This window comes from Malus domestica, chromosome 17, assembly GCF_042453785.1.
Source record: "Malus domestica chromosome 17, GDT2T_hap1".
In the NCBI taxonomy this organism is placed as follows: domain Eukaryota; kingdom Viridiplantae; phylum Streptophyta; class Magnoliopsida; order Rosales; family Rosaceae; genus Malus; species Malus domestica.
The window spans coordinates 11,772,837-11,829,515 of record NC_091677.1 but is presented as its reverse complement, the minus strand read 5'-3'; the positions used below and the strand labels follow the sequence as shown (position 1 = coordinate 11,829,515).

At 39.4% G+C, this 56,679-nt stretch overlaps 5 protein-coding genes and 1 pseudogene across 6 annotated transcripts; 1 reads left to right on the top strand and 5 right to left on the bottom strand.

Moving 5' to 3' along the window:
• Positions 1–4,760: 4,760 nt before the first annotated feature.
• Positions 4,761–5,609, bottom strand: LOC114822434 (wall-associated receptor kinase-like 1; annotated as a pseudogene).
• A 12,017-nt stretch (positions 5,610–17,626) lies between these two features.
• LOC103405277 (wall-associated receptor kinase-like 2) lies at positions 17,627–28,046 on the bottom strand. Its single transcript, XM_070817389.1, has 3 exons — positions 27,000–28,046; positions 19,217–19,285; positions 17,627–19,014 (listed from the first exon to the last, which is right to left on the bottom strand). Exons 1-3 carry the CDS (start codon positions 27,898–27,900, stop codon positions 17,807–17,809), a joined length of 2,178 nt encoding a protein of 725 aa, XP_070673490.1. The 5' UTR covers positions 27,901–28,046; the 3' UTR covers positions 17,627–17,806.
• Positions 28,047–29,023: 977 nt separating this feature from the next.
• LOC103405131 (auxin response factor 6-like) lies at positions 29,024–36,325 on the bottom strand. 2 transcript variants are annotated; one of them, XM_029097975.2, is made up of 15 exons: positions 36,161–36,325; positions 35,660–35,751; positions 35,027–35,139; positions 34,043–34,141; positions 33,907–33,963; positions 33,671–33,829; positions 33,483–33,567; positions 32,680–32,770; positions 32,405–32,569; positions 32,208–32,330; positions 32,002–32,077; positions 31,710–31,857; positions 30,387–31,612; positions 30,001–30,191; positions 29,024–29,577 (listed from the first exon to the last, which is right to left on the bottom strand). In XM_029097975.2, exons 2-15 carry the CDS (start codon positions 35,712–35,714, stop codon positions 29,373–29,375), a joined length of 2,793 nt encoding a protein of 930 aa, XP_028953808.2. In that variant the 5' UTR covers positions 35,715–35,751; positions 36,161–36,325; the 3' UTR covers positions 29,024–29,372. The 2 variants fall into 2 exon arrangements, with proteins under 2 accessions (XP_028953808.2, XP_028953807.2); XM_029097974.2 differs by having other exon boundaries at positions 35,660–35,754; positions 36,161–36,324.
• Positions 36,326–40,215: 3,890 nt separating this feature from the next.
• Positions 40,216–40,717, bottom strand: LOC139193364 (non-specific lipid-transfer protein 1-like). Its single transcript, XM_070816356.1, has 2 exons — positions 40,374–40,717; positions 40,216–40,225 (listed from the first exon to the last, which is right to left on the bottom strand). The coding sequence occupies exons 1-2, from the start codon at positions 40,715–40,717 to the stop codon at positions 40,216–40,218; spliced, it is 354 nt and encodes a 117-aa protein (XP_070672457.1).
• Positions 40,718–41,733: 1,016 nt separating this feature from the next.
• LOC103405129 (uncharacterized) lies at positions 41,734–45,870 on the bottom strand. The gene is made up of 7 exons (XM_008344093.4): positions 45,475–45,870; positions 45,223–45,370; positions 44,867–45,058; positions 44,196–44,324; positions 43,419–43,588; positions 42,496–42,626; positions 41,734–42,148 (listed from the first exon to the last, which is right to left on the bottom strand). Exons 1-7 carry the CDS (start codon positions 45,686–45,688, stop codon positions 42,068–42,070), a joined length of 1,065 nt encoding a protein of 354 aa, XP_008342315.1. The 5' UTR covers positions 45,689–45,870; the 3' UTR covers positions 41,734–42,067.
• A 3,607-nt stretch (positions 45,871–49,477) lies between these two features.
• Positions 49,478–52,972, top strand: LOC103405128 (oxygen-dependent coproporphyrinogen-III oxidase, chloroplastic). Its single transcript, XM_008344092.4, has 8 exons — positions 49,478–50,234; positions 50,340–50,415; positions 50,932–51,026; positions 51,162–51,245; positions 52,034–52,121; positions 52,234–52,358; positions 52,453–52,551; positions 52,667–52,972. Exons 1-8 carry the CDS (start codon positions 49,704–49,706, stop codon positions 52,733–52,735), a joined length of 1,167 nt encoding a protein of 388 aa, XP_008342314.3. The 5' UTR covers positions 49,478–49,703; the 3' UTR covers positions 52,736–52,972.
• The last annotated feature ends 3,707 nt before the right edge of the window (positions 52,973–56,679 follow it).

Sequence of the window (56,679 nt, the reverse complement as noted above, 5' to 3'; positions counted from 1 at the left end):
CCTTACTATATGTGGGCAGAGGCTGTACATACTGCAGTTTATATTCTGAATCGATGTCCTACCAAATCTCTTGACAACATAACCCCCTTTGAAGCTTACAGTGGAAGGAAACCGGGTATTGCTCATTTGAAGGTTTTTGGCTCAATTTGCTATGTGCACACTCCATCTAAGCTAAGGCACAAACTAGAAGCTCAAAGTCTGAAGGGAGTTTTTGTTAGTTATGCAAAGTGTGAGAAAGGGTATAGAGTTTTTGATACACTCTCTAAAAGGATAATATTATCAAGAGATGTTGTGTTTGATGAAGATTCAAGTTGGAACTGGCAAGGAAACATAGAGAAACATGCGATTATGCCTAACTATGAATGGTAGTCTATTGAGATACCAAGAAGTGAGTACACAGAAGATGAGACTCAAGTCTCAGATACCTTGTCACCTAGTAGTTTGAGAGAAACTCCAAGTGATACTGATGACACTCAGATTACTCCACAAGTACAGTCGAGTGAGTCTTCTAGCAAATCAAGTGAAGGTGTGAGAGGCTCACAAGTTTTTTATCATACTCCATTGAAATGGAGAAACTTGGATGACGTACTTGCTCAATGCAATTTGTGCATTATAGAACCTGAGAAATATGAAGATGCTGCTGAGGATGAGTCTTGGATGAAAGCCATGAAAGATAAGCTCTCCATGATTGAGAAAAATACAACCTGGAAACTGGTAAACAGACCATCAAATAAGCCTATAATTGGAGTTAAATGGGTGTTTAAGACCAAACTCAATCTTGATTGAACTGTGCAAAAGAACAAGGCAAGGCTTATTGCAAAGGGATATGCTCAGAAACCAGGAATATACTACAATGAGACTTTTGCCCCTGTTGCTAGGTTGGATACAATCAGAACTCTTATTGCTTTGGCTGCACAAAAGAGTTGGAAACTATATCAGCTTGATGTAAAATCTGCCTTTCTGAATGGTATTTTGGAAGAAGAGGTATATGTAGAACAACCTAATGGATTTGTGATCACATGGAAAGAAGACAAAGTGTATAAACTTCATAAAGCTCTCTATGGTCTCAAACAGGCACCTAGAGCCTGGTATGGAGAGATTGACACTTACCTCGCACAGTGTGGTTTTATGAAGAGTCTCAGTGAGGCTACTCTCTACACCAAAGCAATGGGAGATGAAATTCTGATTGTTTCAATTTATGTGGATGACATAGTGTATACAGGAAATAGCAATGATCTGTTGAAAGAATTCAAGGAGGATATGATGGTCAAGTATGAAATGACTGATTTGGGTCTTCTTCATCATTTTCTTGGCATGGGAATTATTCAAACTCACTATAGTATTTTTATTCACCAAAGAAAGTATGCTGCTTCTCTGTTGAATAAATTTGGTCTAAGTGAGTGCAAATCTGTATTCACACCTCTTGTCCCATCAGATAAGTTGTGTAAAAATAATGGTAGTGGATCAGCAAGTGAGGAACAATATAGAATAATTATGGGAAACTTGCTATATCTTACTACCACTCAACCAGATATAATGTATGTTGCCAGTCCCCTTGATATGTTCATGCACAGTCCCACAAATAAGCATTTTGGTATTGCTAAAAAAGTGCTAAGATACATTAAAGGCAACATGGATTATGGCATGGAGTATGTAAAGGGAAAGAATGCAATGCTAATTGGGTTTTGTGATAGTGATTGGGGAGGATCAGTTGATGACAGTAAAAGCACTTCTGGATATGCTTTCTCTTTTGGTAGTGGGGTGTTTTCATGGGCTTCAGTGAAACAAAATTGTGTAGTTCTCTCCACTGCAGAAGCTGAGTATATCAGTGCTTCTGAGGCAACTGCTCAAGCTATTTGGCTTAGGTTTGTCCTTGAAGACTTTGGTGAATTACAAACCGAAGCAACCCCAGTGCACTGTGACAATACAGTTGTAATCGCAATCACTAATAATCCAGTGTTTCATCAGAAAACCAAACACATTGACAGAAGGTATCACTTCATCAAGGATGCACTACAATAAGGGGTAATTGACTTAGTGTATTGTCCAACAAATGAGCAAGTTGCAGACATCTTCACTAAAGCCCTAACCAAGGATCGGTTCAACTATCTCAGAGATATGCTCGATGTGAAATCAGCTCAAAACTTAAAGGGAGTGTTGAATTATAAGTTATGAGCTGATAAAATAAGTTTTTATGTTTTCAAATGGTGTATCCACTTGTGCTTAGAATGCCAAGTGTAAAGGTTTTGTTTTGTAAAAGGCCATGAGAGCCATGTGAATTTCTTATGTTTTGATTACTTGTTAGATGTGTGGCTGTGATCTAATCTGAGAGTGAGAATAGATCCAACAGTCCCTAATAGTTTATGTTTTCCTTATCTCACGACTTTTGTGAGAAAGAAGATAAGAGAGATATCAGAAATCAAAAGAAGTATCTCTACAACTTGTAGAGAGTGAGTAGAAACCATTTTCCAATTTCATCATCTTCTTCGAATCCATTCAATACAAGAATAATCACTGTTTTGATTCAATGCAAAACCTTTTATTTCTGGCGTAACAGCGGTGGAACGTAACAAAATATTACTGTCGCGTAACATAAAGGCAGGGGGTACGGTAAACTCAGCCAAAATATGACACCCAAGGGGCCGGGCGCGCACAATCCTATCCTATCCGAGTCCGAGTTTGCCCTTTGCACTTCGGACAGCGGTCCGTAGCATCATAAGGAGGACCTCCCTTTCAAGGTAAAAAAAGGGTACATAGAAGGCTGGTCTTTCTCAACGTGGCGTGGTGTATAGCACGCAAAACCTTTCAATATAAGAAGGGGTCGTTCACATGAAAGAAAAGAAAAAAAAATGAGTGATTCTCTTCTTTCTCTTTCTTGAGGGGGAAAGAGAAATAGGGTCTTATGGAGGGAGGGGGAAAGGATTGGGCCTACCTATCCCAATAAGACCTCATAAAGGAACGGGAGTTGTTGAGAGGTTCCATATTGCCGAGCCGAATGGCAGCACTTCTGTACGTGATCGTAGTATGTCACGTCATCTCGTCCCCGCAGCATTGAATAGTACCTATGCACTATTTCCGGTCATTGATAAGGAAGATAGAGTTAGGGTGGGGGTCTACGACGTGATACTCAAGTATGACCTGGGGAGATACATGCTAATTATGGGTAGGACGCAGGAACCATTATGTAAATAATTTTAGGGAGTTACGGATCTCTTATACTACCATCGATCGATAGAACGGAACGACTATAAAAAAAAGTGAAGTTAGAAAGCCGTATGATAGGCAGTAACTATCTTGTATGGTTCGGGGGGTAATCGGCGTACTCCGATCAGTAGGGAGAATTTTTGGCTCTATCAAACATACAGGGAATTGGAGGTAGCATTCTACCGATGTTAAGTCATGGACTGGTTCCTTCAGCCCTTTTTCTATGTGTTGGTGTTCTATATGACCGACATAAGACTCGACTTGTTAGATATTACGAGGTTCAGTGAGCACCATGCCGAATCTCTCTACCATTTCCTTCTCTTCCACTTTGGCCAATATGAGTTCACCCGGTACTAGCAACTTTATCGGGGAATTTCCCATCTTAGTAGGAGCTTTCCAAAGAAATAGCTTAGTAGCCACATTAGCAGCGCTTGGGATGATTTTAGGCGCGGCGTATTCCCTTTGGCTATATAATCGTTTGGTTTCTGGAAATTTAAAAGCCGATTTCCTCCATAAATTCTCCAATCCAAATGGCAAAGAAGTTTCTATATTTATACCCTTTCTTGTTGGAGGGGCGACCGTCCGTTGAACTACCAAAGAAAAAAGGGTAAACCAATGTGATCATGACATTGTAGGTGCTTGCGATGGGACAAATGTGACTTCCCTAAGTTGGTTTGGGTGGCATGGCCCGTTGCAGAAGTCCCCCCTTTTATTCTGCAACCGATTGGGTTGCCTCGCATTGTAATAGAGGGATGTGTTCGGAAGTCTGGGTCCCCAGACCCCCATCCGCTCTAATTCATATCCTATCCATTGACAGTATTCCATGTCACCACTAGAGTAGTTAATTGATTCTGGGGTCCTATTGGTGGTGACTGGAGCTGCGCTCCTAGTCTTCTTTTTCCATCCTTAGGTCCTCGGCCTCCCCTATGTATTTCTTGCTGGGTACCTCCTACTTTCTATTGCAAATCATTCTCGTCAACAACAAAAAAAAGAGAAGAGATATATACATGTAAATAATCTCTACATTATTTTCTATTAGTAAGTTTTGAGGAAGGATTGTCTCCATGAAGGATACTATACATTGTAATCTTGAAACTCTCCTGGAAGGGTAGGTTAAAATCTATCGTTCACATTTCTACACATACGTAAAAAAAGTTAAGACTCTATCATAAAATTAATTGGTGATATAAGAAGTAGTTCAACTACTTAAAAACACATATAAAGTCATTTTTCTCTACTGTGAGATTCATATCCTAAAAATAGTACATTTTAGCAGCCCTCATACTCAACAAATATTAGGTGACTGTTATGTCTATTTTCGTCTTTATACAAAATTGTACTACTTTTACATTCAAAATGCATTTTTTTCCATTGATTTGTTACTCACAACACTTTTCAAAATAAAGTTTATCAAATACTCAACTGTTTTATTTTACAAATGATTATTCTCAATGCATAACAAAAGCCTTCTTTTTTTTTTTAAATAGCACAACAATTCCAAACTAGCATTACATCTAATACATACAGAATATTATAATGAAAACAACATTTATTTTTCACTCTGTCGTGATAAACAAAACCGGATCTACGTCAAATGGAGAAGAAAATAATGTGCTAGGCTCATGTGTTGATGCCGAACCAACATCCCAAACCTGGTTTACTCGAGTTTGGACATCAAAATCTTTCACTGACAATTGAATTCCCTGCAGCTCCACTTCTACCTCTTTCATAGTAGGACGCTTTTTTCCATTCAAATTCAAGCAACGTCTTGCAAGATTAGCAACTACGATGATCTCTTCCTTCCTGGCATCTTTCAGAACTCGGGCATCAAGAATATCGAACAAACGATTCTCGTCCATGGAAAGAAGAGAATAATGTGATAGGCGGGTCCAAATAACCGAATGTTCCATTTACCTGTGTCATGGTACGTAAGGTGTGTTTTGTCAATGGCGACAGATCGTGATGTCCCAAAGTCTGCCACATTGGCTCTGTATTTATCATCCAACAGTATGTTCGAAGAGGTATATAGGACAGGAAACTGCCGAGTGTAAGTATGATGGTGCTCCTGCAACTTCGGTTGCAACTCGTAACCACATTTCCCATGTAAGAGGAAACTCCTCATTTTGGTACTGAATATAATGGGAGTGTTCCATTGTGTATAAACTCGTAAACCAAAAGGGGTACTTCAGTCTCCAAACAGCAACCCATTAATTTAACCACGTTCTTTTGAATAACTTGTGACAGAATGACAATTTCATTTGTCTCACTTCGTCTCCACTAACTACACTTTTCGACTTCTTGACAGCAACGATTTTCCCATTTGCTAACATTCCTTTGTATACGGTACCTTGGCCTCCCTGACCAAGAATTCTCTCTACACTGAAATGCTCCGTGGCGTTTTCTATCTGCTCTGCACTGAACAATTTATTTTTATCAACGTTAGCTTAACCGGAAGATAATTGCTGCCCCAACATTCGTTTAGAAAACTTCTGCTTGCGGTTGGTGTCTTTCCTTTTCACTTTGACTTTGTGCGACCACCATGCTCCAATGTGTATAAACAGTAGGCCAACAATGCAGTTGGTAACTGATAGCTCAATTGGAAGAAAAAATTAAATTGGACAGATATTATTGTTCCTTCTTATATATAATCTAAGTAATGCAGGGATGGGTTGAAACAAAAAAAGTTGTGTAATGGAGGAACAACACTGGAAATGCTAATACCAGCTGCCATAAAAACAGGTTATCTTTGTTTTTGGATTTGAAGAGAGCAACACTGTACCTATGACGGCCACATTAACCCGTGATGGTCGTGCAGGTGAAGGGCATTCAAACGACACAACCGTATATTGTTACAAATGTTGCCGAAACCGCATCTATTTGGATCTTTGCATTCATCAATATCTGCATTTCAATGACAGAGAAACATAAAACATCGATTGTCACTAATTTTTTTTGGCATGATGTGGATTTTAGGTTGACAATGATCATTTTAGAGATAGTGTCTATGAATTGATTCGCGATAATTAGGTGGTTAATATTTGAAGGATGACTACCCAAAATATTCGAAGGATGACTACTTAGAATATTTGAAGAAGAATTTAAGCATTGTTTCTTATATTATCGTTTTATTAAATAACTGTATAATGAGAAGAAAAAGTCTTAGACTCGTAACCCTAGAGTAGAGTATAATATATGACTAATAACTAAGTAAACCAACAATTTAATTAATCAATACCAATAATCATATAAGTTATCCAATAAAAAAAAATTCAATTAATCAATATTACTTATCGTATAAATTATTCAATAATCAATAATTCAATTAATCAATAATCAATAATTCAGATCATCAATAATCAACGATTCTATTCATCAATTCATATCAATAAAATTATGTTTTTTTCAATTAAAATTTAGGGTAAAAGACTATTTACTATCATCATGTTTCGTTGTTTTCAACATTTAGTACATCAAGTTTTTTTCATATACCTAAAGTGTAAATTTTGGGACAGTCTTATACATCCGTTAATCAAACTGTTAAATCTACCGTTAATTGTGACGTGGCGCCCATGTGGACAATGGATGGGCGCCACGTGTCATCCACATTTTTTTTTCCTTCTTCTTTCTTCGCCCATGAGCGGTAGGTCTCGGGTTCGAGACTTGGGAGCAGCCTCTCCATAAATGGGGGTAAAGCTAGCCGACATTCACCTCTCTCAGACCCTACGTAAAGCGGGAGCCTTGTGCATCGGGTACGACCTTTTTTTTTTTTTTCTTCTTCTTCCTCCTTCTTCCTCCTTCTTCTTCCTTCTTCTTCATTCGACTACAACTTTTTTTTTTCTTCCTCCTTCTCCTTCTTCCTTCCTTTCTTCCTTTTTCTTCCTTCTTCTTCTTCTTCTTATTCTTCTTCTTCTTCTTCCTCCGAATCTAGGGAAGATGAAGGTTTTTTTTTTCTTCTTCCTCCTTCTTCCTCCTTCTTCCTTCCTCTGCTTCTTCTTCTTCTTCCTTCGAATCTGGGTTGCAAATTCAGTTTTTTTTTTCTTCTTTCTTCTTCTTCCTCCTTCTTCCTCCGACTGCAACTTTTTTTTTCTTCCTCTTTCTTCTCCTTCTTCCTTCTTCTTCCTTCTCCTTCTTCTTCTTCTTCTTCTTCCTCCGAATCTGGGGAAGATGAAGGTTTTTTTTTCCTTCTTCCTCCTTCTCCTTCCTACTTCTTCTTTCTTCTTCTTCTTCTTCTTCCTCCAAATCTGGATTGCAGATTCGGTTTTTTTTTCTTCTTCTTTCTTCTTCTTCCTCCTTCCTCCTTCTTCTTCTTCCTCCAACTGCAACTTTTTTTTTTCTTCCTCCTTCTTCTCCTTCTTCTCCTTCTTCCTTCCTCATTCCTTCCCCTTCTTCTCCTTCTGCCTTCTTCTTCTTCTTCCTCCTCCGATTCTGGGGAAAATGAAGGGTTTTTTTTTCTTTTCTTCTTCCTCCTTCTTCATTCTCCTTCCTCCTTCTTCCTTCCTCTCCGACTACAACTTTTTTTTTCTTCTTCCTCCTTCTCCTTCTTCCTTCCCCTTCTTCTCCTTCTTCCTTCTTCTTCCTTCTTCTTCTTCTTCTTCCTCCGAATCTCTTCTTCTTCTTCTTCCGACTACAACTTTTTTTTTTCTTCTTCTTCCTTCCCCTTCTTCTCCTTCTTCCTTCTTCTTCCTTCTCCTTCTTCTTCTTCTTCTTCTTCTTCTTCCTCTTCCTCCGAATCTAGGGAAGATGAATGTTTTTTTTTAATATATATATAATTTTTTTATTTTATAAATAATTTATTTTTAATTTCCACATGGATGACATGTGCCGCTCAGTCATTGTCCACATGGGCGCCACATCACAGTTAACGGGAGAATTAACAGTTTGACTAACGGACATATAAGACTGTCCCAAAATTTACACTTTATATATGATTCTGAGACGAAAAAAACTTGATATACTAAATGTTGAAAACCACAAAACATGAGGGTATTAAACAGTCTTTTACCCTTTATAAGTTTTTTTTTTTGTTATTTTTATTCAAATTTAAGATTTTTTCATTAAAATTTAAGTCTTTTCATTAAATAAAGTTATAACATGATTTTTTGTTAAAATAAACTTAGCCCAAATCATTTTCATGAAAATTTCCTTAAGAGAATTAATTGTGTTTTAAAAATCATGGATCAAAAACCTTAGGAAGCAGGTGAGATCACACTTTTAAAAAGAGCGTTGTTTTTTGGGAGGAGGCGGAGTGAATAGTGCGCATTAATGAAACTTTCTAAACGACAACTCTACCCTCCTTTCTTTCCCTATTGTCTTAGTTCCTTGTCCCCGCGAAACGAGTCAGCCCTAATTTTGCACCATTCACAGCTCGCACTCTTGTCTCCAGCTAGCTCTCTCCCTCCCAACTTGTAGACAAAGCAGCAAAAATCTCTTGTATTATAACAATGTAGAAATTTTTGGGAGTGATGGGAGTGCACACCTCAGCAATGTAGGTGGTGTCCCCTTCCAATCCAATAACGCCATATGTCCCACTAAAGCCAAATAATTTTATCTTTTATAGAATAATCAATAAATGAATTTTTTTTTATTTAAAAATAAATAAACCTCATTCTCCAGGCCCTTCCCCAACCTTCTAATCATTACCCTCCAATTCCTCTCAGCCCCCGACATCCACCACCGTCGCCCGGTGTTTTGGCCCACCGTGTCATCATCCCCTAATCATCCCACCTTTCTCCTGGTGATCAAGAACCGACGTCTTCAAATCATGATGATGAAGCAACATGATAGAAGAAGATGATGGTGCCAAATTGAGATTTTAGCGGTGTGATGGAGGCTGGAGCTTTCGTGGGTGTTCATGGTGGTGGGCATGATATGGTTGTTGGGTGGACGATAGAAATTTTGGTGCAAGTGCTGGTGACCCCTTAGTCGGAAAATGCTTGGTTTCCTGTCTGCCATACCCAGACGGCAGAGGAAGATGGAAGAGAGAGAGGCACCGGTACTAATTTAATTAAATATTAAGTTTTTTAATTGCTTTAAAGGTGGGCCAGACTGTTGGTGTAAATTCAACCTTAAATGCACAGATGTCAAGACCTAATTGGTGAAACTTCAAGTTAGCAAGAGTTCCTGTCACCCCCAAAAATATCTCATAACAATGGTTACATAGGTCGAATCTGATTTTCTCGACTCAGACTTTGCATTTATTAGCCTTCAAATCTCCAATACCCTTGGTACCAGAGATTTTATTGATGAATGAGAGAAACAAGTTACCCCTGATTAGAGGGAATATAAATTTAAAATCCATGAATCCTGAACCCTAAACAAAACCTAAACCCCTGAAGGGCTTGAACTTTCAAAGGAAGCACAATGTTTGGGTCGGGTCGTTTATTTGGCGTGACAAGAGGGAGGTTTGTTTTGTTGGTCAAAGGGAAGAGAGATTTTTCAATATACTTGGAACATAAGCCGATGCGTACATCAATTACGTGTCATATTACAAATGAAAGGCATTGAATAATATAATCTTATCTCTATTTATATTATGACACGGGGTGTACTAGTTTATATTTTATGTACATGAAAAAGAATCTCTCTAGAAGGAGGTCACCAGGGATGGATGCAAACCTCTTCTTCCAGTTGATTATTTAAGAGGCGGCTGCAATAATTCTATATTATGTAGGTAAACTGTTGTGCTGATTAATTTGTAGGACAGTTGGGCACACAGAGAGGAATCACCTAAAAATGCTTCAGTATATTTAATCCTTTTTAACACTTTAGCATTTAATATTGTTAATTGCTTCAGTGTATGCTTTGTGCACATGACTGCCATGGATTCTTGTTGAAATAGTTACTTGTAGGCAGTGGCGGATCCAGGAAATAATGTTTGAGGGGTCAATAAGGATAGCGCGTGCAGCGCGCAAATTTTTTTTAACAAAAACGACATGCATATCGTCATTTCATCGAGTCTACTTATTCTACTTCCAACAACTCCACGCTCCACCGCGCACCTCCGCAATCACATGCGCTGCCATGGTGCAACACCGCTTTCTACTTGTCACATATCCGGCTCAAGGCCACATCAACCCTTCCCTCCAATACGCCAAGCACCTTATCAATTCTGTTATTCTGTTGATTGGTTATAACTGCCATTTGGATTGTTAGAGAGTTAGTTACAAAGGGGTAGTTTTGTAATAGTCCATGTATGCTGAGAGGCTATATAACACAATGTAAACACTTGTAATAGTTTCATATAGAATAATACAAAGAATTCAGAAACTCTCCGTCTCTTAAGCTTCTGTTCTTCTTATTCATTTTCTCATAGCTATATTTCGTAGAGTTAATATGGTATCATCGCCGGTTTGGTTCGTCGCCGTGCCGATTCTTGGTGTTTTTTCCGCTGCTCTGGAATATTGAAGCTGTTGTGTACAAGTTCAAAGGGCTCGAGTGCGATTCTGAAGGTTACGGAAGGCTATTGAAGTTGGGTGTGTTCCTCGATTGTTGAGCTTGATTCAGGTGATATTTTTCTTTCGATGATTGGAGCTAATTTTGATCATGGGTATTGGTTTTTTGTTTTTTGAGATTCTTGAAGACAGTGTTCGGTGTAAAGTTTGAAAAATTTTGCTGATTGATTGTATAGTCAAATGTTCATAAGGTTATGATGCAGAAATACTTGTGCAGTCAGCATATTTGAGAAAGTTTCATTCTTTCTTGTTCGTTTTGGAAAGTTTTAATCTTTCTTGGTAAAGAGTTTCAGTCTCTTCGAACAGTGGTATTTTTCTTGTGAATTTTGGGAAAGAGTTTCAGTCTCTTCGAACAGTGGTATTTTTCTTGTGCATTTTGGGAAGTATCGATCTTTCTTGGTCAAGAGTTTCAGTCTCTTTGAAGTCTTGTAGTCTGTTTCAATTGCAAGGAGTGTTAATTTCTTCCTGTTCATTACATAATTGGAATTGTGTGTCTTTGTGATCTGTGTTAAGATGACTAATCCGACTGTTAAAGTAGAAAATTTGTTGGGGATGCTTACTATCAGATTGAAGGATGATAATTTTGTCAAATGGGCATTTCAGTTTAAAGCTGTGTTGAAGGGGTATAAATTGTTTGGTCATTTTGATGGCACTGATGTGTGTCCCCCGAAGTTTGTTTTGACTACTGATCTTGGAGTTACTGAAGAAGTTACTAAAGCGTATATTGATTGGGAGTCAACTGATATGGCTTTGTTAAGTCTTTTGCTTGCCACATTGTCTGATGAAGCGATGGAGTATGTTCTTAGCTGCAAGAATGCTCATGAGGCTTGGGTGAATCTTGTCGATAGGTTTGCCTCTGTATCAAAATCACGAGTGAATCATCTAAAGACTGAACTGCATACTATACAAAAGGGAACTGACTCAATTGATAAGTATTTGCTGAGATTGAAAAATATTAGAGAGCAGTTAAGTGCTGCAGGGGAGTATGTCTCGGACAATGATGTTATAATTGCAGGATTGGCTGGGTTACCAAAAGAATATGCAATAATCAGAACGGTTATTCTTGCTAGAGAGTCATCAATTACTCTCAAAGAGTTCAGAGCACAACTTCTTGGTGCTGAAAAGGAAATTGATGGTGAAATCAATGTGTTGTCTCAAAGTTTGTCAGCCTTGTATGTGAAAGGGACTGGTACAAATCCTGGATCTTCAATGGTCAATGGTTCTTCTTCTAATCCACAGAATCATAGTCACATTTCTGGTTCTACTGGTGGTGTTTTGTCACGGGTTCCTTTTAATGGGACATTGCAGTATCCATTGTCATCACAGTTTCAACCTAATATGCAGTCCTCTCAGTTCTATTCTACACAACAACCTCCTGACGGATTTTATCCTCATGTACCATATGGTTTTGGTTTCTTTGGAAATTCTGGTTCTCATTCAAATACAAGAACAAATTCTGGGTTTAGACCTTTCAATGGCTCGAATTCCAAGGGTCAACACAATTATAGGTCCAATAATGGTTACAAGGGGAAGAGTTTCAATTCTGGAGGATATAGGCAGAACTCCAATAACAGTGGTTGGTCGGGCAATACAGACACAAGGATTAATGTAGTAATTGAATGTCAAATCTGCAACAAACGAGGTCATACAGCAGTAAATTGTTTTCACAGGAACAACACCAATTCAACTCCTGGTTTTTTGATCGAGTGCCAAATTTGTGGGAAGAAGGGTCATGTTGCTCTTAACTGTCATCACAGAAGCAACTACTCGTATCAAAGTCAATCTCCTCCATCTTCCATAACTGCTATGAATGCACAACAATCATCTCAGTTTATGCCTACAGATTCATGGATCGTGGATTCTGGTGCTTCTCATCACATGACTGCTGATGTTCATGGCTTGGCACAGGTTGCTCCATATGAAGGCAATGAGACAATTACTATTGGTAATGGTTCTAGTATATCAATAAAAAATACTGGTTCTACTACTCTTCATACGAAGGATCATTCCTTATTACTCACTCATGTTTTACATGTTCCAAAGATTGCTCGAAGTTTGTTATCTGTTAAACAAATATGTGCTGATAACAACAGTTGGTTTATTTGTGATGAGTCCAACTTCTTTTTACAGGACAAGAAGACAAAGGAGGTCCTGTATCACGGAAAGAGTAGGCCCAAGGAGTTGTTTCAGATTCCAGTGTTTCACAATGCTAAAGGGGTGCAGTCTACATTTCCCACTACAACAGCTTTGCTTGGACAATTGGTGAAGTCAAATATGTGGCATCAAAGATTGGGTCACCCTACAAATGAAGTACTTTCTTGTATGTTAAGACAGTGTAGTATAGCATATAAACCAGATGATATGAAGAGTGTTTGTGCATCATGTATACAGGGCAAAATGTCTAGATTGCCATTTCCTGAGAGAAATGAAAAGTGTTTGTCTCCGTTTGATAAGATTCACTCTGATGTTTGGGGACCGTCTCCTATAAAGTCTGTTCATGGCTATAGGTATTATGTACTGTTTACTGATGAATGTACAAGATACACTTGGGTATTTCCAATGAGTAATAAATCTGATGTCTTTTCTATTTTTGTAAAGTTTTATCAGTTTGTATTAAATCAGTATGGAACAACAATCAAGTGTGTACAAACTGATGGGGGTGGAGAGTACATTAGTAGTGCTTTTACAAAGTTTTTGAATAATAGAGGGATTGTTCAGATGCTGTCATGTCCATATACTCCTCAGCAAAATGGAATTGCTGAGAGAAAACACCGGCATATAATTGAAACTTCAATTACATTACTCACTAATGCTGGTTTACCATTGGAGTTTTGGTATTTTGCTTGTGCTCACTCAGTATTTCTTATCAACCGAATGCCATGTAAATCTCTGTCTATGGTATCTCCTTATACTCTGCTCTACAAGACACTTCCTGACTTAACATCTTTGAAGACATTTGGAACTGCTGTGTTTCCTTGGCTTAGGCCTTATAATTCTAATAAGCTTCAACCAAGATCAACATTATGTGTTTTTCTCGGGTACTCTTCAGGATACAAAGGTGTCATATGTTATGATCTAGTGTCCAAGAAATGCATTATTTCTCGACATGTCTTACACGATGAGATGATGTTCCCTGGTAAACACAGGTTACAGAAACAAGTTCATGCACAGGTTGATAATCCACCGGCTACATATTCTCCAATTTTGGTTCATGTTCCTGTTACTCATACTCCTAGTCCTCCTGAAGTTACTCAGATATACAGTGGGAATGATGGAATTGCTTCGTCTTTAGTTGATCAATCTGAGACATTAAGTTCAACCTCAGGACATTCGCACAGTCACAGTACATCGGGCCATACTCTTTCCATAACAAGTGATACATCTTCTTTGCTTCCTGTCTTTAGTCCCAACCAACTTCAGGTGATACTTCCACTCTCTTCAAATTCCTCTCAATCAGGTATAGGACATACAACCACAACTACTCCTGTGCGTCAAAGTTCTACAATTCAGACAAGGCTACAAACCGGTGCACTTTCCAGAAAGAATTATGCAGCATATTTAGCAACTGTTCCTGAGATTGCTTCTTTGGGGGTTATGGATGATTTTTCCAGCGGGTTTTCATTCTTAGCTGATATAGCTGATATAGAGGAGCCTAAAAATTTTAAAACTGCTAGTGTCAAGGCTGAATGGCAAAGAGCTATGCAGGATGAGTTTGATGCTTTAAAGGCACAAGGAACTTGGTGTTTAGTTCCTCCTCCAGTTGACAGAAGTATAGTGGGAAGCAAATGGGTATACAAAATTAATAAGAACCCTGATGGATCAATTTCTAGGTATAAGGCTCGGCTAGTTACACAATGGTATAGCCAAGAGCAAGGTTTGGACTATTCTGAAACGTTTAGTCCGGTGGTAAGACATACCACTGTCAGAATGATTTTAGCCTTAGCAGTTCAATTTGGTTGGTGTTTGAGGCAACTAGATGTTAAAAACGCCTTCTTACATGGAGAGTTAGAAGAGGAAGTCTATATGAAGCAGCCTCAGGGGTTTGTTGACTCGCAACATCCAAACCATGTTTGCAAATTACTAAAGTCGCTTTATGGCTTGAAACAAGCTTCACGCACTTGGAATTCAAAGTTTACTAGCTACCTTCCTACTTTGGGGTTTGTTACATCCTTATCCGATACAAGTTTGTTTGTCAAAGAAGATCATAGGGATGTTATTCTACTCCTATTATATGTTGATGACATAATTATGACTGGTTCTAATGCTTCAAAGATTCAATCAATGATTACAAGCCTTGCTGCAGTATTTGATCTTAAAGATATGGGAAAACTTACCTATTTTCTTGGTCTTCATATCCAGTACAATCAGGATGGATCTATATTCATTAACCAGTCTAAATATGCACGAGATTTGTTAAAAAGGGCTGGTATGGAACATTGTAAACCTACATCTACACCCTCTAAACCTCATACTCAGTTGCTTGAATCTGAAGGCATACCAATGACAGATCCTACTCTCTATCGAAGCTTGGTGGGAGCTTTACAGTACTTAACCTTCTCTAGACCTGATATAGCTTATGCAGTGAATATGGTGTGTCAGTTTATGCAAAGTCCAACAGATTCACACTTTCATTTGGTCAAGAGAATTCTGAGGTATTTACAAGGTACTCTCACTTGTGGTTTGAACTATACTAAAAGTGAAGATATCTCTATAGCTGCCTATTCAGATTCAGACTGGGCAGCAGATATTAATACTAGGAGATCAATTACCGGATATGTGGTATACTTAGGCTCTAATCCTATCTCATGGCAGTCCAAAAAGCAATCCACTGTCTCGAGAAGCTCAACCGAAGCAGAATATAAGGCAATAGCTTACTGTGCAGCTGATGTTTGTTGGATTAGATCAGTGCTTAGAGATCTACATCAGTGTCTTCCCTCACCTCCTTCTCTTTATTGTGACAACTTATCCGCACTTGCTCTATGTTCGAATCCTGTTTTTCATTCTAAGATCAAACATCTCGATACTGATTATCACTTTGTGAGGGAGAAAGTACAAAAAGGTGATCTGCGTGTTCAATACATTTCTACAGAAGAGCAAGTTGCTGATGTCCTAACTAAAGGATTACATAGTCCTGTTTTTGTGAAGCATTGTCACAACTTGAGCCTAGGATCCCAATCTGCAATTTCCAGTACTTCAGTCCCGAGTTAATTCCCTTGTACAATGGCACAGAGTTGTGTTTTGTCTTTCCAAACTGTGCTAGATGAAACCTAGCATAGTTTGAGGGGGGAGTATTAGCCATTGTTATTTGTTATTCTGTTGATTGGTTATAACTGCCATTTGGATTGTTAGAGAGTTAGTTACAAAGGGGTAGTTTTGTAATAGTCCATGTATGCTGAGAGGCTATATAACACAATGTAAACACTTGTAATAGTTTCATATAGAATAATACAAAGAATTCAGAAACTCTCCGTCTCTTAAGCTTCTGTTCTTCTTATTCATTTTCTCATAGCTATATTTCTCAGAGTTAATAATCAACACTACAGGTGCGCATGTCACCTTCGTTACCAGTCTCTCAGCTCATCATCACATAGGCAATGGCTCAATTCCAGATGGATTGACTTATGCGCCCTTCTCTGATGGGTACGATGACGGGTTTAAGCCCGGTGACAACATCGACCACTACATGTCGGAGTTGCGGCACCACGAAGCACAAGCCATCACCGACCTTGTAGTCGCAAGTGCAAACGAGGGTCACCCTTACACTTGCCTAGTCTACTCATTACTTCTCCCTTGGTCGGCAGGGATGGCACATGAACTTCACCTCCCACGCGTGCTGCTTTGGATTCAGCCAGCCACGGTTTTCGACATCTACTACTATTACTTTAACGGGTACAAAGATCTCATCCGGGATAATACTAGTTCTGGTACAAACAATGTCCTTCCATGTCCAATAGAATTACCAGGTTTGCCATTATCTTTCACAAGCCGAGACCTTCCCTCCTTCATGGTGGATACAAATCCGTACAATTTCACCATGGAGTTCTTTCAGACCTTTCGTCGAACACTTGGTGTGCAGCCAAGGGGTCGCACCAGCAGCTCCAAGGGGTCTCTAAGGTTGTTTCCATGGCTTCCAAGGGGTCGTGCGACCCCATTGACCCCACTGTGGATCCGCCACTGCTTGTAGGCAGTGTCTCATAAGCCACTACTTGATTAATAATATTGGATAAGACATTATGTCCTAAGCTTTTTCATTACTTTCCACTTTCTTAGAACATTACAAAAATAAGGGGTGAATGGAAAGAGATACATACGGGTAAATAATCTATACATTATTTTCTATTAGTAAGTTTTAAGGAAGGATTGTCTCCATGAAGGATACAATACACTGTAATCTTGAAACTCTCTTGGAACGGTAAGTGAAAATGGATTTGGATCCTCTCTTGAGCTCAAGGGGCTGAGCCTCCTGAGTAAAAAACACAGGCCGTTGGATTTTGATTCAACGACTACAATTATTATAACTTTTGGAGGGGCCCCTGTTTGTAGCCGTTGGTCCATGTTCTTTGCTCAGGAGGCTTAGCCAGCCCCCTTAGCTCATGATAGGATCCAAATCCAATGAAAATCTATCATTCACGTTTTTATACATGAGAAAGTTAAGATTCTATTATAAAATTAAAGGAAAACTAATGAAAATGGCTTGAAAACTTTGAGTTTTAATAATAAGGACAAAATAAAGGGTAAAGTGAATAGTACTAGGATTGACTTTTTAGTGTAAAAATGTGGTTTTTCGTTAAAATGAACAGTACCGGGTGCTTTTCGTTAAAGTTTCCTAAAATTAATTGGCGATATGGAGAGTAGCTTAATTACTTAAAAACATAAATAAAATCATTTTTTCTCCAATATGAGATTCATACCCTAAAAATAAGTAACTCACTACTTTTTTTTTTTTTTTGAACAAAAGCAGCCCTAAACACTTTTCAAAATAAAGTTTATCAAATCCTCAACTGTTTTATTTTACACATAACTATTCTCAAGGCATAATAGAAGCTTTTTTTTTTTTAAGGGTAATGCTAGGAAGATTTGTAAATAGTACAACAATCTCATACTAGCCCTACATCTAATACACAGATCGCAATAAAAACAACATTTATTTTTCACTCTGTCCTGATAAACAAAAGCTGCTCCTCATCAAATGGTGAAGAAAATAATGTGCTAGGTTCATGGGTCGATGCCGAATCAACATCCCAAACCTCGTTCATTCGAGTCTGGACATGATCAACGTCAAAATTTTGTTGGACATCAAAATCTTTCACTGGCAATTGAATTCCCTGCAGCTCCACTTCTACTTCTTTCATGGTAGGACGCTTTTTTCCATTCAAATTCAAGCAACGTTTTGCAAGATCAGCAACCACCATGATCTCTTCCTTCCTGGCATCTTTCACAACTCGGGCATCAAGAATATCGAACAAACGATTCTCGTCCATGGAAAGAAGAAAATAATGTGATAGGCTCATGGGTTCTTGTGACTTTGTCTTAAAAATTGGTTTTTTTCCTGTCAATAGCTCAACAAGGACCACTCCATAGCTATAAACGTCACTCTTGTCCGTAAATTGGCTAGTCTGAAAGTACTCCGGGTCCAAATAACCGAATGTTCCATTTACCTGTGTCATGGTAAGGTGTGTTTTGTCAATGGCGACAGATCTTGATGTCCCAAAGTCTGCCACTTTGGCTCTGTATTTATCATCCAACAGTATGTTCGAAGACTTGATGTCTCGGTGGTAAATAGGACGGGAAACTGCCGAGTGTAAGTATGATAGTGCACCTGCAACTTCGGTTGCAACTCGTAACCGCCTTTCCCATGTAAGAGGAAACTCCTCATTCTGGTGCTGAATATAATGAGAGAGTGTTCCATTGTGTATAAACTCGTAAACCAAAAGGGGTACTTCAGTCTCCAAACAGCAACCCATTAATTTAACCACATTCTTTTGAATAACTTGTGACAGAATGACAATTTCATTGATGAATTGTCTCACTTCGTCCCCACTAACTACACTTTTCGACTTCTTCACAGCAACGATCTTCCCATTCGCTAACATTCCTTTGTATACGGTACCTTGGCCTCCCTGACCAAGAATTCTCTCTACACTGAAATGGTCCGTGGCTTTTTCCAACTCCTCGGCACTGAACAATTTAATATTATCAACGTTAGCTTCACCGGAAGATAGTTGCTGCTCCAACAAGAAACCGCCATTTTGTTTAAAAAACTTCCGCTTGCGGTTGATGTCTTTCCTTTTCATTATGACTTTGTGCGACCACCATGCTCCAATGTGTATAAACAGTAGGCCAACAATGCAGCTCATAACTGAATAGCTCAATTGGAATAAAAAAAAAATTTGTCAGATACATTGTTCCTTCTCATATATAATCTAATCAATGCAGCGATGGTTTGAAACAAAAAAAGTTGTGTAATATTGGAGGAGCAAAAGCTTGAAATGCTAATACCAGCTGCCATAATCACAGGTTATCTTGTTTTTGGATTTGAATTGAAGAGAGTAACACTGTACCTATAATGGCCACATTAGCCCGTGATAGGCATTTAAACGACCAAAACCGATGTTTGCATTCATCAATTTCTGCATTTCAGAGACAGAGGAACATAAAAAGTTCAATGGGGATGTAAAATGCATATAATTTCAAATGAAAGTTCACCAAAAAAATTCATCCTGATGCGTAATATTCACCGGAAAATTGTTACGGACTCTTTGTCGCATTCCCTTTCATTTATAACATCAAATTCAAATTATGATTCCAAGGGTAATTTCATTTCAAAAAGAATTTCTTACGAAATGAAAATTGAAAACTATTACCGAACAACTCTCAAATACTATTCAATGTTCTTGCTATTTGAAAGGTGAAAACATATACCAAACATTAAACTTCCTGCTTTTTTAAAATTTAAAAACAAAACAACAACAACAACAACAACAAAGCCTTTTCCCACTAAGTGGGGTCGGCTATATGAATCCTAGAACGCCATTGCGCTCGGTTTTGTGTCATGCCCTCCGTTAGATCCAAGTACTCTAAGTCTTTTCTTAGAGTCTCTTCCAAAGTTTTCCTAGGTCTTCCTCTACCCCTTCGGCCCTGAACCTCTGTCCCGTAGTCACATCTTCGAACCGGAGCGTCAGTCGACCTTCTTTGCACATGTCCAAATCACCAGAGCCGATTTTCTCTCATCTTTCCTACAATTTCGGCTACTCCTACTTTACCTCGGATATCCTCATTCCCAATCTTATCCTTTCTCGTGTGCCCACACATCCCACGAAGCATCCTCATCTCCGCTACACCCATTTTGTGTACGTGTTGATGCTTCACCACCCAACATTCTCTGCCATACAACATCGCTGGCCTTATTGCCGTCCTATAAAATTTTCCCTTGAGCTTCAGTGGCCTACGACGGTCACACAACACGCCGGATGCACTCTTTCCATCCAGCTCGTATTCTATGGTTGAGATCTCCATCTAATTCTCCGTTCTCTTGCAAGATAGATCCTAGGTAACGAAAACGGTCGCTTTTTGTGATCTTCGCTAGATTGCTCCGGTCATTAGTGTGGATAAGTATATAAATGGATAGAGATAGGAAAGCAAACACAAGATGTACGTGGTTCACCCAGATTGGCTACGCCCACGGAATAGAAGAGTTCTCATTAATTGTGAAGGGTTTACACAAATACATAGGTTCAAGCTCTCCTTTAGTGAGTACGAGTGAATGATTTAGTACAAATGACATTAGGAAATATTGTGGGATAATGATCTCGTAATCACGAAACTTCTAAGTATCGGAGTGTGGTGTCGTCTTGACTTGCCTTATCTGTCTCATAGGTAGATGTGGCATCTTCTCTGGAAGTACTCTTCCTCCATCCAGGGGTGGTATCTTTAACTGGTGGAGATGCACAAGGTAATGTATCAATTTCACTTGAAGCTTACTTGTAGTTTCAGGCTTGGTCAAGCGCGATACAAACCATGTAGTAGGAGTCCCCCAAGTCGCCGAGCTAGGGGGTCTGCTGAAAGAGGTGACAGACAAGGTAAGCAATCAGAGCTCCGACTGATTGTTCACCTTCTCCCCATCTTGCAGCAGCATGAAGGATAAAGAGAAGAAAAATGAGAAGAGATGATATGAGATACTTTTGTTTTTGAAGAAGTAACTTTCCACAGGCTTATTCTTGAACTGAGCTGGAGGGTTTTCTGGTTTCCTCCAGAGTATAAGGCCGACTGAAGAATTTGAGGGTCAAAACAAGTCCATCAAATCTAGAGTACGTTCCACCCTGCTGATATGGGATACTTTTGCTTTTGACAGAGTAATGGATGTATCGGCACGTGTGCTGTTACGCTTGTCTCCACATGCTTCCTTGTATCCTTCGCACTTGCCCTATCTGTTCCTCAAGCAGATGCGGAATCTTCCCTGGAAACATAAGATGATGAAGATGAGTACTCGAGAGCAATGCCAGGTAAGTAATCAGGTAAGGGGTTCCAGGCAGTCAGTTCCTGGCTGGAAGCTTGATTCCAAGTACTGACTGATTGCTCTCTTTCTCCTTGTCTTGCAGGTAAAAACAAGGCCAAAAGAAAAAACAGGGAAAAAGCATGATATGGGATACTCTTGCTTTTAACCCTGATGATATGAGATATTCTTGCTCTAGTATAGCTTGTTTGCAGAGGTATTATCGGGGGGAAAGAAAGCTGAATATTTCGAAAGGCTTTGTTGGGAGTGCCCTCTCAGATATGATGAAGGGTTGAGCATTTTTGCAGGTCTGCCTGTCCGTTGGGGATGGAGGTCGACATATATAGGAGTCTCCCTAACAACAAGTAGTAATGCTATTCCTTTACCCTGCTTGGTCATAGCACGGTAGTGGGAGCTGCCAGTTTCACATGTTTTAACTCTGTCAGAGCACTTTGAAAAAGTGGTCTGTGGTATCTGGCTCTCGAGATTCGGAGAACGATGCCTCTTCGATTTTTGAGAAAGCAATCATGCTGGGGGTCTGACTCTCGAGATTCGGAGAGCAGTGTCTCTTCGATTTTTGAGGAAGTAATCATGTTGGGAGTCTGGCTCTCGAGATTCGGAAGGCGGTGCCTCTTCGATTTTGGAGCAAGCAATCTTGTTGGGAGTGTTGTCTCGAATGTGAGTAAAGGTTGGACATGTTTGCTAGTCTACCTAGCCACGAAGCACAAAGGTTGACACACAGGGACTTTCCAATTATCCAGCAATGGTACTGTTCCTTTACCCTCTCTTCGATTTTGAGAAAGTAGTCATGTTGGGAGTCTGGCTCTCGAGATTCGGAAGACGGTGCCTCTTCGATTTTGGAGCAAGCAATCTTGTTGGGACTGTTTTCTCGAATGTGAGTAAAGGTTGGGCATGTTTGCTAGTCTACCTTGCCACGAAGCACAGAGGTTGACACACAGGGACTTTCCAATTATCCAGCAGTGGTACTGTTCCTTTACCCTTGTGGGTAATAATATGGTAGCTAGACCTTCAAAATTTATGTGTCTAAACTTTGTTAGTGCTGTTTCTTTGCTATTCTTTTACCTTTCTTGGTCAGAGCGATGTAGTGGGAGCTGCAAGCTTCACGTGCTCAACTTTGGCAGAGAACTTTGGCAAAGTGATCTGTGGTACACATGAGTTATTGTTGCGTGTGGGAAGTGGGTGATTGAACAGTAAGATTCATGTGCTTTCTACTTCACCAGAAGTCTTCGACAAAATGCCCATAATTTCTGCAAAGCTGAGTGTGCGTGTGACAGGTGCTGACAAGGCTAGAAAAGTAGGTGCCTCTTCGATTTCTGAGATCGGCCCTCGTGGTCTCTGAGCAGCCCAGCTTTTGAGAAAGCGAGCGCCTCTTCGATTGATTCGGAGAACGGTGCCTCACCGATTTTTGAGAAAGCAATCATGCTGGGGGTCTGGCTCTCGAGATTCGGGGAGCAGTGTCTCTTCGATTTTTGAGAAAGTAATCATGTTGGGAGAGTGGCTCTCGAGATTCGGAGGGTGGTGCCTCTTCGATTTTGGAGCAAGCAATCTTGTTGGGAGTGTTTTCTCGAATGTGAGTAAAGGTTGGGCATGTTTGCTAGTCTACCTTGCCACGAAGCACAGAGGTTGACACACAGGGACTTTCCAATTATCCAGCAATGGTACTGTTCCTTTACCCGCTCTTCGATTTTTAAGAAAGTAGTCATGTTAGGAGTCTGGCTCTTTAGATTCGGAGGACGGTGCCTCTTCGATTTTGGAGCAAGCAATCTTATTGGGAGTGTTTTCTCGAATGTGAGTAAAGGTTGGGCATGTTTGCTAGTCTACCTTGCCACGAAGCACAGAGGTTGACATACATGGACTTTCCAATTATCCAGCAGTGGTACTGTTCCTTTACCCTTGTGGGTAATAATATGGTAGCTAGACCTTCAAAATTTATGGGTCTAAACTTTGTTAGTGCTGTTTCTTTGCTATTCTTTTACCCTTCTTGGTCAGAGCGATGTAGTGGGAGCTGCAAGCTTCACGTGTTCAACTTTGGCAGAGAACTTTGGCAAAGTTATCTGTGGTACCCATGAGCTATTGTTGCGTGTGGGAAGTGGGTGATTGAACAGTAAGATTCATGTGTTTTCTACTTCCCCAGAAGTCTTTGACAGAATGCCCATAATTTCCGCAAAGCTGAGTGTGCGTGTGACAGGTGCTGACAAGGCTGGAAAAGTAGGTGCCTCTTCGATTTCTGAGATCGGCCCTCGTGGTCTCTAGGGAGCCCAGCTTTTGAGAAAGCGAGCGCCTCTTCGATTTCTGAGATCGGCCTTCGTGGTCTTTGAGCAGCCCAACTTTTGAGAAAGCAAACGGCTCTTCGATTTCTGAGATCAACCGTCGTGATCTCTAAGCAGCCCAACTTTTGAGAAAGCAAACGCCTCTTCGATTTCTGAGCAGGCGCCTCTTTGATTTCTGAAGCTCCGTCGAGTGCAGATTTTTATAGAGGCTGGCATTAAGTTCCAAAGCACACTTGAATCTCCACCAGTAGAAGCTTCATTCTTGCACTTCTAATATCTTGATTTGTCCGACCTCTTCTCTCTTCAACACCTTTGAAAATGTCTGGCCCCTCCGACCGTCGTTTTGACTTGAACCTTGTTGAAGAGGCAGCCCCGCCTTCTCCAGACAACATATGGCGCCCATCCTTCGTCTCCCCAACTGGTCCTCTTACCGTTGGGGATTCCGTGATGAAGAATGATATGACCGCTGCGGTGGTGGCCAGGAACCTTCTCACTCTCAAAGATAACAGACTACTTTCCAAACGGTCTGATGAGTTAGCTGTTAAGGATTCGCTGGCTCTCAGTGTTCAGTGTGCAGGTTCTGTGTCTAATATGGCCCAACGCCTATTTGCTCGAACCCGCCAAGTTGAATCATTGGCGGCTGAAGTGATGAGTCTCAAACAGGAGATTAGAGGGCTCAAGCATGAGAATAAACAGTTGCACCGGCTCGCACATGACTATGCTACAAACATGAAGAGGAAGCTTGACCAGATGAAGGAAACTGATGGTCAGGTTTTACTTGATCATGAGAGATTTGTGGGTTTGTTCCAAAGGCATTTATTGCCTTCGTCTTCTGGGGCTGTACCGCGTAATGAAGCTCCAAATGATCAACCTCTGATGCCTCCTCCTCCTAGGGTTCTGTCCAGTACTGAGGCTCCAAATGATCCCCCTCCGGTGCCTTCTCTTTCTGGGGCTCTACCGACTGCTGAGACTTCTCCTAAGCAACCTTTGTGAAGGCTCCCTCTTGTGTGTTTATTTTGACTCATGTATATGTACATATTTGTAGCTTATCGGGGATATCAATAAATAAGCTTTCCTTCATTTCAACGTATTGTGTTAAATACACCAAAGCCTTCTTCGCTAAGTTCTTTGAATTTTCTTTTGTTGAAGCTTGTATGTTGAAGCTTTCTGAGTGGAGCATGTAGGTTGGGGTAGTGTTCCCTTAATTTCCCGAGTGAGGAAAACTTCTTGGTTGGAGACTTGGAAAATCCAAGTCACTGAGTGGGATCGGCTATATGAATCTTAGAACGCCATTGTGCTCGATCCTGTGTCATGTCCTTCGTTAGATCCAAGTACTCTAAGTCTTTTCTTAGAGTCTCTTCCAAAGTTTTCCTAGGTCTTCCTCTACCCCTTCGGCCCTGAACCTCTGTCCCATAGTCGCATCTTCTAATCGGAGCGTCAGTAGGCCTTCTTTGCACATGTCCAAACCACCGTAACCGATTTTCTCTCATCTTTCCTTCAATTTCGGCTACTCCTACTTTACCCCGGATATCCTCATTCCTAATCTTATCCTTTCTCGTGTGCCCACACATCCAACGAAGCATCCTCATCTCCGCTACACCTATTTTGTGTACGTGTTGATGTTTCACCGCCCAACATTCTGTGCCATACAGCATCGCCGGCCTTATTGCCGTCCTATAAAATTTTCCCTTGAGCTTCAGTGGCATACAGCGGTCACACAACACGCCGGATGCACTCTTCCACTTCATCCATCCAGCTTGTATTCTATGGTTGAGATCTCCATCTAATTCTCCGTTCTTTTGCAAGATAGATCCTAGGTAACGAAAACGGTCGCTCTTTGGTATTTCTTGATCTCCGATCCTCACCCCTAACTCATTTTGGCCTCCATTTGCACTGAACTTGCACTCCATATATTCTGTCTTTGATCGGCTTAGGCGAAGACCTTTAGATTCCAACACTTCTCTCCAAAGGTTAAGCTTTGCATTTACCCCTTCCTGAGTTTCATCTATCAACACTATATCGTCTGCGAAAAGCATACACCAAGGAATATCATCTTGAATATGTCCTGTTAACTCATCCATTACCAACGCAAAAAGGTAAGGACTTAAGGATGAGCCTTGATGTAATCCTACAGTTATGGGAAAGCTTTCGGTTTGTCCTTCATGAGTTCTTACGGCAGTCTTTGCTCCTTCATACATATCCTTTATAGCTTGGATATATGCTACTCGTACTCCTTTCTTCTCTAAAATCCTCCAAAGAATGTCTCTTGGGACCCTATCATACGCTTTTTCCAAATCTATAAAGACCATGTGTAAATCCTTTTTCCCATCTCTATATCTTTCCATCAATCTTCGTAAGAGATAGATTGCCTCCATGGTTGAGCGCCCTGGCATGAACCCGAATTGGTTGTCCGAAACCCGTGTCTCTTGCCTCAATCTATGCTCAATGACTCTCTCCCAGAGCTTCATTGTATGACTCATTAGCTTAATACCCCTATAGTTCATGCAATTTTGTACGTCGCCCTTATTCTTGTAGATAGGCACCAAAGTGCTCGTTCGCCACTCATTTGGCATCTTCTTCGTTTTCAAAATCCTATTGAAAAGGTCAGTGAGCCATGTTATACCTGTCTCTCCCAAAACTTTCCACACTTCGATTGGTATATCGTCTGGGCCTATTGCTTTTCTATGCTTCATCTTCTTCAAAGCTACAACCACTTCTTCCTTCCGGATTCGACGATAAAAGGAGTAGTTTCTACACTCTTCTGAGTTACTCAACTCCCCTAAAGAAGCACTCCTTTCATGTCCTTCATTGAAAAGATTATGAAAATAACCTCTCCATCTGTCTTTAACCGCGTTCTCTGTAGCAAGAACCTTTCCATCCTCATCCTTGATGCACCTCACTTGGTTTAGGTCCCTTGTCTTCTTTTCCCTTGCTCTAGCTAGTTTATAGATATCCAACTCTCCTTCTTTGGTATCTAGTCGTTTATACATATCGTCGTAAGCCGCTAACTTAGCTTCTCTGACAGCTTTCTTCGCCTCTTGCTTCGCTTTTCTATACCTTTCACCATTTTCATCGGTCCTCTCCTTGTATAAGGCTTTACAACATTCCTTCTTAGCCTTCACCTTTGTTTGTACCTCCTCATTCCACCACCAAGAACAAAAACTGAAATAAAAATCAAATAGAACCTTAGGGCTATCTTTTGGTGAGGAATGTTTGAGTCCCAAGGAATTGAGGCCAAATTAGTGAAGAATGAATCACAAAATATTGGATTGAGGGGATTAAAAATGCTATTCATGAGTATTACAAAGGCATGTGAGAGGGATTTACAAATCCTAACGGGAAGGAAATCCATCCTCCATGCTTTTATAATAATCATGAAGGGCATTTCTAATCCCTCTTATCTAACATTTTGAGGTTCGTCTCTTACTAATTTAACATCAATAATCTCTTGGGTCTTGGAAATCCCGCACCCAAACATAGCCTAGATGTCTAGAAAGTAGAAAAGAAAAGAAGTTTGTACGTCGTTTTGAAGTTTGAATAAAATGATAGCTAGACATGTACCTTGACATCCATCAACGACGTAGGGGTTTCCTTCAAGGCCGTTTCCGCAGGAGCAACTGTTGTTACTTGCGCAGACCGTGCCCGAGTTAGCATCCCGAAAGGTTGTTGATGCTGTTCCAAATATCTCCGATTCCGTATATTGACTCCAGTTCCATTCGAGCACTCCAGGGACGCCTACCAAATGAATATAGTCAAGACCAGTCACCATCCCAAATGCTTCGTCTGCCAAGAATGCATACTTGCAACTTCCGGATCCAGAGGTGGTATCACTCGCGTTCAAGAGACCTTTCACTTCTTGAAAGCTAGTGTTGAAGTTTGTAAGATTGCCGGGAATGGTGGTCTGGCAGCAGTTAATACCATTGCAGTTATCAGGCTCATTTAATTGTTCAAGTATATCACCCTTGTCACCACAAATCGACAAGCACCCTCCAACACTCGAGCCATTCATCAACTTCATCAAGGCAATTCCACCACAGCCCACTGAAAAGAGCCTGTTCCTTTTCGAGAACACGAACGGGCTTCCTGTCAAGTTGGGTGCTTGCTCTGCAAGTGTCCTGTTAGTTCCGCAATCACCAAAGAAGGTAATCGGGTTTCTGACACTTAGTGTGCCATTCATAGATAACTCCAGCACTTCAAGTTGTTTCAGACTGGGATGGTTCAAGCGAGGTATGGGTCTGCGAGGGGAATTATATGTGGAATTGTCACAGGTTATTTCGAACCATGCGTTCATGAAACAATCTGCTCCGATTCCAAAAGGATATGGGATACTTATCGTATCATTACCACAATGTGCTGGACAATTTGGCTTTGCTAAACTGGGCTGCGAGGCTACTGCTGGTATTGCACTGCTCAAAGACCACAAAAACAGCGTAATTTGAATTAGAAACTGCACAACCTCCATTTTTTTTTCTGCTTGTTCTTCCTCTTCTCTTCTTTACCTTCCTATATATTGAGCCGTGCCGTGTATAGTGAAGCTTGGAATAAACAAACCGCGTGATAAGACAAAGTCTCAACCTTTTAGATCCAGAGACCAGGTATTTCTACACCCACCGAAGTCGTTGGAGTCATTTGAGAAAACAATAAGCTTGTCATTATTTTGAATGACATGGTAAACGAGGAAACATGCTAACAGAAGACTTGACGCAAAATTGAGCATAATGACGATTTTTTACATCCAATCTCATTTAGTAGGATAAGATTTTATTGTTTAGTACATGAGGAAATATGACACGCGCATAAAAATAACAGTAGAAATTAAGATATACTTGACTAATTGATTTGTCCACACAAGGATATATTCGTACACGACAATTATATTAGCAGCTATACTTGACTAATTGATACATGATTAGTAGTCGTCTTTACGGTCAACTCTTTAACTTTGAAAATTCTAAAAAGACCAATTCATAAGATGTTTGATACCGCCTCGACTATGGGCTGGTTTGGTATTGCTATGTTTTGAAAAAAAACTATTGTGAGAATAAACGATTGTGATAAACGGCTGTGAAAAAAATCAGCAGTTTGATAAACTTTTTTGTAAAAGTGCTTTTGGAAAAAAAAGCAGTCTGATAGTAAATATTTTCATTAAAGGAACACTGTAGCTCCGTGTGCTTTGAAAAAAAACCAGTTTTCCAAAGCTGCAAATAACAGCTTCAGCTTTTTCCTTTGATTTTAGTTTATTCTCACAGCAACTTCCAAAATAAGCCATTTTTTTTCAGTCTTAAAACCCTCACAGCTTTTTTTCAAATGTGCTTTTTTTTTAAGCACCTCACTCCCAAATCATCCCTATAAATGCTAAACAGAGACCATATAGTTGCATCATATTTTGTAAACCACAGAATGTGACAGTTGATGATTAGACTCCTTTAATGACTTGGCGTTAAACCAATAAACTAGTTTCGGCCATAAACATACACACACACACACACACACACACACACACACACACACACACATATATATATATATAACTTAAATGAAACCTACCTCATGATTCTCAATATAGTAATTGAACTTGACCAGTCTGATTCATGATATGCTTTCGACTTCAATAAATAATAAATTACAGGACAAGATAGCATACAAAGTGCCATCGGACTCGGACATCAAACTCTTAACAGTACGTGTGTTGTTCTACCTGTTGCAGCGGTGGTTTCAGAAACAAGGTTCCTTCCTACTATAATTTACAGTATATAATTATAAGCTGACATGCAAGCTTCAAATAGACTTTGCCTAAGCAGTACATCTCACTGACCACATAAAAGGGTAAAACAATGCTACCGATCCTTTAAAGAAAACACTACCAGCATAGTTGAACACTCACCATTCGCTGGCAATTTGATTAATTTTCCATTTCTAGCAAAGCATTGGCGTTTAGTAGTCGAGTGATCCCAAAGATGCAATCCCATTCCTTGAGTTTCTCAAGTCCTGTCGACCCACGTAGTCAACAGTGGTGTTGCTACCATTGGAAAGCTTATTGTTTGGGACAGAAGCCACACTGTTGAGGCCTTCCTTTCCCATTTGTTGCACTTCCAGAGGCGAGAGTATCTTGATGTAATACACATTGTTCACAAACTCCCTGAAGATAAACAAAGAATCATTATACCTCCAGCGAATCATGACAAGAATAGTTTCAAAACTCCAGAAGCCAATTGTCATGTAGAAATGCACAATAGTGACTTAAAATCTCAAAAAGGTGAGAAAATAGTCAAAGATTTTAGATGATGTAAACAAGTCCTAGGACACTTTGAACCTTGAAGCATTGGTCTAACATTTATCGTTGTTGCTCTCTACAAATTGACATACAGCATAAAATCTTAATACTAGCTGCTTTACATTAAAACTTCGCATTCGCACAGTGATTCGGCATGAAACATTTTACAAACTATCACTAATGATTGAAACTCGTGGGAAGCTCAACCTTTAGGACTGCTTATGCAAACAGGCAAGAGTGTACAATAATTGACAAATACAAGAAAAATCATGACAATTTGGGACTTACTGCCAAGGGTCGTCACCAAGGAGAAGAACATCATTCTCCCTGTCAACAAATACAAGCTGCCAGCCTGATCTCTGAGGGTCCTTCAGTTGGCCTTCAAGGCCAAACATACGTGCGAGCTCACTGCGCAGATCATCATAGCTGCTGAATTTAGAAATATCCAGTGACCTCCCAAAGGACCCTGACTTGTGAACCTGTCAAATTGCACCATTTTAACATGTAAAAAAAAACAAGAGCAATCAATGACAAGTGCTAGTTTTGAAAAAGCAAACACTGATCATGAAGCATTTGCCTTGCCAAATACAATCGCCGACAATGGTCCATACATCAGACCATCATGTTAAAGATAAATATGCTTGTAAACAACTTTCACAATTATCTCATCTTACCTTCACAAAGATTCCAGTTGGATTTACTTGGTCCACATTTTCTGAAGACTGCAAGAAACCTGATTCATCTACACAACTTGATGTAGTCATGTCCGAATTTAGTGGAAAATCATTGCCTGTGCCACTGGCATAATTGGAAGCACCAAAGGGCACGGACACTGAATCATTTCCATTGCCAATATTTCTCAGGTTTGGAATCCCATTATGCAGCATAAGAGATGATGAATCAATGTTCACCCCAAACAAAAGATTGCTTTGGGGATCAGTACCGCCTTGGAATGCGGAGTATTCTCTACCAGGAAATGGAGGCAAGGCAGTGATCTCAGAGAAACTTGACTGTGGTGTTCTCAACTGTTCCACCTGTGGAAGTACACATTGAGCAGCTCCAGATGATAACTGCGGTTCACCGGTGGTCTGCTTAGCTAACAAGGAAGAAGAAATTGCAGAGTTGGATCCGCTTAAGTTAAGTAAGTGGGATGTTCCATCCTGTGATAGCGAACCTAACATACTATGTACAGGGGGAACATCAGATGAAGGTATAGGATTTCCAACAGGGTCAGGAAAGCTCTGCTGCTGAGGTTGCGAAGAGATAGACTGCATAGATGCAGACTGGGATGGAGTGATTGAGGCAAAATTAGGAAGAGCAGACATAACATTCGGGATCTGATGCTGAACAGACAATTGGTGCATATGACGGGATTGTTGAAGCTGATGTTGCTGCTGCTGCTGCGCTTGCTGATTCAGCTGCTGTTGTTGCAGCTGCTGATGATGATGCTGATGCAGCTGCTGCTGCTGCAGCTGCTGTTGCCTCTGATCACTATAGGGATGGTAACGCTGCGACTGTTGTTGCAAGACCTGAGCCTGAGCTGGAGCTTGGCTTTCTTGAAAGCTCTCAAGATAAGCATTTTGAGGCTGAGACTGAGGCAAGACCTGTCTTTGAAGCACAGCAGCTGCCCCATTAGAAACACTTGAAGATTGCTGGAAGGGCAGAAGAGACTGTGAAGAACATTTTGAAGAATCAACTGCCCTCATTTCTTGAAGTGCAGCGGCTGCCATTGCTTGGTATACATCGGGTTGTAGACCTGCCATAGACGCATCAAGCCTTGGTTGCATCCAAGGAGAAACTCCAAATCCCTGGAAGTTCAAAGATTGCATCCCCTGATCTCCGAGCCCTCCTTGCAGCCACATCAGTGGAGAATTAATGCCCATATCACCATCTTTTAGACCTGAAATGAAATACCACTAAGTATCTGAGGGGGGAAAAGAAACAAAACAATTTGAGAAAAGACACCAAGCACTCTTCAAGCAAAAAAACAAAGATACCGTGGAAAGAGGGAACGCCTGATGCCCATGGTCGCTTTAGTCTGAGGGGGAATGGAGATGGATACATTGGGAACGTTGTTAGTGGTTCAATCTCCCACAATGATACCCTTGGCTGCCTCTCCCCAGCAGTGGATTCATCCCAGCCAACCTGCATTAGCAGAAAACACGTTTATGGAAGTTTGAAAAAGTTGGAAAAAAACTGGCCCCACCTCAAAAAAAAATTGTCAAACTTATAATAAAAAAATAGTGGAATTCTAATAAACATCAAAATCAGCAAATGCTCTCAACAAACCTTCACAGAGCGCCAATGGGAATTTGGCCAGCGAACAGAATCTAAGTCACTGATGCCAGTTATTGTACCCATGTATCTGAAGGAAAACAAACAAAATAAATAAGAAAGGTCAATAACCTACATAATACAAGTATGAATAACCAGTTAATTAAATGTGAACCATAAACTACATATTGAAATCGAACTACGAAGATAACATAACCTACCGACGGACACTAGACTCTTCTGTCTCAAACAGCATCCTAAATCGCATGCCCACAGAAACCCGAGTATGATAAACAGCTTTAACATACTTGGCCAGGGGTATCACAAATTCAGATGGACTAGCCCTGCGTTGTAAGAAAATTGAGGAATAAGATGTAAATAGTAGTATTTACAATCTGGAGAAGTTGCAGATACTCACCTTGGATTATAAAAAATAGTAAAGCGACTATTTGTTGCAGCTGCATGAGCTGCAGCAGCAAGAAGACCAATGTGCATGCTGTCACTTGACAAAACTGATGAGGGCATGACAGTCTGTGGACGATTTGCTCGCCGAATACCTAAGAGCAACTGATTCTTTTCATTCCTGATTGAAGACAACATATCAGTGATGAGAAAAATGATTACAACAATCCTTCACATAATAAATACAACCACCATCACCCCTCCAATAACAGAATAACAGTTTAAAATTACCAGATAAAGAGGACCGAATCACCAGCAACAAGTCGTTTAGCACTAACGAACACGCTCCATCCTGTCGTGAGAAGGTGCCTCTTGGGCTGGCCTGCACAATAACATGGAAAAATGCAATTAGAAGCCATAATTACGTGTTCAGAATTCCAGACAGTATAAATTGGAAAATAAGAAATAAATAAGAGAAACTAGGTAAAGAAAGTAGAAACAATGCGATCAAGATCTTTGAAATTCTTGCCTTCAACCATGACAAGGGCAATTAGAAACAGAAAGTTCTAACATCATTGGTCAATAAGTTCTAAAGTCACTATTCCTCTGACCGAGCTTAAAGTCACTATTCCTCCGACCAAAACAAAATAAGCTCTAAAGTCACTATTCCTCTGACCAAAATAAAAATCTCACTGGTCCTACCCATCAATTTCCTTGGACTATTATGTGCCCCGCTGATTTGCTAGATCGACAAGTATGGAGGAAAGAGGGATACTTCAAGTCAATATTTATTTTCCACATCTTCATTGGGTGTATATGCAATTAGTATTGCAGGTTGGTTCATTTTATAGATTTCCAGTGATACAATCATATGACATGGATACAGCTGATGCCAGTAAATAAAAAAATTTCTCCAAAATTTTCATTTTTGACATTTAGAACCAAGGAGTGTCTGAACTATGACGTACCACTGCTCTCAGTTACCTTACTTTGGCATCTAAGCTAGAGCAGGTAACTGAAGAATGATAAGTGAAAAACGATAAAAGATAATAACGGCAGATAAAAAAGAGAAATCTAAAGTAATTCATACTCACCTCGAAATATATGTCTGAATTTCCATTCATTATCATGTAGATCCCTTGCAATTAGTTCCTGGGCAGGGGGTTGCTGCGAGTAATCCTGAGGAACAGTAAAAGTAAAATGAACAAAACCAAGTTTACGATATGAAAATATAAAGAATCGAAAAGTGATGATCAAATGAGTTGAAGAAAAGGACACCTACAAGAGGAGGAAAGACTTTTTCAGCTGCACGGCGGGGAACTGAGAATCCTCCATGCGTGCTAGTATCACTTGCAGTCAAAGTTTTACAAAAATAGTTGGTTGGCTGTTTGTTGGCAGCACCCAACTCTGCAGGCAGTAGGTATACATCTTTTTGCTCTTGCTACAAAATAGTTTATGTCAGGACATGAAAATTACTTGACTCACAAATCAAAATTTAAAAACAGCCAAGTGCATTACCGGATTTAATGGTTGTAGGGTCATTTGAGCATATACTTCATCCGTCTCCACATCTGCCTGTACCATAGAAAATTAAAATTTCAAGGAGCAGCCTAGGAAATTGGTACAGAGAAGATGCAATTAGGCTGACACTTACGTGCATTGTCACATTGTGTAGCTGACAAATTAGTTGTGGAGGCAAGTTGGGGTAATTGGGAAAGTGGGCATCCACTTCTTTGTTGGTTGATGCAGCAACCTGTATAAGAAATACCAAGAATTAAAAACAAAAAATGAATTCATTCTGTAAAGTTAGTGTTCAGGACGAAATGATTAGTTAGACATTAGACGAGATGATTAGTTAGATATTAAACATTTCAGCTGTTTAAGCAAAAGTGTACTAAAAAAATTATGGACTCTATTATAGTAATTGAGGTAATGATTTGTATAAAATGCTTAATACAAATGGGATGCCCAACATCAAACAAAAACGAAGCAAAAACCTGAAGAAAAAAACTGTAACTCGTCCTTTATTTATTTATCTATTTATTTTTGTATAGGAGTAAACCATCCTTTACAAATGAAAATATACATTTGATTAAACAACATGCTGACATTCATATGTATAGTAATTTTATTATCCAGATTCCAGACCACAAGAATAATTACTCAATTTAAGATCTGCTTTCAATAATCAAGACACAGGGAGACACAAACACAGAGTTGACACCCATTTCAAACTTATTAGACAAAAACTAAACAATGTTAACAAGAGGCTAAGAGCTCGTTTGGACGTGCTTTTAAAATGACTAAAAGCGCTTTTGGTGAAAATGTTTTTGGAACCAATCCTTAGTAAAAATGCAAGTAAATTCTGGAAAAGCACTTAGAGTGCTTCCTGGAAGAAGCACATAACTAGTGCTTCTTGCAGAAAGCACTTTAAGTGCTTTTGGAACCAAAAAACATTTTCTCTAAAAGCACTTTCAATCATTTTAAAAGCACATCCAAACGAGTCCTAAGTCCCTAAATCAACAAACAAACGTCCCTATTCTACAAACTGCAAACCAAACAATTGTTTTCTGCAAATACCATTCAGAAAGCAAAAGAAAAATTCAACAATTAGTGAGATAATGATGCAGTTGCCGACCTGCTCGCTGTGGCCCTGTGGAAAGTAGACTACACGACTTCCAAGAAGAGGCAGAGACACTAGAGGCCCAGCACACGCATGCCATAGCTCAGAATTCAAACATTTCATCTCCCCTGCACACAGGTTCTATGCTTGTGTGAGTATGCATGACATAAACATCCATATAATCAAAATCCTAACCGTTGAAGATAGAAATGAAAGCCTAGGTTTAGTGTTAAAGGAATGTTGTTAATTCTTTTACAGGAACAAAACTTCCATTCCGTACCCCTTCAAGCATTATGCGCAGTTAAGATAATTAAGATAATTGTACAATTACGCCTCGTTTAAAATCACCAAACTTAATTTCTCAAACACACAAGTAATGCATGCATAGAATGTCACTTTCTTTACCCTGAAATAACTACCTAATTAAGAAATGCACAGGTGAAATAAATACAGACTAGGTCTGTTCAATGACCTCATAAAGATTCCCTAAAACGTAGGGTCAATAACTTTAGACAAAATCCCAACCAAAAATAGCATAAAATCATGCAGGACAATGCCTCGGAGTGAAATAACAAACGCTTTGACAAAAATATTAAATTTCAGACGAAAAAAAATGGAAATAACCAAATAAAGGGAAAAAATGCAAACCTTCCTGAAGCTGATGGTTAAACCCCGGAGATGATGACGAAGAAGAAAGCCTCATGGTTCGAAAAGCCGAAAAAACAGCCTCCTTTCACCGCCTGCTGAAACCCAACTCAAAGATTCAAGTACCGGTCCAATCTTACTTCTTATTAACACCCATTACTGAGCCCCTTCGCCACTATCTCATCAAATGCTGAGAAAAAATGCCCACCCCCACCCCAAAATAAAACCAGAAGATTTAAACTACCCTTTTGGGAAAATCTCACCCAAAGCCAGTGCCAATACAAAACACAACTCCCGTCACCCTCATACGCCCCAGATCTTATTTACCCTACAAAAACCCTCCACATTTACTCTAATTGCAACCCTAAACCCTAACTCTCACCTCCAAAGCTCAGAAATTTATCGACTTTAGCAAGCTCCAGAGAAACCCTAGACAACCCAGATCTCAGAAATTGAAGAGCAACTTAGCAAGTGAAGTAAAACAGAGAATTGGGGAACTCTTACTGAGCTGAGAGCGACATTTTCAGAAGCTCCGATTTGACTGCCGAAAGAGATGAACTTTGAGCTTGAGAGAGCTTGTTTGCTCTTGCTTGTGAAGCTGCTGATGAGAGAGAAAGAGTTGGAGGTCAGAGAGAGAGAGAGAGAGAGAGAGCTTATTGGTCTTCGTTGAGGGCGTGTTTGGTCTACGATCAATTAATACAGTGGTAATTATTGCTGGTGGGGTAATGTAATGTTCATAGGGATGGCTGTCAGAAAAAGCAAATGGAAACAGGACCAAAAATCTAATCCCACTTTCCTTCCCTGTTTTATCATGGCATTTTCCCCCTTTTTTACATTCTTGCTCACAATACATATGTCGTGACTAAACTCTTGGTTCGATATCAAGCGTGGAGATTAAATGAACGTGCTTTTAGTGTTTTACTTAACTCATAATATTAGATTCAACAGTGGCTATAGGCGTGGTCTGCTTGATTTTAGAATTTTTTGAACAGTGGGAATAAATAAGAGTTATAATCAGCTAGAGATCTGGAAAGTGATCCGATTCTGGAATTCTAACTAGAATAAAAATTGTGAATGAAGGCCTTGATAGTGAGTGGAGGGTTGGATTAGGAATAATAGTGGGTGAAAAAATATTATCTTAATTTTTTAACTTTTTTTAACCGATGATATTATAATGTAATGAAAAAATAAGACATTACAATAGATCTAATAATCCTATAAAATAATAAACAGCAAATCCTTAATCATCTAGTGACACAAGTGAATACCCATCTTGCCCAATTCCAAACAATTCTTTCTCTTTTTGCCTCATTTGGAAATAGCCAGTCTTTTTCATGTTAACTTTTTGGAAGAAAAAAATTATTGGGGGAGAAAAATGATTAGGTTATCATTTGGTTGTCCATATGAATTTAATAAATGGGATTACATTTATAGGGAGGCCTCTTATCTCCTATTGTTTTCTCCACAAAAGCATTGATCCAACTTCTATAAATATTGGTTAGGGAGGGCTTAATTTGTGCTTCGATTGAGTTTAAATGCTTACAAATTAATATAACTTCTCCTTGTGTGCCCACAAGAGGCAATTTCCTATAAAAGGTATTCTGAAATAATAAAAATGGTTGTGATGGTTGCTGGTAATAGTTCAATGTGTCATCTGTCAGGTACTTGAAACCTTAGTTGTCAATTCAATCCTAGCTGCCACAAGTTAATGTTTGAAAGACTTCTTGTATTTTGCTACCAAATTATATGTCCTTGTTTTGGTACATATCGCTTCAACGTGATCTTTGGTTAAGCTCATTTTTTGTGTGAAAATTACGTTTTGGTCGTAAAAATTGTTTAGGAAGTTATGTCTTTTGCAAGGAATACGTGTATAATGAGAGTTTATCACTTAAGTGTAGGTAGGCTTTTCTCACTGTGTGCAAGTTCAACGATACCTATACCCTAAAGAATTTCTCTTAAATTATAAGAGATTTGACACTGCCTTATGTACTACAATATAATATGATTCTAAGAGAGATCTGCAACAGATATTTAAAAGAAAATTATTTTATTAACAAGTAGCTTGGAATAAACTAAGTATAGCATGGCTCTCCCGTGAGAACCATATCTTGACCACATTCAACAAAAACTATGTGTGGCCATTTGAGAATATAGAAGCATTGATCCCCCATGCTTTTTGCTTTATTTTAAAAGAAAACTAATTAAAAGGACATTGAAAGCTTTGAGTTTTAACGATAAGGACAAAATAAAGGGTAAAATAAATAGTACCAGGTTTGACTTTTTAGTGTAAAAATATGATTTTTCGTTAAAGTGAACAGTATCGCAGACTTTTCGTTAAAACTCCCTTATTTTAACTCAATCTGTAGCCTTGGTTTCAAATTAACAATGTGCAACACACCCCCCCCCCCCAAAAAAAGTTTAGCAATAAAAAAACCAGCAGTACCAACATAATAAAAAATTATCTTCCTTACAGCTGCCGTCATAAATGACACATCACGCGTTGATTACATAATTAAACGTTTACGACGCATTAATTACATGATCATACAATTTTATATTTGGGTGGGAGGGGGGAGTTGTTAATACAATGCAAAAGCTAATTACTCACTCGTTGCAATTACCATTCTTAGAAATGAAAAACGAGTGGGACATTACAATTTACAGAACGCAGTCAATCGCGAGTTCTTCCTTAATGTTTGAGTAGCGAATTACCATTTCCTTGATGCACTCGCAAGCTTCATGCTTTTGTATGTGGTTTGAGTCAGCCATGTAAGATCTTTCACACCATGGCAACATTCTACCAGGCGGGCTACTTGTGCCATGGGTGAAATATGGAATGCATGAACTTACAGTCACTGCTTCCACGCAAAGGACCTTGGCCTTCCCGAGTTCGACCAAGGCCAACATGACCAGCGCCACCACCACCACCGCTATAGCAACACCCTTCATTTTTTAGGGTTTTTGAGATCGATTAAGAGCATTTCCAAAGAAGATGTCAAAAGATAAATGTCAAATATTAATTTGATGGTTGACGTGGCAATATCAGATTTTCTCTACTTCCAATTGATATTTTTTTTTTTTTTGGTTATAAATGATAATTGTATGACCTATTTTAAAAAGAAATCAATTAAAATAAATTTCAAAGATTTATCATTGGTGCATTAATGGGACCCACACAATAAATAATTAAAAATGATTTGACATCACCTTTTCTCAGAGCATCTCCAAAAAATATGTCAAAATGTCCAAATCAACAATAACGGTAACAAAAAACAGTATTAATGTTTTCTCTCTCTTGCTGCCAAATTTGACAGCACCTTCAAAAAAAATTTAATTAATTATTAAATGCTTTTCATTAATTTTTTATTGGTTTAAAGTATTATCCTTTTGTTTCTTTTCATTCCCAATGCAAAGAAAATACATATGAATTATTATTTTATATTTAAAATTTGACATATCGGTTGGAGAACAAAAGTTTAAAAGATGCCAAAATGCCACGTATACCTCCAAATTTAAATTTTAGGTTTAAAATTTGACATCTCCTTTGGAGATTGTCTCATATGTCAATCCACATAGGATTGACATATCAGTTAAAGTTTGCTCTTACCTTCAAATTTGATTACATGACATTTCACTTAGGATTTAACATCTTTGGAGATGGTCTTAAGTACTCTAATGTTGACCCTAATCCTGAGCTTCAATTGTTAATGTACGGGAGCTTCTAGTTGTGGTTTTGGCAGGTCGGTTTGAGGTGTATTTATAGTTGTTAATGGTCCTGTTTATCTTCGTCTTTGCTCCCTAGGCTTTCGGGGAAGCTCTCTGTTTGTTGTTTGGTCTGCTGCCCTTCTGTTTCTATGAATTGTTCTTTCAACCAAAAAAAAAATGGCGGATGTCTTCAATTGGTGAGATTTTGGGAGCGCATTGCATGCTCTCTAGCTACTTCTTACTTGAATCCATATCTCAAAACAATGAATCACAATTTAGGCTTTTAAAGTATGTGGACCGTTTTCCACTACTTGCCAATGTTAGGGAAAACAAGAAAACTTCCCAGTGTGTCCCAAAACAAGTTCGTCACAAGTTGTAACAAAATTATACATGGAATGCAATGCATGATACATTGATTTGATGATTTTTTCAGGCTTAAATTCACTTTCATCGGTAAAGTGTTTGTATGTGCAGGTGATATGGGACAGTCTAAATATTGGTCATATATATACAGGGTCTTTAAAGTAGTTGGTTTGAATCATTAAAGTTCGATAACAACAACTAAACTCTATTTTTTCAAAACATGAGAATTTCTTCGTTTAAAAGCTATGTGTCTAAATATAGAGTGAGTTATCCAACAGACAACTAAGAGTTCTTTATTTTATTAAATACAATGTTATCTCGTACATAACAAGTAGGTTGAATAAACTAGTAGGCATAGCATGGCTCTCTAGTGAGAACCATAACTTGACGACATTCAACCAAAAGCTAGCCACTGCAGCCGTTGAAGAAGATAGCAGCAACATCCCCCATGCTTCTCTCTCTTTATTTCAACTCAATCTGTAGCCTTCATTTCACTCAATACTGTTCGTACAAAACCAAAAAACATTAGCAGTAGCAAGCACGTGATGATCACACGTCGAAACACGTAGCACGTCCTAATCACATGGCCAGGCGGATTATACAACAATTGTTAGGAAGAATTTTTCAATACAGCACATGAATTACTTACTTGTTGCAGTCGACGCTCCTAGAAATTGGAACGTTGATCTGAACTCGGCATGCCGCGGGAAGGCCAGACGCAGCAGCTTCCTTAATGTCTTGGTTTTGATTCGCTGCGTCCATGAGGCATTGGCAGGCTGTACGCCTATCTTCGGTGGTTTGAGTGAGCTGTCTCAGACCCGAAACACCACTGCAACATGCCACAGGAGGGGTGCCAGAGCCGCTGGTAAGATATTGAAGGCAAGGAGTCACAGATGACATTGCTTGTTGGCAAGTGACCGTGGCATGCCCCGGTTCAACCAAGACCAACATGGCCAGCACCACCACCACTGCCGCTATAACGACGCCCTTCATTTTTCGTACTTTTGATTTTCGAGATCGATTAATGAAGTGCTCGAGTGTTTAGTTACCTTAATCGTGAGCTTAAATTGTTAATGTAGGTTTTGGTATGTAGGGTTTGAGGGGTATTTATAGCTGCCAAAGGAGGATATGATCCAAAACGATGACGGGATTTTTGGTGTGAAGATCAGAAGCCGTTAAGGAATGAACTTGTGCTTTTCTTGCTCTGATATGGGAAGGTTGAGCATCCTTTGCATGCTTTCTACATCTTCACTGTGTTAGGCTTTTCATGCATGCCATGGTCGCTACAATTTTCTTCGAAAAAGAGAGTAGATTTGGTTTTATTGATAAGTGTTAAACAAATTGTTTATTATCCATATTATCATTAAGTAAGAGCATGTTTAAGATTGCTTTTGAAAAATGACTAAAATTGTTTTCTGACCATCAAAACACTCTGTTTTATAAATAAACTTTCTTGACAAAATACTTAAAGTACGTAGGCGTCATAGAAGCACTTTCTAATCAAGTGTTGTCAGATGCTTAATAAAAAAGATTAGGATTCTCTCCCCTCCTCTTTCCATCCCCTTCTCTCACAATCTATATTTTGTCTTTCTCATTCTATAAAAAATTAATATAAGATGTTGATGTGACTTAACCGTAATCATTCAAATAGGAGGGGAGGGAAGAGGAGGGAAAAAAAGAGAGCAGAGAATCCTTCTCCTAATCAAGAAGCATATGCCAAGTACTCTCTCAGAAAAACTTGCATTTTTAATGAAAATTTCAATATGCTTCTAATAAAAGCACTTTCAACAAAAGCGTACAAAAGCAATCTCAACCAACCCTAAACACTATCTGCCGAATCAGAATGTATAGAATGCGATTTTCAAACCGAATAGTTAAGGAAATTTAAAGATTTTATTGTGTTTTCGTGTACGTGGTCAGCTTTTAATTACAGAACAAGGAGTCTGCTAACCCAATGATGAGCAGGCTTTGCATTTGTATTATAAAAGCGTGATGTTAGGGAGACCATATTTCGAAAATAACATTTGAATCATCTCTCTAATTAAATAAGGCCCGCCAAACAAGTCGTTCCTACCGCTATTAGGAGACAAAAAATTGAACAAACAACAAAAACACACGAGGATCTTTTGCTTCACCTGCAATCATTTTCTTTACTTCACTATTAACAGTGATACTTTTACATCAAAAACCTAATTCTATGCAGATAAAAAAATTGATAAACACTTCTTAACCCCGAAAAAATATTGATGATGATTTCATTTGCAATTTTGATCTGCTTGTTTCTCTTTCACTTCGTCGTGATCCTTTCGACTATACAATTCATAGACTGTAAAACAACGACAGTCACCTCTTGAAGGCTTCCTTCAGAGATTCTTTCATGCAAAAATTCCATGCGAGCAATGCTGCTCCAACTGCAGGCTCAACCTGATGGTTGATTTACGAAAACAAATACCGCAGAATTGTAAGTAAAATGTTAGAAATTCAACAAGATAAAATGCGTATTACAGAAACAATTGTCATCTACTAGCTGAAAGTTGTTCCTTCCGCAGACTTCTTGTGTGTTATCGATTTTTCATGTACTCTCTAGTTATCAGTTTGATGAAGCTGCTTTAACGTTTTATTCAAAGGAAAGCGTAGAATTCAGCGAGAAGGAAGCCCGACACTAGGGACTACTCAAGAAGCTATCAACCGATAGTAGTTGGCTCACCATTTAAATCTTATTTGCTGAAAATGTAAAAAGTTGATTGAAGTGAGGCACAAGATGTGTTTACCTTAGGCCTAATTGGAACTGCCCCTGGGTAGCCCTTGGAGATGCATTTGATGACTTCCGTTCCTATATCCCACCTTTTGTTTGCTTCAAGAACACCACCAACCATGACGAGCGGAAAAGAATCTTTTCCCTCTGCATTCAATTTTAATACAAAAAAAATGAAATTAGCATGCACGGTAGGGACTGCCTACCAATCAATTATTACTTGCAAATACATAAACTCCTTGAGTCTGATATGTATAAAGAATATCCCTCATGAACTCTGCAATAATAAAACCCCATATGCACAAGGAATGGGCATAGAACAAAGGCATTAAAAAGGTCGTACCCAGTGCACAAGGCTCCCGCTTTACGCAGGGTCTGGGAGAGGTGAATGTCGGCTAGCCTTACCCCCATTAAACTTAAAAATTAAATAGGACAGAAAGACATAACCATACAGCTGCCACACCATCGTACTTCAGAAAAAAAACATTGCATGTTAAGATGGAAGGTCGACTAGGCGTACTTTCAATAAGCCATACCACTGCTACTGGGATGCAATAGAGCACAAGAGAGAGGGAACATAACACCTATAGGTGTCAATCAACTATAATGACAGTTAAACCCATAAAGTGAATCGAATCAAGGCCCTACACACTCAATAATCATAGAGGCCATGGGAAAAAAATGTTTTGCTCCCAGTATGCACTGTATTAATCCTTTTCTTTTCTGCAACGGGGTATTTAAATAGTATCACTACCCTACCACTAAATGATTAATGTTCTTTGAGGTCATGCTTAACCTCACGAGTCATGGCTTATTATGCATCAAAGAAATCCAAGAAAGATTTTCAAACAACAACCAAGCCTATCCCACTAAGTGGGGTCAGCTGCCAAGAAAGGTTTTCCTATAAAAATTTGAAGTTATTTGTTCAGTATGTCACACCTGGACCACACAAGCCAAGTCTTTGAACAACAGCTTTCACACTCAGCCCTAACTCCTGGACTGAATCAAACAGAATCTTATTCGCAACTTCATCACCAGCCTCTGCACAAGAAACAACAACTGGAACAAGTGCTGCAATGCGAGCCCATGATGGGTCTGCATACGTCCACCTAAAATCCAATAGAAAATTATAGTTGTTATCTGATACCCCATACAATCAAACCCCTGGTACTCATTTGTATCAACATATATTGTATTTTACGTTTCAGATGTATGACTGACTTCTCAATTCATTTTTCTCAAGAAGGTTTGCAGAGACATACATAAAACACCAAAATTCCTTTTAAATAAATGTATTTCTATCAAGTATGCATGACAAGTGCAAACAAAAAATACACATAATTGCATTTTCAAGAGACTGTCCAATTTTTTAAAATGATTTTAAGGCAGTGATTGGCCATGGTATCCAAACATTTAGGGGTGTAAGCATTGTTATCTAACAAGATCAGTCTCAAAATATGAAATGATTGTACTTCAACGGAACTGGAAAACTTTTATCATATACATTTAGACGAGATTTTAGCTACAATGAGTGGAAACCGTCTCACATATTTGCATCACGTAACCAGGACCATTCAAGGTATGGAACAAACCTTGCCGTCTATTTTCGCCAAAACTGCGTAAAAGTTTTGCTGCAGGACAGTAAGATCTGAAAATGACAACTAGTAACTTCACCCATGTATGTGATGCTGACATTTATAAGTTTCAGATAGATACCCGATGAGTTCATCTGGAGAAGAAAGACCAAGCTCCTCTAAAATACTAGATGTAAGCTTTGTATCTGGACCACGACCATCATTGGCCCTTACCACAGCGGTTAATGCCTGTGCAGCTATACCGTATCCACTACAAGTAACAAAATATTACCTTCAATAAAACTGCTGGAAAGAGAAAGGGTGTGGAGAACAAGACACCTTTATCCTTATTGATCACATCCTAATTGCTATCAACTATAGAAATTCTGGTTAAAACTGATAAGTGTATTTAGCATATCTGCCTGATTTACATACGGCCATGACAACATATAATAAACATAATAGGATGAGCATAATGATAACAAAATGATGAGCAGGAAAGGGAAAGATGAAAAATGAAATACGGAAAGAGCTATATGACAGTTCAAACTAAGCATTAAGTCCGAATATGATCAAAAAGTCAGATAAGGACCAAAAGGTTCCCGCTTTAACTTCCCCATTAATTGCTTTCTTCTCACGACCCTGGTATATTTCTATATGCTTCACGGTTAGGATGGTTCAAGCAACAAGGTATCCTCTATAAAGTGGATAAAGCATTAACCATGCTATCCCCTATAATTTTTATAAATTAGGAGCATCCTGAGGGAGAGAATGAGATAGAGAAGAAATAAGAACAAAGCAACAAGGTTATACCTTCCCCAATCACCTAAGGTAGGACCTGCACCGGCTGCCCGAGCTTCTCTACCGTCTTCTGTGAACCCGTACGCAATGGTCCCCGTGCCAGCAATTAGAACACACCCATGAAGCTTCCCCAAAGTCCCACAAGCTAGAGCAGCAACAGCATCATTCTGAACATACAACCTCACATGGCTGGGAAATATATCCCTGTTCACACCAAGAAAAATCAAACCCTTAGTACCAAACAACATTAATTCGACATTGATATGTGTCAAAAACCTGAAAGGGCCAAAAGGGTCCGATGAAGAAACCAATTGGAAAGCACACAAATGGGAACAATGTAGGAAATGTTATAGACTGGAAAGTGTTACCTCAGCCAATCCAATATCCTCTGCTGATCAGTGGGGTGGTTGACACCGGAAATCGCCAAACAAACAGCCCGAACCACCGATCGGTTCGAACCAGAATTGGCCAACGCTTCCGCCATCACCTGCTCCAATGTTTCCCTCGCAGCGGCCTCTACAATTTCACCAAAAAGTGATTCCAATTGGGTAAAAAACCACCATCAAAACTTCAAAACACTAAAAATCAATTGAAAACCCCAAGAAATGAAGAACAATTACCGCCAACGCTGTTGTGGTTGGTGCAGCCAGCGACAGCTCGAGCGAGGACGGGAACCGGGTCGGGGAAAGGGTCGGAGAAGGGCAAAATCGGCATGCAAATGCAGACGGTGGAGGTGGTTCCGCCGTCCAAACCCAATATAACACCGCCAGCGCCGGCGGCCACCGGCATTTGGTGCTCGAAGTCCCAGATTTCTCCGTTCCTGTAGCGCTTCATCTGGATTTTTCACTGTGGGTCGGATTGGATTGGACTGGAACCCGATGGGATTGGAATTCGGCGTTTGTCTGGACGAATCCGAGGGGTTAAAAGGCGCCAATGGGAGCTCGGTCTCTCTGCGTCAGAGACGGAAAGGGATAAACGGAACAGAACAAGGAGGAGAAGGTTGGGGAGACACTGTTAAAAAAAATTAAATATTTTTAAAATTTTGTTTTTTTCTCGGACGGCAAAATTTTTTATTAATTAATTTTAATTTATTTGCTAATCGTGATGATTATTGATAGTGTGGATTTTAGTTGAAGATTTTTTCTTCATTTTTTAGGGTTTCTAATTGTGATAGATTCTTTTTCTTTACTTGTGTCAAATTCTTTCAAATATTTTTGTTTAATTATTTGTTTTGGGGATATTTTAGTCGTATCGTGCGTTGATTTTTGACGCTTTCAATAATTGCAAATCCAAAACATGTTTCACAACCCATTGTAAATTAGATTACCCAATATTGCAAATAAATATTTATTTAAACAATTGCCGTCCCAAGATGTATAAACCAAGAACCCTTAGGCGAATTACCAGTTGTATACAATCATATGCGTTAATACCTCTCATGTAAAAGCTCAAATTATTTTGGTTCCTAAATAGAGGCCACTCTTGCCAACGAGGGTTAGCTTAGTTGGTACGGTCTCTCCCTTATGTGTCGTCCCACCAAAGTTCGAGTCTCACTACTAGCAGTTCTCGTTGGTGTGCGATTTGTAAATTTCTACGTAAATCCAAACTCATGGCAGCTGATAGTTAGGTGCCACAAGGAAATCATTCCGACTCGAGGTTGTAGATATATCCTGTCACTAGTGGTGAGAATAACCAATCTTCGAGGCCACTGTTTGCATTATACCTCAAGAATGCAAAGGTGGAGACTATGTTTTGTCATGGTATACGAAAGGCCCCAAAGGAAAACGAAATATCGATGCCCTATGAACGGCACTTATGTACTTTCCATTGGTTATTCAGGCAAGATAATCAACTGTTGGAGAATATACAGAACCGATATCCTTGCTCGACTGGTTCATTCAATTCCAGAAGAAAAAAAAAAAAACTCCTAATGCAAGAAATACACTTCAAATTGACAAGAATCCTACGTAAGTTCATGTTGGCGATTCGGATGTCAGCTTACAGAGAAGCGGAACTCAAACTAACCCTAAGAACGGCATTCTTAGTTACACAAAACCCGGACCAACCTAAATCGGTCCTTTGAGTATTGATCCAAAGCCAAACCCAGCAGTGAAAGCGAGTTTCATAGTGGCTGAATTAAATATTGCAGCTTCCTCCCAATGTCACAGTTCTTTGTAATCTCAGTTAAAGCCAATTATTAAGACAAACCAGAAAGGACAATGACCAAGCTTCATTGTGTTCCTTGGGACCCAAGCTTAATATATTCCAAAACAAAACACATAAGAACAACGAAAAGAGATCAGAAAAACAAGTACAACTGAGGATTGATGTAATGCCAATATACAGAAATAGTGGTTGTCCGTGACATCATACATTTAGCAGCTCGATCGAAGACAAAGTTGTTTAGGAAATTATGGCTTAACCCTTTGCTCAAACTGTAAAAGCAGGCGTATGATCCACAGTGTGACTTCTCATATATTGACAGATTAAGCATCATGTCCGTTTTTAGCGTGTTAGGCCCAACTGCAACTAAAAGTGCATGCACAGAGTGTGACGTCTTAACTTGGTTAACTACGCGTCCAGACAACTTAGAACCATATCAACCAATGTTTAGTGTCTAATCACTCATCCTACTTGATTCGGAATGAACAAAAACTAAGCCAAAGAAAACAAAATGAGGTTCCTAGGTCAGTTTGTCTTCAAGTCACCCACAAACGAATTATTAATTCCCTACTAAAACAACATGCCCTAAACCAATATGTCAAGTAAACAGAAAACTAAACGATCAGACGACTGGCCAAGACCGACAGATAAGCACAACTACCCTAGTGAAAAAGTTAATATTCCTACACATAACATAACATAACATATTGCGACCAGTACCACCTGATTAACTTCAGCATCATTTGAGAAACCTAAAAGCAAAAAGAATACCATGCAATGCATTCATCCCACTGTCGTTGAGTCTCCTGGGATTCAAGCAATGTTCTTATCTATTAAAAATGACATTCAGCGAATGATAATTCCGCAATGACATGGTAGTTGGACTGCATATATTCAATAGGTATCTGCATCAATTGACAACGGCTGACATCTCTTTAATAAAACAAAGCACGCTACAAGGCGCTTCTCGATGCCAAATTTAATCCCACAAAATCCTTCAAATCTTTGACTAGACTCACAGAAAGTCAAACAAAAAAAGCGTTGATCAAGAAAACTTGACACTGCATAATAAAAACAGAAAATTAATAAATAGCAACTATTTTTATTTAAAAACTCTTAGACAGCTTTCTTTATCGTTAAGGTTAAGGACATCTTTTTTATTATTAAGAACACTTTCTCTATTATTAAAGACATGTTATTTTAATTCAAAACTCTCATGACATGTGACTCCATTTTTATTTTTTGTCCTTATAATATAAAAAATGTCTTTAATAATATAAAGAAAATTTGTGAGAGACTTCTTGTTTAGTTCTCCCTATCCTTTCTTCCTCAGCAACAATAATCAGCCCATTTCCTTAACTTCGAGTCAGACCGGCTTGGGCCAGGCTTTGAACCCTGATGGGATCCGCCGCCGATGCTACCATTAGTTTATCGAATAGGGATTTACGGAGATAATTATTTCGTTTAATTTTTGTTTTTTATTTTTAGATTTTTGAAATCTGAATAGTGAGTAAGAGGTGATTCTAGATGAATCATTTATTTGAATTATATTTTGTAAGCCATGTGATGTGATATTTGATGATTGGATTTTTTGGTTAAATTATTAAAAAATGTGTCCAACAATCAACCGCGACATTATATAATTTACAAAATATAGTCTAAAACATGACTTCCCTATATTTTTGTCTTTAGTAAGTTCAACTTGTCAATGAGAGTCTTAAGTTTGCCTCCTCTTAAATTCAACTTTTGGTATTGTGAGTTCGATGATTGTTCTGTTGACCCATTTTATAGTTGGCAAATTGGTAGTTATCCTAGTGTAAATATATACATACAAAAGGAATTAACTTGTTTCTTTAAAATTAAGGAGTTCCTCTAAAGATACTTAAGGATCGAGTCGAAGAATTTTGTGCTTATGATCAAAATCATCATAGTATTACCCTGTAAAGATCATTTACCCAAAAAATCAACAAAATACGAAATCGTTTAGTTAACAAACTATATAAAAACATATAGATGGATATGGTAAAAGAATTACAAATATGATTATTACAGAATAATTTATAATGTGAACGATTTTGATTGTAAAAACGAAGTTATAAAAATCTTAAAAAGTTGAGCCTTACTTTTTCAAAAATAAAATAAACACGAATTTCTGTAAATATTTCAATTTTATTTTGGACAAGCTCTCTCTTTCATCGTTTGTGTTGCTCATACATACAATTGGAGACATAGAGCAATTTTGTGAACATGTTGTTGATGAACAGTTAACAAGTTTGTCACATGATGTTAAGATATTGTCACATGATGTTAAGATATAGTGACATATTATTGATATACTATTGGCACATAATTAATACATAATCGATACAAAATTCGACATTTAACAAATTACATAAATATTGCATAGCAAATTTACTACCATTTTCCTTTGATGATGGAGCTCAATTTTCACCTACACTCCAAACATTGAATTAAATAGCCAACAGTAAAAGACCAAACTCCCACAGTAATACTGGATAATCTAATCCAATGGGCACTGAACAAATAGTATCTGATCGTATCTGGATTTGGTTTTGACTGACCCGCCTTATCCCACCCAATGCATATCCCTCCCTCTCAATTTCCAATGCCAGAAACGCACAGCCTTTAGAAAATCCGATCCAAAAGTCGTTTCCAAACACCCACAATGCCACCGCCGGCGGCGCTCTCAGCTTCCTCCTCCTTCACTCTCCTCTCCCCACCTCCTTCCCCAAAACCAAAGCTCCCGCCTTTCTCCCCCAGAAAACACTCTTTCGCCATTAACCCCCGTCGCCACTCACTCCACTCCGCCCCCTCCTCCGCCGTCCGATGCGCCGTCATCGAGAAAGAGACTCCCGAAGCCCACCGCCCCGCCACCTTCCTCCGCGAGAACTCCTCATCGTCCTCCGTCCGGGGCCGGTTCGAGAAAATGATAAGAGACGCCCAGGACACCGTCTGCGCCGCCATTGAGGCCGCTGACGGCGGTGCCACGTTTAAAGAGGACGTGTGGTCGAGACCCGGCGGCGGCGGGGGCATCAGCAGGGTTCTCCAGGACGGTGCTGTTTGGGAGAAGGCCGGTGTCAATGTCTCTGTTGTGTACGGCGTTATGCCTCCCGAGGCCTACCGAGCTGCCAAGGGCGCCGCCGCAGCTGATCACAAGCCTGGCCCGGTTCCCTTCTTCGCCGCCGGAATTAGCTCGGTAATTTCGTGAGTTCTGCTCTGTTTGTGAACAAAGAAATGTTGGGTTTTCTTATTTTGTGTGTGTAATATGTGGGGTTGCATTTTGGTTTTGGATTGCTTTCAGGTTTTGCATCCGAAGAACCCGTTTGCGCCTACTTTGCATTTCAATTATCGGTATTTCGAAACCGATGCTCCACAAGGTATGAATGTGAATCTAATTGCTCGTTACTTTTTGGTCGATTGTACATTGCTTAGTTAGGTGGTGTTAGTTGGTAGGCAGGCTTGAATCCATCGTTTTTCAAAGTACTGATGTAGTAGATGATCTCAAATTGAGTATAGCACTTTAGTTCATACTTGTGTAGGATAATGCAAATGAAAGGATTTGACATGTTGCCAAAGATGAGGTCGAATTGGATATAAATGTGCAAAAGTAGAATTATAATGAAAAATGTGAAACCCAGAAGCCAGAACCCGCTGCCTTGCCACTGGGCAGTAGATTATGCTCACATGCTAGAAATGATATCTTGATAGTATGAGTAATACCTTTTATGGATTAATTAACTATGAATCTGCTAGCAGTTACGATAGCAGAAACAATCACTATACTTTCCTCATCTTTGTAAACATGTGTTGAGATTATGAGTAATACTTGTGTAAAATAGCTTATGAAAAGGAACGCTGTTTGGAGTCTATCTTGATTTGTCACATTTATGCAGATGCTCCCGGAGCACCTAGGCAATGGTGGTTTGGGGGTGGAACTGACTTGACACCTGCTTATATTTTTGAGGAGGATGTTAAGCATTTTCATTCAGTATGTACTCAAAGCAGACAACTTTCCTCATGGCGTTTTGTGATTAAGCTCTGCTTTTTTAACATTCTCATTTCTTGTGAAAATTGCTGGTTGGCGTTAACTAACTGCATACTAATGTTAGCCTAAATTCTGTAGGTTCAGAAAAGTGCTTGCGACAAATTTGATCCTGCCTTCTATCCTCGGTTCAAGAAATGGTGTGATGATTATTTCTATATCAAGGTATTTTACTAAACCTGTTTTACTGTTGTGTTATGAATTTATAATATGGTGTTGATGATGCGTTGATGTTTTCTAAACTCTAACAGTCAATTTGGATAACTTCTTAGGATTCTTAGGAACTAACAAAAGACGTGCCTGCAGGCCAAATAACTGCATTCTTGTTCCTGTTTGCTTATATAATATTGGTGATATTATTTTGTGAAATGAGTATGTTGACATTCTCATCATAATGCAATTGATTGTGGGATTGTGATTGTTGTTGTGTGTCAAATTACTCCAATTGTTACAATTTTGATGAGGTTTACCCATCACGAAGATCTTGATAGACACATACAAACATTCGATACTAAAACTACTAGGTATATAATGTCTGTATGTTCTCACGCTTCATCTTAAACTCCGTGCCTGACGATGTTGTTGTAGTCACATGCTACTGGTTAGCTTAACTATATCTCTATAGTATCAAAGAATATTATATGTCTTCAATGTTAATAACTCAAAGTTCCTAGCTTTTGGTTTTGGGTTGTGTAATGTGCACTAACATGAAACATGGTCATGCAAGCTATGATTCCCCCCCCCCCCCTAGGCAGTCTTCCCAATCAAATGAATAGTAAAATCCTATCGCCACTTCCCAATCATTTACTCTTAAACTACTGATTTGGTTATAATCATGATGCTGACTAAATGGGATAAAAGTACATGTGATTTCGGACTCAGTTCAGATGCCAAATTGCTATGTTTTCCTGGTACTATTTTGCTTGATATTTGACAATCTTATCTGTATGCAGCATCGAGACGAGAGGCGAGGACTTGGAGGAATATTTTTTGACGATCTAAACGATTATGATCAGGAGATGCTTCTTTCCTTTGCCACAGGTATTGCTTAGAAATATCTAATGTTCTTTCTCTTTGTGTATTTTCCATTAATTATTTCTTTCTAGTTGAGTGACTAAATCCTCTTCCTGCGCTCACTTATGTTGACGTGAAGAATGTGCAAATTCTGTGGTCCCTGCTTACCTGCCAATTATAGAGAAAAGAAAGGACCTGCCATTTACAGATGAGCAGAAGGCATGGCAGCAATTGCGAAGAGGGCGCTACGTTGAGTTCAATTTGGTATGAAAATAAGTCCTGAAGATACTAGAAGAATTTCATAACATCAGGACTTGAGTAAATGAGGTCTAATTCATATTTTTCTTTTAAACAAAAGGTTTATGATCGCGGAACAACTTTTGGACTAAAGACAGGAGGTCGAATTGAGAGTATTCTCGTCTCTCTTCCACTGACTTCTCGATGGGAATATGACCATGTAAGCTTACTGGATCTCTCTTTACGATATTTTACTTCTGATACTACTGAAAAACTGAACAGTTTGAAGTTTTGAAGTCATCATTGAGGGAGTGATTTTATTGTTTGCTGTGCAGAAACCAGAAGAGGGAAGCGAAGAATGGAAACTATTAGATGCTTGCATCAACCCAAAGGAATGGGTTTAATGTTTTGAAATTTATCTTTAATTGTCTGATCTTGTAATTTTTACTTCTTTTCCCCACTCCTCGTTTTTCTTCTATCATAATCCGTATGATTTGTTTCTTTAATAGTTTGAGAGTTAGAGGTTAGCAGTCGGTATCTTGATCAAAGTGTAATACGTGTACCAGGCGATGTAAGTTGTGAATTGTCAACTTTTGTAAGATTAGAAACTCTTGTTGAATAAATCTCGGGATGATCAACCATTTTCGAACTTGTTTACATCCTGCAATATAATCTGAATATGTACAAGTTGATCGATGTACGGTTTTTCCAAAGGGCTCCCTGCTTTGCGAAGTTAAGGGGAAGACATTTATCGTACGTAGTCTTATCCTGCTTTGTAAAGCTTCCTAAAGAGTTTACACCATTTCATTTCCATGTCGGCTGGTTAGTGAGACTTTGCTTTCATTCCTGATAGCCTTACAAACTTAGGACTCTCGTCTGATTTGGGTTACAGGTTTTTTGAGGCCTTCTTATCAAGAAAAACTATACCGCATCACTAGCATGTAACCATGAATTTATTAATCCCAAGCGTTTCAACTAACTCAAATTAAAAGTCCGTATGCTAAACTCGACAATATGATATTTCAAATGAAAATTTACATAATATCCGAAAGAAGGAAAAAAAAATGAAAGAGTCGCAACCTGATAGCTTTCGATCTGTGCATACTTCCCAGCTACGGGTGAAACTGAAGTCTCTGTGTACATAGCTGATTCAACCAGGCTGTTTCTACAGTCTAATCCAATATGTATTTTGTCCCTCATATTGTAAACACGGGAATTCTTGCGATGAATGAGACAAGAACACGTGTACAAAATAATATTTGTATTAATGATTTAAGGGTTACAATCTCTTATACAAATTTAGCCTCTGATTCTATCTTTGTAATGGGTAGATTTGATGTTGTTGATCCAAAATGCCGTCGGGGCTTGATCTTTAGGATGAACGGATGATGAATGATGAACACTTTCGTCAAGGGCCGTCGGGGCTTGATCTTGAATTAGTGGAAGTTTCTTCAAGGGCCGTTGGGGCTTGATTTTGAAGGAGGATTTTGACGAAGAACGAAGAGGGCTTTCTTGATTCTTCGGGATTTGCTTGAGAGCTTTAGAGTTTCGAGGCTTCAAGGCTTTGGTGTGATGTGAATTCTCTTCCAATTTGGGAGTAGAGAGAATGTATGTAAAATCCTCCCTTTTGCTTGATGGAGAAGCTTATTTATAGGCTTTGAGAATGAATCACCACCATCCATTTGTTTGGTGAAGTAAGTGGATGTTGTAGGTGGGATGAGTGTGTGTTGTAGGTGAGGTGAGTGTATGATGTATGTGAAGTGAGTGTATGATGTAGGTGAGATGAATGGGGGTTGTAATTTTAATACAATTGTCAATACTTATTTCACCGAAATTTCAACTTCTACAAATGCCTCCACTTCAAGGCGCGTTGTTTACATGTGCTTGTCACGTGTAAAAGATGCGTTTTGAAGTCCTTTAATGTAGATGTCGATCCAAGGGCCGTTGGGGCTTGATCTTGAATTGGGCTGGGAGTTTCTTCAAGGGCCGTTGGGGGTTGATCTTGAATTTTGTTTGAAATTTCTTCAAGTGTCGTTGAGGCTTGATCTTGGATGAAATTTGGACCACAAGGAGCTTCATGTGGTAGATGATCTTTGGCTTTGGTAATGGATGAATCGACACGTATTTTGTTGCGCTTGTTGACGTTCCACAACTTTGATCTTGAACTAGGTTGAAGGGTTTTTTGGTTTCCTTCAAAGTTTCGAACTTACTCATTTTATCTGGAGTTGATTTTGATTCAAGGGTGGCGGACACTTGATTTTGAATCGGACTTGTGATTTCTTCAAGGGCCGTTGAGGCTTGATCTTGAACTTAAACATGACCACGAGCGGTTTTAGGATTTGGACAGATGGTAGGTAGGCACGAGATGGAGGTGATGGTCCGTTTCTTTGTTCAATCTTTCAAATTCATATTGAAGAAGGTCAGGGGATAAGGTCAGATGCTGCAAAAAAAATTTGCTTTGAAAGATTAAGGAAGTTCGCAGAATTTTCATATGAACCCTGAGCAGTTTGGTGAATGGTATGATCTTCAAGGGTTGTCGAGACTTTGCTCTTCGGCGACAGTGCCAGCAAAAGGTTGTTGAAGCTTCTCGAGCTCTTTGATTATAGCAACGATGGCGGGCTTGGATTTGACTTAGACTCATCCGTCTGGATTATGCAGTTTTGCCGAGAAGGGTGTCCTGCTATAATGATTTGTTCTAGCTTATCGTGTTGCATTCTTCTCTGCTTGTTTCTTTCACCTAGCAGAAGTGGTGCGCAACCTTTTGCCTTTCAATGGTCTTTCAGAGCATCACTTTTCAGCCACTCATCCATGTTTGGCAGCTTCAGTGTAAAGATCCAACATCATATCAACTGTCTTGAAGTATTTGCTGAGGAAATTCAAGACCCGTCAACAGTTGAAGATGAGCATTCGAGAGCAATGCTAGGTAAGCAACCAGGCAAAGGTTCTGGGCAATCAGTTCCTGATCGGAGGTTTAATTTCAGGTTCCGACTGATTGCTTCATTTCTCATTGTTCTGCAGGCAAGAGCAAGGGCAAAGGAAATGACAGGGGAAAAGCATGATATCAGATACCTTTGCTTTCGACCCTGATGATATGAGATACTTTTGCTTTTGAAGAAATAGCGGATGATCAGCACCTGTATTTGTTGCGCTCGTCTCCGCCTGCTTCGATGCATCACTTTCACTTTCCTCATCTGTTCTCCAGGCATCTAGTATCTTTTTTGGATGCACAAGATGTTGAAACAATGGGTACTTCGAAAGCAGTACTAGATAAGCAATTAGGGAAGGGGTTCCAGGCAATCGGTTCCAAATCGGAAGGCTGATTCTAAGTGCCGACTGATCGCTCTATTTTTTCTTGCCCTGCAGAGAAGAACGAGGACAAAGAAAAGGATAGGGAGAAAGCGTGTTATGAGATACTCTTGCTTTTAACCCTAGTGATATGAGATACTTTTGCTCTGGTGTGACTTGGTTGAAGAGGTGTTTCTAGAGAGGAAGAAAACTGAGTATGTTGAAGGGTTTGGTTGCAGATGCATTTGGCGAAGAAGAAGAGTCATGCGTTTTGGATGTGTTCCTTGCCATAGAGGATGGAGGTCGAACTATATAGTAATTTCCCCATAGCAAGTGGTAGTGCGGATGTGGCCTTGTCACCCACGCTTATCGACCAAAAGTATGGTAGTTGGAATAATGAACTTCGCACGTTTTCAACTCTGTCAGTCATATTTGACAAAGTTGCACGTGATAGCCAAAAGATGAGATCGCGTCTGAAAAGTGTTGACGGACTTTACGCAGGAAAATCCGACTTTTAAAATTCGAAGAGTGGTATCTCTTCGATTTTTTGAACAAGTGGTTGTGTTGCCTTTCCTTTTAAAGCGGTGTCAATTGTATTCAACATGCACACTTTGAAGATTGCATGCCCTTGAAAATTGTCTTTGTTGTATTTCTGAGATTTTACTCCCTCCAACCCTTTTCTTTTACCATTTTTGAAAATGGCATACCCGTCCAACATTTGCTTAGATTTGAGTCTCAGGAATGATACAAGTGCGCAGCGTCAGGGTGGGTAATATATGGCGCCCTTCCTTCTTTTCTTCTAATGGCCCTCTTACAGTTGAAGACTCTGTGATAAGGGATGCAACAACGGCTACGGTTGTAGCTAGGAACCTTCTCACTCCTAGAGATAATAGGCTACTTTCAAGGTGGTCCGATGAGTTGGTTGTTCAAGACTCCCGGGCTCTCAGTGTTCAATGTGCGGGCTCTGTGTCCAACATGGGCCAACCCCTACTTGTTCGAACTCGCCAAGTTGAATCATTGACGGCCGAGGTGGAAAGCCTTGAACGAGAGATCAAACATCTCA

What these genes read in the sequence shown, in the direction of transcription:
- LOC103405277 (XM_070817389.1), bottom strand. Translation starts at nt 27,900, where the DNA reads ATGGAGGTTGTGCAGTTTCTAATTCAAATTACGCTGTTTTTGTGGTCT. An exon ending in CGTCGTTGATGGATGTCAAG is followed by an intron (nt 19,286 to 26,999) that starts GTACATGTCTAG and finishes TCTGAAATGCAG; the next exon opens with AAATTGATGAATGCAAACAT. An exon ending in GGCTAATGTGGCCATTATAG is followed by an intron (nt 19,015 to 19,216) that starts GTACAGTGTTAC and finishes TGAGCTATTCAG; the next exon opens with TTATGAGCTGCATTGTTGGC.
- LOC103405131 (XM_029097975.2), bottom strand. Translation starts at nt 35,714, where the DNA reads ATGAGGCTTTCTTCTTCGTCATCATCTCCGGGGTTTAACCATCAGCTT. An exon ending in ACTATTTTTTATAATCCAAG is followed by an intron (nt 32,331 to 32,404) that starts GTGAGTATCTGC and finishes CTTACAACGCAG; the next exon opens with GGCTAGTCCATCTGAATTTG. An exon ending in CTTGGTGACGACCCTTGGCA is followed by an intron (nt 29,578 to 30,000) that starts GTAAGTCCCAAA and finishes GTTTATCTTCAG; the next exon opens with GGAGTTTGTGAACAATGTGT.
- LOC139193364 (XM_070816356.1), bottom strand. Translation starts at nt 40,717, where the DNA reads ATGAAGGGCGTCGTTATAGCGGCAGTGGTGGTGGTGCTGGCCATGTTG.
- LOC103405129 (XM_008344093.4), bottom strand. Translation starts at nt 45,688, where the DNA reads ATGAAGCGCTACAGGAACGGAGAAATCTGGGACTTCGAGCACCAAATG. An exon ending in CAACCACAACAGCGTTGGCG is followed by an intron (nt 45,371 to 45,474) that starts GTAATTGTTCTT and finishes GTGAAATTGTAG; the next exon opens with AGGCCGCTGCGAGGGAAACA. An exon ending in TCTCCAGATGAACTCATCGG is followed by an intron (nt 43,589 to 44,195) that starts GTATCTATCTGA and finishes ATTGGATTTTAG; the next exon opens with GTGGACGTATGCAGACCCAT.
- LOC103405128 (XM_008344092.4), top strand. Translation starts at nt 49,704, where the DNA reads ATGCCACCGCCGGCGGCGCTCTCAGCTTCCTCCTCCTTCACTCTCCTC. An exon ending in ATGATTATTTCTATATCAAG is followed by an intron (nt 51,246 to 52,033) that starts GTATTTTACTAA and finishes ATCTGTATGCAG; the next exon opens with CATCGAGACGAGAGGCGAGG. An exon ending in CTCGATGGGAATATGACCAT is followed by an intron (nt 52,552 to 52,666) that starts GTAAGCTTACTG and finishes TTTGCTGTGCAG; the next exon opens with AAACCAGAAGAGGGAAGCGA.